This window comes from Lactuca virosa, chromosome 7 (assembly GCF_052849685.1).
Source record: "Lactuca virosa cultivar CGN04683 chromosome 7, Lactuca_virosa_CGN04683_v6, whole genome shotgun sequence".
Taxonomy (NCBI): Eukaryota; Viridiplantae; Streptophyta; class Magnoliopsida; order Asterales; family Asteraceae; genus Lactuca; species Lactuca virosa.
The window spans coordinates 87,508,386-87,579,836 of record NC_136432.1 but is presented as its reverse complement, the minus strand read 5'-3'; the positions used below and the strand labels follow the sequence as shown (position 1 = coordinate 87,579,836).

The 71,451-nt window shown below is 38.2% G+C and overlaps 4 protein-coding genes and 1 non-coding gene across 5 annotated transcripts; 3 read left to right on the top strand and 2 right to left on the bottom strand.

Moving 5' to 3' along the window:
• Positions 1–30,963: 30,963 nt before the first annotated feature.
• LOC145127843 (2-alkenal reductase (NADP(+)-dependent)-like) lies at positions 30,964–32,893 on the top strand. Its single transcript, XM_079062964.1, has 5 exons — positions 30,964–31,244; positions 31,363–31,537; positions 31,922–32,088; positions 32,210–32,292; positions 32,372–32,893. The coding sequence occupies exons 1-5, from the start codon at positions 31,011–31,013 to the stop codon at positions 32,748–32,750; spliced, it is 1,038 nt and encodes a 345-aa protein (XP_078919090.1). The 5' UTR covers positions 30,964–31,010; the 3' UTR covers positions 32,751–32,893.
• A 212-nt stretch (positions 32,894–33,105) lies between these two features.
• LOC145123861 (pentatricopeptide repeat-containing protein At5g61800-like) lies at positions 33,106–34,729 on the top strand. The gene has a single exon (XM_079059065.1). The coding sequence runs from the start codon at positions 33,110–33,112 to the stop codon at positions 34,712–34,714; it is 1,605 nt and encodes a 534-aa protein (XP_078915191.1). The 5' UTR covers positions 33,106–33,109; the 3' UTR covers positions 34,715–34,729.
• A 6,363-nt stretch (positions 34,730–41,092) lies between these two features.
• Positions 41,093–41,199, bottom strand: LOC145128017 (small nucleolar RNA R71). The gene has a single exon (XR_013716620.1). It is a non-coding gene; the product is annotated as a small nucleolar RNA R71 (small nucleolar RNA).
• A 13,687-nt stretch (positions 41,200–54,886) lies between these two features.
• On the top strand, positions 54,887–57,653 carry LOC145125729 (2-alkenal reductase (NADP(+)-dependent)-like). The gene is made up of 5 exons (XM_079061151.1): positions 54,887–55,334; positions 55,606–55,780; positions 55,977–56,143; positions 56,976–57,058; positions 57,129–57,653. Exons 1-5 carry the CDS (start codon positions 55,119–55,121, stop codon positions 57,505–57,507), a joined length of 1,020 nt encoding a protein of 339 aa, XP_078917277.1. The 5' UTR covers positions 54,887–55,118; the 3' UTR covers positions 57,508–57,653.
• Positions 57,654–58,294: 641 nt separating this feature from the next.
• LOC145125888 (protein SUPPRESSOR OF GENE SILENCING 3-like) lies at positions 58,295–60,962 on the bottom strand. The gene is made up of 6 exons (XM_079061298.1): positions 60,848–60,962; positions 59,784–60,488; positions 59,409–59,706; positions 58,923–59,167; positions 58,699–58,811; positions 58,295–58,575 (listed from the first exon to the last, which is right to left on the bottom strand). Exons 2-6 carry the CDS (start codon positions 60,486–60,488, stop codon positions 58,518–58,520), a joined length of 1,419 nt encoding a protein of 472 aa, XP_078917424.1. The 5' UTR covers positions 60,848–60,962; the 3' UTR covers positions 58,295–58,517.
• Between the last annotated feature and the right edge of the window lie 10,489 nt (positions 60,963–71,451).

Sequence of the window (71,451 nt, the reverse complement as noted above, 5' to 3'; positions counted from 1 at the left end):
GAGATGGATATATTGGGTTACATAAGATTAGATAAACAATTTGATATTTCTTATAAACGTAAAAAATAACGCAGTTGTTGTTAGTTTATGTAATTATTGTAGTCTTCGTTTGATGCATTTTATGTTCCAAAAAAATACACAATACATCAGGATATCAAGTTTTATGCTAAACATAACATTATATAACTCAACATATCCATCTCATCATCTCATTTAATGATTAGGCGTCCGAGTCAACAATGAAACCGGTAAAATGTATGTTACATAGAGAAAATGGTCAAATCATCAGTAAATTTTATTTTGGGACTTATTCGCAAATTAGGGTAAAATAATGGGACTTTAGTGAAACAGGTAAGTAATAAAACCGGTAAACCAGAAAAAAAAAAGGTCAAATCGCCATTTTTACCGGTAATTCATGCTTTTTCATAAACAAAATTTAGTTTGGGACTTTTTTGTAAATTAGGGTAAAATTTTAGGACTTTTCTGGAGATTTCCCTATCTTGTTTATATAAACAAACGAGACATAAACGAAGTTACTCAAACCTTGAACATTGATATTTTTTAGTCAATAATACTTGAGATATCAAGTAATCTTTTAATAACTTAATGTAATCTAATAAGATACTAAAAAACAAATACTTAAAGATCTTAGTTTAAAAGTTTAAAATGTTTAAGATAATTGTAGCCATAAGTTTTGTCATGTTCTGAAGTTTCGTCAAGATAATGAGTTTGTTAGTTGCAATAAAAACTATAATCTAAAAAACAGTTAAGTTTTAAAGAACATGGTGACATATAAACAATTGCTTTTAATAGTGTTGGTGTCATACTACCATAATAAAATAGATTCATGTTTTACAATAATGATAGCTAGTTTAAGTGTGATCAAATACCTGCTACAAAGTACAAGCTCTACTAAAGAAAAAATAATAATTCGGGTATACCCAAATCCCAATAAACGTACCCTATGCCCGACCTAAAAAAATCGGTTTACCCGAATAGCCGAAAAAATTAACCTGATACCCAATTAACCCGACCCGATTTACCCGATTTATGTTGATCCGAACATACGATCATATAAACATAATATTAACTTATATATAATATTTAGCATGCACTTTCCTCCAAAAACTTATAAAAAGTGGGGCCGTGAAACTCACCCTAGTAGCGTGATTTGATAGAATCTAACTAGAAATGGACAGCGATTCGTGATCGTCGGGCTCGCGACAAGAAACACATTCAGCAAACGAGAGAGGGAAAAAAAATTTTGTAACATCCAAAAATTTTACGCCAAATTTAAACTTTTTCAATCATAAATAAAACCAAATAGTATTTGTTCACAAAATGTTTTCAATCATTATTCATCAGAGTGTCCCAATAGCCAGATCATAAGGATGAGGAGCGGTACGGTCACGCCTTCGCCTTGCCATGATCTCCTGAAGTACCTGAAACAATAAACCCGAGGGCTTAGTGAGCTACCCCCAAAATACCAATACCACACTGATAATACGCCCAGCAGGGCCTACAGTCTATCTGAATCTGTCACGAGCCTTCGGCATAACTGGACCGCCACGTGGGCCTACAGTCTCCCCGGACCGCTCATAGGGTGTGTTGGCCTTCAGCACAAAGCAGACCGCCTCAACCCAAGCAACAAGCAAATAACCATGTACGCATAACTAACATATACTGGCATATACAAACATCAAACATATCTATCTCACTGATCACCAAACATAGCAATCTCTCGCAACTATAGCACTGACCTAGCAGGTCACTAACATATCAATCCCTACGGATCATAAGAGCATAACATACTGTCTATCCTAATTCCGATCTAACAGATCATATCCACATGTAGCATACCATAACGATAACAACTAAAGGGTCGGTCTTGGTGCCTTAGACCCTATCGATATAGTGAGGATAACTCACCTTGCAGATGTCGACTCGGTAGATAAACTTCAACCCTCGGATCACTGCCACAAACTCCACCACCTATTACCATAGTATAATCATACCCATAAGTTCCCAACCTTTCAAGGTACCCCATAAGCCAACTAATCAAACCCTGGTCAAAGTCAAAGTCATCAGTCAAGGTCAACAGTCCATGTTGACCTTGACTCGCCGAGTACCCTCGGCTACTCGCCGAGTTCCTTGAAGTACTAACCCACTCGCCGAGTCACCTGAGTGACTCGTCGAGTTCCTTCGGTTTACGATCGAAACCCTAAGGCCACTCGTCGAGCTTCCTTCCTGCAACTCGACGGTTACACGCGCATACATAAATTGGGGAATTCTCATCCGACTCTCCGAGTTGTTCATACAACTCGTCGAGTCTATGGCAATCTCCAACGGACTCGCCGAGTTGTTCTTCCAACTCGTCGAGTTCATGCCTATCTTCATATGACTCGCCGAGTCGACCATGCGACTCGTCGAGTCCCTTCAGTCCTTTTTGCCATACAGACTCATTTGAGCCATGTAGAGGCTCCAAACTACAGATCCAAGCTTACAAGGCATGCTTTTCACGTAAATTTGCAAACTTTACGTGCATGCATAGCTACAAAGGCTCTTAATTTCAAATCCAAGCTCACAATGGGGGTTTCATACTCAAAGAGGCTTCATACATGACCAAATTCGGAGCTTTATGACTCTAGAACCCAAGAAGGGTACCGATCTGAAGTTACAATTTCAGATCTAGCTCATATCCCACATTACCATCTCAACCAAACCATAAAAACCCTAGATCTCAACCAAAAGAGGTCTAGAAGGAAAAAGAAGAAAAGGTGATGACTTGATACCTCCAAATGATGTTATCTGAGGTAGATTTCTGATTTCCCACACTTCCTTTATCCTAGCCTTTTGTTCTCCAAGCTCTTCTTCTCAAAAGATCTCCTCTCCAAAGCTTTAGACACACAAGAATGAAGCACCACATGAATTAGGGTTTTCTGAGCTCTCAAAGGACTGCAAAGAGGCCAAAGGAGGCTTATGCTTCCTTAAATAGGGTGCAAAACCCCGGGATTTAGGGTTTCATCTGCCAGCTCCTACTCGTCGAGTCCCTTCATGGACTCGGCGAGTAGGCCACTAAATACGCGAACCAACCCGCTGCTACTCGACGAGTAGGCCTTGAAACCAATTAAATTCTTATTTAAACAAAGCCTGAGAATCGGGGTGTTATAAATTTGGTGTAATGAGAGCAAGGGTCGGACTTGCTATTTATAGGTTGTTCAAGGCCAGCTCACGTCGTGAGAAATCAATGCTCACGTCGTGAGGTCTGGCTGCATCACCTCGTAGACTCGCCATTTGGGTTTCTAGCTTTGGAAGGTGTCCGGATCACATCTCACGTCGTGAGAATAACATGCTCACGTCATGAGCCCTAAACTTATCACTCTATAGACTTGTCATTTGTGTTCTAGCCTTGAGAGGTGTCCTAGAGCAGTCTCATGTCATGAGAATACTTGCTCATGTCGTGAGCTCTGACAAATTAGGGTTTCTGCCACGTGTCTTGCTCTCAGATTGCTAGATCTTCGGAAGATCATATCTTTTGCATACGATCTTCGTTTTTTATGTTCTTTATATCCACGCGTAGGTATTTCTAGTACTACAACTTTTTTAGATTCCAATAGCTAATTCTCACTATATTTTAATTTCTTCTTATTATGGAGACTTATAGTGTTAGAGTTTATCATAACTTCTTCATGCGAAGTTAGATTTGAGTTTTGTTAAAATATTTTGGAATTGTATGGACGTGTACTTTTGATTTATACTATATGTACGAAAGTTCATATTTGTAATAGAATTTTCCATAAACTACAAAGTTGATGGGTTTTGAGCATTCTAACACTCCTATGGTGTAAATGCAACCCTAGATGCTTTGGATCTATGTTTTCTCTAATATACATGCAAACTTTCAAAATTCCAAAGCATCATCCTAACTAGCATACAATAGAGTAACTATACTACAAAATTCTTGTTAGATGACATACCTTTTAGTGTAGTTGAAACCTTGAAGCTTTAAGAGCCTAGCACCAATAGTGTGAATGCCTCAAATGGAATCACAAATCACCACTAGCAATTGGAAGAACTTGAGAGGAGATAATATGCACTCAAAATCGGCTAGCACTCTTACAAGGACTCTAGGTGTCAATTTCATGAACCAAAGGGATTCTTATATAGTGTGGCTACATTAGGGTTACACCATGCAAACCCTAATGTGCATGACTTTCCATATTCCTCATGCTCCATGGGTTTTAACCTCCATGGAGTATCCATGGGTCACCATATGGGTTTAGCCCAACATAAGGAATCATAGATCATTAGCCCACTTTATAAGAATGAATGATTTACACAATCAATCCCTATATATTTAATTAGCGTCACACCCCCAAACCGAAACGGCGGAAACGTTCGGGGGCGGATGACTTCATGTATAGTATCACAACAATTGTATCATAGTAATCAAAGTAAGCACAAACATTACATTGAATATATATAATAAGTGTTTACATCTGTTTGCATCATATTTTAATACATCCAAAGGTAACAAAAAGAAATAAGAGAATCCATACGCTCCATCTGTTCAAAAGTCTGTCGAGGTACCTGTCTACTGATTTCCTGAGAATACAAGCGGTTTTGAAAGAGAGTATCAGCATAAAAGCTGGTGAGTTCATAAGCATCTTTTTGTAATAAACCTATTAATGAATCAGTGAAAATGTTTGTATGTTTCCAAGAAAATCCAATATTTTCTAACATGTGATTTTGTTATAATGTTCCGTAAGTGTTTGTTTGAATGTTTATTTACCACCAGATTACTTGTATAATACTAATTTGAATGTAAAAATCCCTTTTAGTAAGAAGACCTTGGCTATCACTAGTATGACTAAAATGTTCTGTTTGAAAACCCTGGTTATTACCAGTATGTATAGTAGTTTTATTTCTCATAAAGAAACCATGTATTTTTCCATACTATGCTAAATAATCATTTTTCATGTAGAGTATATTATTACATAAGTATATCGTTGTTATCTATTTGCGAGTTTTATGACCATACTAAACATGATATGGCGCGAATCGGGCACCAGTATCCTTTATGACTTTGTCACCCGTAGACCTGCCGGTCCTATTGTAGTTAGCAGCAAGGTGCGGGATTGTCAGTCCCGTATAGATCTATACACAAACTCACGCTCTCCTTCTAGGAGACTCTGGATCATAAGGGGTAGTCCTCCACTTAGTTATGTTTGTAAGCGCCCAAGGACGTGTCTCCAACTAGATTAACAACTTTACAAGTAATAATACAGGAAAACCCTTTTTATAAATAACAGAGAGGCTTATAAAAGATAAGTTTGTAAACCGTTAATGAATTCTCAACTATACCTATTATAGTTTGTGTGTTTGTCTATGTATATTCTTGTATGAATTCCCAAACTATACCTAACATAGTTTGTGTATTTGTATATGTTTAACCTTGTATGAATTCCCAAACTATACCTAATATAGTTTGTGTGTTTGTATATGTATAACCTTTGTATGAATTCCCAAACTATACCTATTATAGTTTGTGTGTTTGTATATGTATAACCTTGTATGAATTCCCAAACTATACCTATTATAGTTTGTGTGTTTGTATATGTATAATCATGTATTGTTCTAAAAACTATGTGGTTAAGCTTGTAAGTTGAAAACGTCCCTTATGCTCAGCATAATACAGAAGGGATAAAATATCTAAATATTTTATAAAAGTATAGAACCTGTATGTTTGTATCGATTGCATCCGTTTTAAGTTTATTGAAATCCTTTTTGTATAAATTTCATAAAATCATTTATGTTTGGCTTGTATTCCCCCCTGAAAACATTAAAAACACGGAAAAATGTAGGGGTATGAACTCACATGTTGCGAGTGTTGCGTACGTAAGATTGGTTGCAGGAAGCTAAGTGTCGAGTGAAGACTCGAGTATACACGGATCCTATTTAGAATATAATGACATATATTTGCATCAAATTAGTGTATAATACAACTAGTTATGATAGGGAATCGCACTAGGGACTAGGAAACACTTGAAACTAAGTGTTAGAATCACATGTGATTGAATAAGGAAGGTTCACGGCCACACTTAGGTGTGTACAGCCATGGGTGTACGGCCATGGAGTGTACGGTCGTACACTCATGGTAAAACATGCTAAAGAGTGTTTTTGAACAATAGGGAAGCTAATGGGTCCAATGCGCCTCACATGCTGTAAACGCTTAACCCTACTCAGTCCCTTCGTGAGGGGATCTGTCGGGTTCTCATATGATGATACCCTATTTGCCACGTGTGACAACCCGGAAAATTTTTAGTTTTCAGACCCAGTCAATCAACTCAACGGAGAGTCAAACTCATTGGTAATGAGTTCTAGCCTTGTTAAAGGTCTTTCTAAGGAGTTTTAGCCTAGTACACTTAAGGAATAAGTGTTGGATTTTATCTGCTAAAGGCCACAGTACAAGATTCAAGCCCTAAACTCCATCCTGTGGAGTTTACGGCCATAAACTCATGTAGGCCATAAACTCCTCCATATAAGTTCATTTCCTTCACTTTTCTTCATTCTTTCCCTTTCACCTCAAGAACATATGAGTTTTCTCTCAAGTATCATCCCGATCTTCATACTTGATCTTCAAAAATCATAAGTGTTCTTTCTCTAGTTAGTTGTTACTCCTTCTTAACTAACTTCATCCTCTTGATTCATCCATGAAAATCATGTTTTCATAGATCTTCAAGTTTCACCAAGAACACCATGAACACACACTAGTGTTCTTGGCCAAAACCAACCATTTCAAGCTTCTAGATCGTAAGTACTCTTCCCTATACTTCATATCTAGTTAGTATCCATGATTAGAGACTTGAAACATGCCTTTTCCCATGAAGATCATGAGTTTACGGTCCAAGATCTTCCAGGACCATAAACTCAATGTTGAAGCATGTTTGAGCCCTAAACCCTATAAGATGCAAAGCTAGTGACCCAGAACCTTTCCTTGATGATTGTAAGACCTTAAACTACCCTTAAGTTCACAATGAACATGAGTTTACGTCCGTAAACTCCCTTGGGCCGTAAACCCATGGCCGTAAACTCATGTTAATGCCATTTCACTTTCCTTTGTTGAATCACATGTGATTCCAACACTTGGTCAAGGTGTTTCCTAGTCCTGGAAGGTGTTTCCTTTCATATAGTTGTTTATAAACACTATATTCATGTCAATATGTGTCCTTATATGTCAATTAGGACTTATTGTGTCTCGGGACTTCATTCGTGGAACTTCTCATCCTTACACGAATACCCGTTTGAATCACCCACATCAGGTGAGTTCATACCCCGTAATGAATCTTTTAACTGTTTTAACTGTTGAAGGGGGGGAATACAAGTTGAACAAAATGATAATTGTGTAAATGTTTGTTATAAACATCTTTCAAAATGTTTCTTATATCATTTATAAGTTGTCAAAACATTTCAAAAACTCTTTTAAAGTTATGTTACTTTATAGTTATACAAAACTCTGTTTTTAAAGTACAAGCATAACTTAGTAGATAAACGAGTATTTTCAGTAACAGTCCAAGTAGAACATTAGTAAACTATAATAGGTATAGTTTAGGAGAATGTTATTCATTACTTCTAGTACAATGAAGCACACAAAGAGTCAGTTCTTACATGAGTCAAACATATAGTGAAGAGAATCAAACAATACCATACAGAGAGAACACACAATTACGAGAAACAAACAGAACGTACAATATACAGTACAAAACAAACAAGTTAGGTTGCTATAGCATGAGAACACATACAGGATCTAATTATACCAATGAATCACTAACTCATTGTTTTAAACAAAAGGTGATAGTTATATTGGTATACATGATCATATACTTTAATGTGAATTACACGGCTTGCAAGAATTTGCAGAGGTCGCGTTTGGTTCCCTTAATCTCTTGACAGGGAGAGCGTTTAGTAGGGGTTCTAGCCTTCACATTATAACTGTAATAAAACAAATATGTTTTTAGGTTATTAGTACATCCGCATGTCATTATAAACGACAACTGTGTACTTACATTTCCCATCACTTTCATAAAGTGACAGTACCACTTGAAAGTCAAACTCAAACTATTTTCGAGTCAAGATAGTTATAAACTAGGGGAAATATACATTTTTACAATCGACAAATTGAACAGTCGAGTCTAGCACATAACAGAAGATGCCTTGGTAGAAGGCTACGTTTAAAGGAAAGGACCATAATGCTAGTCTTATGATTCCTTAATGTATACATCACAGGATATATATATACCAATAGGGTCCGACAGGTAATAGGATGTGTACTCTCCGCTTCACTTCCTGTTCCTTGTTTGGTTGTGGGCTTGGAACGAATTCGCCCAATCTATTTTCTATCCGATTCTATATATATATATATGTATGCTTAGTATACATTAAGTCATCATAAGGGTACCAGGTATGGGTCAGGTTATAGGACATAGAGTCAAAGCACAGTTTTTCTAGTACAAAACATACTTTCCAAAATCAGTACTTTTTGGTATTCAAAACTAGAAACTTCCCAGTAAAGGGTTTAATCCATTTTATTAAACCAATTCAATTTAAAGGACCTTAGGTGAGTAACTCTATAATACCTTAGTTTATACATTATGTTTATATATAAGACTAATACCCAATAGGTAGTTGGATGTGTGCTTTCCGCCTTATCTCCTGTTCCTTGTTTGGTTGCGGGCTAAGGGCAGATTCACTCAATTAACTTTCTATCCGCTATTAGATTATATATAGCAGTATAAACTAAGCTATTATAAAAGTAGTCACTGTGGTCACCATTTTACTATAAGAAAAATATGTTTTCTTAAAGAACTTCTTCATTAGATATAAAGGAACCATTACAATTAACTCCATGAGTAACAAGTGAATACACCAGGGTTATATATGATGATGATCTAACAACCAATGGGATGTGTGCTATCCGCCTTAATTTCTGTTCCTTGTTTGGTTGTGAGCTTAGGGCAGATGCGCACAATCGATTGTTTGTTTACTCTGAGTCTTATATAACTTGTACCCACTTAGTACCCATAGAAAGGGTTGTAGTGTCATTTTACTCAAACTTCCATCAAAGTAGGAAATATAGGATTTTCTAGAGGAACAGGCGTACTTTTCAAAACAGAACTTACAACTTACAAAATTTTACAACTACATGTTACAACTACATTTTCAACACCATTTTACATCTACATTTTCAACAACACTTTACAACTTACTTACATCACTAAACTCTTATGAACTCACCAGCTTAATTGCTGATCAACTCTTTCAAATAACTTGTATTCTCAGGAGACTATTAGACAGGGGCTCGTGCTGGGAATTCAGAAGATGGAGCATTATAGCTTCAAGTCTTGTTTTGTTATTTGTTTATGAATTCTATGTTTTGTGAACACACACATTGTAAACAATTTCTTTCGAAATGAAATGGTTGTTCATTACTTGCTTACCATATACATATCTCGTGATACTAAACATGACGTCCTCCACCCCCGAACGATTCTGCCGTTCCGGTTTTGGGGTGTGACACCACGAGGAGTCCTTCTTATATCTTGTGTCTTATGAAGTGATATTTCCTGTCGATGTGTCTGGACCTGTCATGATCCCTTGGTTCCTTGGCTAAGGCAACCGCACTATCGCTATCACAGAAAATCTCCACGGGCTCCTTTATAGTTGGTACAACTCCAAGGTCTCCGATGAAGTTCTTCAGCCATATCACCTCCTTCGTCGCTTCGCTTGCTGCTATGTACTCTGATTCGCACGTTGAATCAGCTGCAGTCTCCTGCTTGGGACTTTTCCAAGTTATTTCTCCTTCATTCAGGGTAAAGACCCAGCCTGACTGAGAGCAGAAATTATCCCTGTCAGTCTGAAAGCTAGCGTTACTATACCCCACCACTCTCAAGTCATCACTCCCACCGAGGGTAAGGACCCAATCCTTGGTCCTCCGCAGGTACTTGAGAATATTCTTTACCGCAGTCCAGTGAGCCTTGCCCAAATTCCCTTGATATCTACTGACCATGCTCAAAGCAAAGGCCACATCAGGGCGAGTACAAGTCATAGCATACATGATCGAGCCAACAACGGAAGCATATGGTAATCGACTCATCTCAACTATCTCAGCCTCTGTACTCGGACTCTGAGTTTTGCTCAGTCTGGTATTGTGCTGGATCGGTAAGTCACCTTTCTTGGAATTATGCATGTTAAACCTCTTCAACACTTTGTCCAAGTAGGTACTTTGACTAAGTCCAGTTAGTCTCTTACTCCTGTCTCTCAATATCCTTATCCCTAGGATATAGGCAGCTTCTCCAAGGTCCTTCATAGTGAAACACTTCCCAAGCCAGGATTTCACCTCCTGCAAGGTTGGGATGTCATTTCCTATGAGTAGTATGTCATCTACATACAGTACCAAAAAGCTAACTATACTCTCACTAGCTCTGACATATACACAAGACTCATCCTCACTTCTCGCAAAGCCAAACTCTTTAACTTTCTCATCGAAGCAAAGATTCCATCTGCGAGATGCTTGTTTCAATCCACATATGGATTTCTTAAGCTTACACACTCTGTTAGGGTACTTAGCATCGACAAAACCCTCTCGCTGACTCATGTAAACATCCTCAGCCAACTTCCCATTAAGGAAAGCGGTTTTGAGATCCATTTGCCATATTTCATAGTCATGAAACGCAGCAATGGCTAGCATAACCCTAATAGACTTAATCTTCGCTACTGGCGAGAAGGTCTCATCATAGTCAACTGTCGGAGTTTGAGTAAAGCCCTTCGCAACCAGTCGCGCCTTATAAGTGTGTACTTTCCCATCCATGTCGGTCTTCTTCTTGAAGATCCATTTGCACCCGATAGTCTTACGACCCGGTACATTGTTAACCAAGTTCCAAACTTGATTGTCATACATGGACTGAATCTCGTTGTCCATCGTCTCTTTCCATTTAGCAGACTTGGAGCCTGCCATGGCTTCCTTGTGGTTGTCAGGTTCATCCAAATTTATCAGTGTGTTGTCACTGATAAATGTATCAGCCTCTGATGTTATATGAAAACCATATAACACAGGTGGAACACTAACTCTACTGGAACGCCTCAGAGGTACAGACTCGCCAATCGGTTCAACAGGAGTTTCCTCCTCAGGTTGACCGCTAGTGTTTGAGGTTCCTTCATCGGTCAACTCTTGCAGTTCTTCAAGGTCAATTTGTCTCCCACTGTCCCCTTGGAATATCATCTCTCTCTCACGAAAGACTTCTCTCCTTGCAACGAAGACAACATTGTCACTCGGTTTGTAGAAGATATATCCAAAAGACTTCTGCGGGTAGCCGATGAAAATACACTGCTCACTCCGAGGTTCGAGCTTGTCGTGAGTTTCGCGCCTCAAGAAAGCCTCGCAACCCCAAATCTTGATGTGTGCTAACGAGGGAGCCTTCCCTGTCCACATCTCGTGAGGTGTTTTAGCAACCTTTTTAGTTGGGACTTGATTAAGGATATGGGCGGCAGTCTCCAAGGCATACCCCCAGAATGAGATTGGTAACGAAGCTCGACTCATCATGTAACGTGTAACAACCTAATTTTTCACGCCCAAAAATTTCATTTTTTATAACTTACGTTAGTTAAAACATTCGGAGGAAAAACATTGTCAAATCATAACATCTCATAAAACTATGTATAATGTCTGAAAATCCAAATCATAAATAGTGATAATGTCAGAGTACAATCCCAGAATATCTCAAGTGCGGAAAATCAATGCGTGTGTGTATGATGTGCAGCTACCGCACCGGCTCCTTCCCCTTCGCTGAAGAGGTACCTTAAACCAAAACTGTAAATTGTAAGCACGAAGCTTAGTGAGTTCCCCCATCGTACCACATACCATACAAACACATAGCATACATACTGCCGGGCAATTCTGGGGTGCCCGACCTACCCGATACGGCCATTCTGGGGTGCCGACCTACCCGTGTCAAGCCATTCTGGGGTGCTGACCTACCCATGTCAAGCCAATCTGGGGTGCTGACCTACCCGTCGGTCCTAACAACCGACCCTCGGGGACTATTCCACCCCCTACTGCTACTATCACATATATCATAACGTAAACATACCATCGGGCATATCTGGGGTGTCCGAACTACCCTTCGGTCCTACAACCGAACTTGGGGACTATTCCCCACCTACTACCATTATCACATATAACATATCATGCCATCATATAAACATATCATCACATACTGTCAGACATATCTAGGGTGTCTGACCTACCCTTCGGTCCTAACAACCGAACTCTACTACTATCACATATAACATATCTTGCCAGCATATAACATATCAGGTAGTAGCAAAACCAGATGATATCACAAAGACAATCACCTAACATACAACTTCTACTGGTGGGCCGGCATTGTGGCCGTAGACCCACCGCTACTGGAAGGTAACTCACCTCCAACGAGTAGCTACTGATAATCTGTGCGGGGAATCTCTGACTGCTGCTGCTCCGGAAGTCCTCCAGCTATAATCCCCACAAAACACTTAATCAGAATCCTGATATCTACCCTTAGGGTAAAATGACCATTTTACCCCAGACCAAGTCCAAGTCAAAGTCAAAGTCAACTTCCAGTTGACCCGACTCGCCGAGTTGGGTCGTCAACTCGTCGAGTCCCTATCTCTTCAACTGTCCTCCTCCACGTTCCTACTCGTCGAGTTTAGCAATGACTCGACGAGTTCTTCTTCTAACACAACCTCAGATGAACCTTCATCCAAATCGCCGAGCGGTATGAACACTCGTCGAGCCCTTCTTCATCCTAAGAACACGCCCTGTCTTCGACTCGCCGAGTTGTATGAACAACTCGTCGAGTTCATCTTCAAGGGTTGGGAGATTGCCTTGGACTCGCCGAGTCTGTTCTAGCACTCGTCGAGTCCCATGAACTTCAGGTCTAAAATGAAGTCCAATGCGTTGGGTCACTCTTTATGTCCTGCTACAACCCTACTAACACCCAACTGAGTCCTTTTGACCCTCAACAGATATGGGACTCAAAGCCTTGGACTCGCCGAGTCGGTAACGTCCACACCCTAAATCCTCGATTTCTGATGTACATCTCATGACCAAAAGGTAGATCTTGGCTCCTACAATCGTTCTAGCACGTAAAGTTACAAACTTTACGTGCATGCATGGGACTTTGAGTCCAAAAGGTCCTAAAACAAGCTCTTGGGTTGCATGGAGTCTTTCTTGGGTGTAAAAGAACCCACTTTCTGCCTTGTGACCCCTTTAAGGACCTAGATCCGAAGCCTTGTCTCCAACCACGCTTGCATTCATGGTTGGCTACCTAAAATGGCTTATAAAAGCCCTAGATCTCCACAAAATGGGATCTAGCAAATGAACAAGCAAGTTAGCAACTTTATACCTTCTGAGGACTGAAAATGAAGCACAAACTCGAACCCCTCTGGTCTCCTCTTGTTTCCTCAAGCCTTTCTCCTTCTTTCTTAAGACTATCAACACTAAAATCCACCAAAATGGCTTAGATTGCTTCAACAACGGCTAGGGTTTTCTATAGAGGGTTTCTGGGAGCATAAAGGGACAATGGAGGCTGTATAAGGTTGTTTAAATAGGGTGCAAACCCTCATATTAGGGTTTTGTCCAGACAGAGCCTACTCGTTGAGTCCGGGACCCTACTCGACGAGTCCATCACTTAAATCCCGCGTCTCATCCCGCTTCTACTCGGCGAGTTGGGCCTTCAACTCGCCGAGTCCCAGGCCAAAAATGCAACATTACTTAAATAAAATACATACCAGGAAACAGGTGCTACAGAACGAACCATGTCTAACAAGGTTCGGTTGCGCCTCTCAGCCACACCATTAAGCTGTGGTGTCCTAGGTGGCGTCAACTGTGAAACAATTCCACATTCATTAAGATAGTCCAGGAATTCGATACTAAGATACTCACCACCCCGATCGGATCGGAGCATCTTTATCTTCCTGCCCAGCTGATTCTCCACTTCTTGTTTAAACTCTTTGAATTTCTCAAAGGTTTCTGACTTATGCTTAATTAAGTATATATAGCCATATCTGTTGTAATCATCAGTAAAAGTCACATAGAAGCGGTTAGCATCCCTTGTGGTGGTTCTGAAGGGCCCACACACATCGGTGTGTATGAGATCCAACAAACCCTCACCCCTTTCACAGGAACCAGTGAAGGGTGACTTAGTCATTTTTCCAAGCAAACAAGACTCGCAAGTGTCATCTGACCTTAAGTCGAATGACTCCAAAACTCCAGCCTTCTAGATTTGGCCTATGCGCTTCTTGTTGACATGTCCAAGACGACAATGCCACAAGGATGCCTTATCCAAATCATTAGAAGAATCGATGTGCAACACATTATTTCCTAAGTTGTCTACAACCATCACAGTTTCATATACACCATTACAAGGTAATGCTCTAAAATAAAAAACACCATTATAATAAGCATTTATTGCACCAATTTCATTATCAAACGAAAATGTAAAACCTTGTTTGTACAAACCATGAAAGGAAATAATATTTCTCGCCATATCAGACGAGTAGCAACAATTATTTAAATCTATTTCTAACCCACTACTAAGCAATAAAGAGTAAACTCCAATCTTGGTGACAGGTGAAACCTTCCTATTCCCCATGATCAAGTTTATCTTCCCGTGCTCCACATCCTTACTTTTTGTTAGGCCCTACACATCAGAACAAATGTGAAATCCACAACCTGTGTCAAGCACCCAAGAGTTAGTATGTGATGAGTTTTTAGATAGAATAGTGTAAATACATGCATGGGTGGGTTTGACCTTCCCATCCTTAACATCCTGCAAGTACTTGGGACAGCTTCGCTTCCAGTGCCCCTTTTCATGGCAATAGAAACACTCTGCTTCTTTTGGGATGGTCGAGGGAGTAGCAAAACATCCTTTGGTTCCACTTGAAGAGGATCCATCAAGAGACTTTCCCTTGCAGCTCTTGGAAGGAGCCTTCCTCTTCTTCCCCTTACCTTGCCCAATTGCCAGAACATGGGCATTAGTAGTAGGAGTGGTTATAATAGATTTACCTTTGAGACCACTTTCGGCAGTCCTCAAAAGGCCATGAAGCTTGCTCAGAGTGACTTCCTCCTTGTTCATATGATAAGTCATGCGGAGCTGATCATAACATGGAGGTAAGGAGTGTAGAATAATATCTATAGCCATCTCCTCATCAAAGTTCACATTCAATTTGAGCAGACGGTCCACAAACCTTTGCATTTTCTGTAAGTGGCCCGTGATGGGTTCACCATCCTTCATCTTTGTTGTAATCATGGAGCAGATGATTTCATATCGCTCTTGACGAGCACTCTGCTGGTATCTTTCCATCAGGTCCTGGTGTATCTCAAAAGGGTAGAAGTCCTCATAGGACTTTTGGATTTCAGGAGACATGGTGGCAAGCATGATACAATCTACCTTGGTGGCATCTTTCTCACGTGCCCTGAAATCAGCAATCTCCTGAGGAGTAGCAGCAGACCCATCAATTTCCTTAAGCTCCTTGTCGATGACATATTCCTTGTCCTTGTTGCGTGTGAACATCCTGATGTTCCTAATCCAATCATTGAAATTAGTCCCATCAAAGATGACTCTACCACAAAGTTTCATGAGAGAGAATGAGCCGGTAGGGTTTGAGCCCGAAGCAGTGTTGGTAGACATCTGAAAAGAAAGAAAGACAAAGTTTAGATTAGATAAAGAGTCCTTAATATAACACCTAAAATGAAATATTAAGGCTAGGACCAAACATAATATTTTACAATTTGGAAGAGGGATGCTGTAATCCAACTTGCAAAATATTTGAAGGTAGGTAAATGACGATTTACCAATTTCCACCATGAAAACGAAATTTGTTAATTAAGTTTTAATTGGATTTTGAAACTCCTAGATCCTTTGAGTTTCATCGATCAATTCAATGACATGTTTAAATCTCGATTATGTCCTTCAGGTTTGTGAGTGGGATACCGAGGATCACAAATAAGATGTGAATAACCATGCAAATGTACTTGGTACTCTCAATGTCAATTATCACCTTAATCAATGTGCCGGTTAACCACACACACTCCACTGACCTTATGATAAACATTAAGGTACCCTTTGCCACCCTTACTAGTCCAAGTTAATGTGTCGGTTAACCACACATGCTCCATCAATGACTTGGTAAGGTGTAAAGTGTAATTTCATGGATTAGCATCAATTTCACATTTTCCTAAAGTAAATAAGATTGGGAATTTATAAAAGGTTTAGTTACTTTATAGTTATCATTATACTTTTAATGAGAATTATAGTCTTTGTCCTACCCGTTCGGCTAACGACCCTCCACCAGTCAAGGAAGCGGTGGGTGAGAGTGGACACCCATTAAACCACCATTTTATAGGCAGTAACCTTATACCCCCCTTATAGACCAGCTTCGTGAATGAGGCCTACTAACGGTAAAACCGACTTGTCTTATACATATCTATAAATATTAAACCTATAATATTATAATAGTATAAGGGTTGAATTTTAAGTTTCAAAATTCTAAGGTTTGGAATTAAAGTTTCTGTAACACCGTAAATTTTCAAACAAATTTTTCATTTTAAAATCGCATATTTTTCATAGCATATTGTATAAAAATCTCATTTATTCAAATTACAAAACACAACTCCATTAATAATCCAAGATCCTCAAAACATAAATCATTCTCTGGTGTGTACAATCAAGTCGGTGCCGTCCCGCGATCCTGAGAAACCTGAAACACATAACACATAACACGGTAAGCACAAAGCTTAGTGAGTTCCCCAAAATACCACACACGACATATTAGCCACTCGAGGCTATAACTCTGAAAGACCCTCTGGTCAATGTGTCTCAGCGGGACCCTCCAGTCCCATAGCTCGTTGGACCCTCTGGTTCGGTCTAGCTCGTTGGACCCTCCAGTCCGGTCTGGTTGAGCCTTCTGGCCTCATAAATCGTTGGACCTTCCGGTTCGGTCTGGTTGAGCCTTCCGGCCTCATAAATCGTTGGACCTTCCGGTCCGGTCTGGTTGAGCCTTCCGGCCTCATTAATCGTTGGACCTTCCGGTCCGGTCTAAATAACTCATAGCATAATATCACATAGACAAGATGCATAACTCAAGCAAGCACATAAGACCTTCCGGTCACACATAAATACCACTCTAGGTAACGTATAGTGAGAAGACTCACCTCGACTAGCAGTAACCGACAAGCACTCGGAAATCTTGGACTAGCCTCTGCCTAACACATAAGACAAGCATTTCAATCATTATCCGCTTTATTACTCATTTACTCTTTAAGTCCTCTTTTCCCTTTTCTTACCCTCGGGATGGGTAAAAGTCTATTTTACCCCTCCTTGGTCCTTCCTGCCTCTAATTGACTCACCCAGGAAGTCAACAGAAAACTATACTGAGTCAAAAGTCAAGGTCGACCTGGCTCGCCGAGTGCACACCTGTGACTCGCCGAGTCCATTTGTATTCTCCACGTTCATCCTAGGGTTCACTCAGCTCACTGAGTTGACTCCCAACTCGCCGAGTTAACACTGGGTCCAGGCTACTAGGTCACACCCGCTACGACTCGTCGAGTCATCCCATGGACTCGGCGAGTTGGCTCCATCGGATTTCTCATTCAACCACCTGAGGTCAGATCTGTAACTCTAACTCATAGATCTGACCTCCTAACACCTAAAAGTCACATAAAGGTCCGATCTTGATATCCATGCATAGCATATTTTGCTCTATATGCCATTTAGACTCCATTAAAGCTTCCTAACTTCAAAACCTCATGTTTGCACAACAATGGCTTCCTACTTTCTGACTCTCTGGATCATACAAGATCCAGATCTATGGCATACTCAGAAGAGGGGGGTTTGATGCACCCAAAACCCCACCAAAAGTGAAATGAGCCCTAATTTCTCATACTCAAAGGATCTATTCAATAAGACAGGAATGGTAAGGGCTTCATACCTTGATCTGAAGCTGAAGATGGGGATGAAATAGATCCACAAGCTCTCTTCTTGATCCTTGCAACACCCTTGGTCTTCTCCCCAAGGAATGACCTCCAATGAGTCCCTTTCCCTCTATTGCTCACCAATGACTCTAGGGTTTCTTTCAAGTGACGAATGACACTGATGGGGGTGTCAAGGAGGCTATAAGTGCCTTTAAATAGGCCCAGGCCCGAGAGAATTAGGGTTTCTGCCAACAGCGCTGACTCGGCAAGCCATCTCTCCGAATCGTCGAGTCCATTCATTAACCACGTCACCAAGTCGCGACCCTACTCGACGAGTTGAGGCACCAACTCGTCGAGTCCCTCCAAAATCCTTGAATTAAACACTCAAAACAATATACCTGGTAAACCGGATGTTACAGTTTCATTTAGTGAGACTTTACAAATTCCAAAATTTGAGGGTAAGTTTTGAAACTTGTCAAAACTCTTCAAGTCCATAACATATGAGTTTAATGACATCTTTATTAGAAAAACCTTTCATGTTCCATAACATCCATAACTTGAGGACAAGTTATGGAGTCCATTGAAATCATTTAAAACATTATTTAACTAACACACTAATCAAATAATTCATAGAAGATTCAATAAAACTCATATGAACAAGACAATTCAAATCAAAACAAATTTCATGTAATTAGCCTAACCATGTAAACTAATACAAAACATGAAACTTTTGACAATTATCTTTTAAATTGGATTAGCATGATCATTACCACATTAAAAATAGGTTTATAAGTTCAAAAACAGTTTAGGGTAATGATCCTAGTCCAATTCCAGCCTTAAAACTCGAAAATATGCACTCTAGAGCAGAAACTCATCGAGTGCATGAACTAACTCGGCGAGTTGGTCAGATTTGTGAGGGGACTCGGCGAGTTCCCTACTGGACTTGGCGAGTCCACTGTCCAGACAACAAAAAATCGATTTTTCAAGCATTTGAAAGCAAGTAGCATCAAGTATATTGGAAAACAATCCTAGGCTCTGATACCACTGATGGGTTTTGAGCATCCTAACACTCCTATGGTGTACATGCAACCCTAGATGCTTCGGATCTATGTTTTCTCTAATATACATGCAAACTTTCAAAATTCCAAAGCATCATCCTAACTAGCATACAATGGAGTAACTATACTACAAAATTCTAGTTAGATGACATACCTTTTAGTGTAGTTGAAACCTTGAAGCTTTAAGATCCTAGCACCAATAATGTGAATGCCTCAAATGGAATCACAAATCACCACCAACAATTGGAAGAACTTGAAAGGAGATAATATGCACTCAAAATCGGCTAGCACTCTTACAAGGACTCTAGGTGTCGATTTCATGAACTAAAGGGCTTCTTATATAGTGTGGCTACATTGGGGTTACACCATGCAAACCCTAATGTGCATGACTTTCCACATTCCTCATGCTCCATGGGTTTTAACCTCCATGAAGTATCCATGGGTCACCACATGGGTTTAGCCCAACATAAGGAATCATGGATCATTAGCCCACTTTATAAGAATGAATGATTTACACAATCAATCCCTATATATTTAATTAGTCTCTTTTGATCACAAAATTAATTCCAAATTAATTCTATATCAATACTAATTAAATAATATGATTTCATATTAATATATTAATATTATAATATATTAATAAATCATAATTATCCTCTTCTCAAAAGTCCATCCTTCAAATTGTCCCGATGAAGTGCAACCCAAATGGACCATGCTACTCTCGGGTCAAGTACATACCAAATATAGTTATGAACTTAGACACCTTATCCAACAAAAGTAAGTTTATTACATTACTTGTTTGACATGATCATATGTGACTGTTGTTGACCTATTTTAACTGATGTTACAAAACCCGAACATGCGAGGCCCAACAGACCGAGTACGCGGGGCGTACTTAACACGTACGTGTATCGTACTTGCTTGGAGGCTTGTACGCTAAGCGCACCTGCCTGTACGCCCAACGTACTCACCCTCTTCAACCCAAAACTTGATTTAACACTTAATCCCTTAAGACAAAGCTCCAAAACATATATCTGACTTCCTTAAGCTGGATTATCACGTAAAGTTGCTAACTTTATGTTCATCCATGGCTGAATGAAGCTATTAAGCTTAAAAGGGACTTAATAAGTGACTTAATGCATGCATGACACCAAAAATCTCATAAAAGCTTGAACCTTTATCCTCAAGGAGACCAAAACAAACTCAAATCTAAAAGAACAAGTCCTTAAACGACTTAACTCTTCCATCAACCCAAAAAGGACCAAAAGCATAAAAAAAGCTATAAGGAGATCTAAACATCTACAAGCCAAGATGCAAACTTGATACCTCAGAAAGCTTTCCCACAAGATGATGATTCTAGATCCAAAACCTTTTCACCAAGAAAGGTAATTTTAAGCTTTTCTACTTCCTTCACAAAGGCAAAAATGAGCACCAAAGTCTTCTTAATAGCTTAAGAACACCACCAAGAGGCTAAGGGGTCGATTTAGGATTTTAGGAGGTTTGGGGGCTGGTAAAGAGGCCATCCCTAAAGACTCAAGATGCTTAAATAGGGTACACATGCTCAAAAATTAGGGTTTAAGCACCCCTCGTGGGCCCAACGTATTCCTCGTATGCCCATCGTACAAGGCCTAGGTTTGCGATCCTTCCTTCTGGGTTCGCTAAGCGTACACCAATATACGCCCAACATACTGCCCTTCGCACTTGTACGCCCTGCGTACTCCCTATGTACGCCCCGTGTACTAGGGTTTCCTCTTAAACCCTAAAATACTCCGAAGGCCATAACTTCTGTGTTATAAATCCAATTTCGATGATCCTTATATCCACGAAATGGTAACAAGAAGCTCTAAACTTTTATCAACTCATACTTGCCATAAAATTTCCCGAACAAAACCCACTTTCCATAGAAGCCCGATGCCATTTTACCAAAATACCCCTTGGCTCCAAAACCAAATCCGAACGCCCAAATCATCTACATTACATCACCCATACCCAAATGGGTAACGATTCGGGACATGGCGTTACAAACGTGATGTATGATGAATAATGATGCTGGTGAATAATGAATAAAATATAAAATAGTGAGCAATAATTCAAAAAGTGGCACCTATCAAATCTTTAATCGGTAAAATCTATTCTATTATATAGAATTTTAAGGTTTATTATGGGATTAGGCCATATGAATGGCAATTTTTTTACTTAACAAAAATATACTTACGGCGTGTTCGGCAAAATTAGCGGGTAGCTTGTAGTTTGTAGCGTTTTGTTAAACGCTGCATAAAGTAGCAATTGGATTTGGAGCGTTTTGTTTAAACTAAACGCTAGAAGCTTGTAGTGTCGAACGAGGTTTTCTGTTCAAAACAGAGTGTTTTGTTAAACGTTAGAAGCTAAAAGTTCTCAAACGCTCCGAAACGTTCTGTATCAAACACGCCTATAGTATATGAGACTCAAATTGTAAGGGTGAGCCAAGGCCTACCTTTGCCTTTATATGGCTATGCCATTGAATTTTATCCAATTGAACTTTCGATGAGAAATCTATAGAAAAGTCTCAAACTTTTAGGAAAAGTTTCAATAAAGTCCTAAAAGTTTTTTTTTAACAGAAAAGTCTCGATTGTTTAATATTTTGCTCAAATTAACGAAAAAAACATTTTTTATATTTGACCAGCAAATGACAGATTATATGATTTTCTCAAAATAATGGGACTTTTCTGTTCAAAAAAAATAAAAATAAAAAAAATAGGACTTTATTTAAACTTTTCCTAAAAGTTTGGAAATTTTCTTTAGATTTCCTAACTTTCGATCTATACAATCGAAAATACTTTAATTTAATAGTGATTTCACGACTTTCAAAGAATCCAAACAATCTTTTAACCATGATTTCTTACAAACCCCTTTCTAGTTGTAACTCCAACGTTGGGTTACCGTTAATCAACACTAAGGTGCTGTTTGTTTTTCTGAAGCAAAAATTCATAAAGTCTGCGGACCACCTCTGCAAACCTCTGCGGCAGAAGAGGTGGACCAAACGGCTGCAGACTGTAATAAGAAGCGTGTTTGTTTTTGTTCACATCTGCAGACTGCAGCAGACATTAAAAAATTAAAATAAACTTATTTAATAAACCGAAAATGGCCGCAGACTGCTCCAATTTCCAAACTTTTTAAAATTTCACAACTCTATAACCTTGAATCCTAATCAAATCCCAACAACATTTGAATGGTTGTTTTTATAAATAAATCTCCTAACACTCTAACTACACATCTAATCATTCAAACTTGTTTTTTTCCCATTACACTATGTAACATATATAGGCAGTAACCTCAACTTCATATCACAAATGCACAATTTTCCATCTTCTTCACCAGGAAACTGCTTCTTCTTTTTCTTCAACCCCCATCCAACCCCATCACCCACAAAATCCTCCAACATTGAGCATTCACCTGAGGGATGCCAACAAGGGTAAAATTGTCCAAACAAGGTTTGAATAGCAGATTCCATTCCAAGATCCATTCAGCAAGAACTTCAATCGATATCAGCAAGGGTAAAATTGTCCAAAAAAACCTGGACAGCTCCATCAGCGAGAACTTCAATAGATTTCCCACTTGGATCCAAGATCCAATCAGGAAAAAAAACTGATTTCAATAACAATTCAGTAATAAACTTGCATAAAAAAAACAAAATCAACAACAATTTCTGATTCAACAACATCATCTTCAACAAAGAAAAAAAACAAGAAAACAATTTCTGGAGGAAGAAGGAAGAAGGAGCCGAAATTTATGGACGATTCAGCAACATATATGCAGAAATAAAAGAAATCAGCACCAATTTATGATTTCAAACGAATCCAAATGCCAATTTCATGAGGAATCGATAGAAACAGGAAAAAAAACGTAACTGTGAAGAATCGTTGGACTGACGGACGAAGAAGGAAGAAGGAGGCGCCGACGAGCTGTGGCGACGGCAAGGTGGGGCGACGGCGAGGTGGAGATCGATGGGCAGAGACGATGCGCGATGGGTTTCGATTGCTGGAAGAAAAATAGCGGTTATATGTTTTTTTGGGGTCGGATTTTAGGTTTGAAGGGGTGGGAAGAGGTGGGAAGAGATACAACAAGTGCTTCCCCAAGAAGCACACGGGCAGAGGTTTTAAGCCTCGAAGACTTCCGAAAAACAAACTGCTGCGGGACTAAAAGTGTTGCGCGTGTGCTGCGCCCCGCAGCAATGAGAGCTTTGAAGAGGTTTTTCAAGAAAAACAAACAACACCTAAAACCGTAAACGAAAAATAAGCTTACTTGATATAAACAAGCCAACTAATATCACCCAAAAGAGTCATACACCTTTTCAAAACCAATCTTAGAAACCAAAGTGTTTGTTTCAAAGAATTTTGATTTGAATTTGAAAAATTGAGTTCATGCTTGTGACACGTGCGACGTATAAAAATAGATATCGACAAACCACAAAGAAAAATAGTTGGATAAGTATGTGACTTTTCTTTACTTAGGTTTTCTTTAGAAATATATACATTACAAGGAAAATGAATATTTATTTTGTTTAACTTTAGATAATACCGAACATATTTCATTTAAATCCAATTCGTTTTCTGTTTTTTAGCTTTGTCTGTTCAAATTGGTTTCGCATATTTCTATCGGCTGTCGGCCTTATAATTGTTTTCTCATTATATCGTTTACTGCTTAAGTCCTCTTTTCCCTTTTCTTACCCTCGGGATGGTTAAAAGTCTATTTTACCCCTCCTTGGTCCTTCCTGCCTCTAATTGACTCACCCAGGAAGTCAACAGAAAACCAGACTGAGTCAAAAGTCAAGGTCGACCTGACTCGCCGAGTGCACACCTGTGACTCGCCGAGTCCATTTGTATTCTCCACGTTCATCCTAGGGTTCACTAAGCTCACTGAGTTGACTCCCAACTCGCTGAGTTAACACTGGGTCCAGGCTACTAGGTCACACCCGCTACGACTCGTCGAGTCATCCCATGGACTCGGCGAGTTGGCTCCATCGGATTTCTCATTCAACCACCTGAGGTCAGATCTGTAACTCTAACTCATAGATCTGACCTCCTAATACCCAAAAGTCACATAAAGGTCCGATCTTGATATCCATGCATAGCATATTTTGCTCTATATGCCATTTAGACTCCATTAAAGCTTCCTAACTTCAAAACCTCATGTTTGCACAACAATGGCTTCCTACTTTCTGACTCTCTGGATCATACAAGATCCAAATCTATAGCATACTCAGAAGAAGGGGGTTTGATGCACCCAAAACCCCACCAAAAGTGATATGAGCCCTAATTTCTCATACTCAAAGGATCTATTCAATAAGACATGAAAGGTAAGGGCTTCATACCTTGATCTGAAGCTGAAGATGGGGATGAAATAGATCCACAAGCTCTCTTCTTGATCCTTGCAACACCCTTGGTCTTCTCCCCAAGGAATGACCTCCAATGAGTCCCTTTCCCTCTATTGCTCACCAATGACTCTAGGGTTTCTTTCAAGTGACGAATGACACTGATGGGGGTGTCAAGGAGGCTATAAGTGCCTTTAAATAGGCCCAGGCCTGAGAGAATTAGGGTTTCTGCCAACAGCGCTGACTCGGCGAGCCATCTCTCCGAATCGTCGAGTCCATTCATTAACCACGTCACCAAGTCGCGACCCTACTCGACGAGTTGAGGCACCAACTCGTCGAGTCCCTCCAAAATCCTTGAATTAAACACTCAAAACAATATACCTGGTAAACCGGATGTTACAGTTTCATTTAGTGAGACTTTACAAATTCCAAAATTTGAGGGCAAGTTTTGAAACTTGTCAAAACTCTTCAAGTCCATAACATATGAGTTTAATGACATCTTTATTAGAAAAACCTTTCATGTTCCATAACATCCATAACTTGAGGACAAGTTATGGAGTCCATTAAAATCATTTAAAACATTATTTAACTAACACACTAATCAAATAATTCATAGAAGATTCAATAAAACTCATATGAACAAGACAATTCAAATCAAAACAAATTTCATGTAATAAGCCTAACCATGTAAACTAATACAAAACATGAAACTTTTGACAATTATCTTTTAAATTGGATTAGCATGATCATTACCACATTAAAAATAGGTTTATAAGTTCAAAAACAGTTTAGGGTAATGATCCTAGTCCAATTCCAGCCTTAAAACTCGAAAATATGCACTCTAGAGCACAAACTCGTCGAGTGCATGAACTAACTCGGCGAGTTGGTCAGATTTGTGAGGGGACTCGGCGAGTTCCCTAGTGGACTTGGCGAGTCCACTGTCCAGACAGCAAAAAATCGATTTTTCAAGCATTTGAAAGCAAGTAGCATCAAGTATATTGGAAAACAATCCTAGGCTCTGATACCACTGATGGGTTTTGAGCATTCTAACACTCCTATGGTGTACATGCAACCCTAGATGCTTCGGATCTATGTTTTCTCTAATATACATGCAAACTTTCAAAATTCCAAAGCATCATCCTAACTAGCATACAATGGAGTAACTATACTACAAAATTCTAGTTAGATGACATACCTTTTAGTGTATTTGAAACCTTGAAGCTTTAAGATCCTAGCACCAATAGTGTGAATGCCTCAAATGGAATCACAAATCACCACCAACAATTGGAAGAACTTGAAAGGAGATAATATGCACTCAAAATCGGCTAGCACTCTTACAAGGACTCTAGGTGTCGATTTCATGAACCAAAGGGCTTCTTATATAGTGTGGCTACATTAGGGTTACACCATGCAAACCCTAATGTGCATGACTTTCCACATTCCTCATGCTCCATGGGTTTTAACCTCCATGGAGTATCCATGGGTCACCACATGGGTTTAGCCCAACATAAGGAATCATGGATCATTAGCCCACTTTATAAGAATGAATGATTTACACAATCAATCCCTATATATTTAATTAGTCTCTTTTGATCACAAAATTAATTCCAAATTAATTCTATATCAATACTAATTAAATAATATGATTTCATATTAATATATTAAACTTATAATATATTAATAAATCATAATTATCCTCTTCTCAAAAGTCCATCCTTCAAATTGTCCCGATGAAGTGCAACCCAAATGGACCATGCTACTCTCGGGTCAAGTACATACCAAATATAGTTATGGACTTAGACACCTTATCCAACAAAAGTAAGTTTATTACATTACTTGTTTGACATGATCATATGTGACTGTTGTTGACCTATTTTAACTGATGTTACAAAACCCGAACATGCGAGGCCCAACAGACCGAGTACGCGGGGCGTACTTAACACGTACGTGTATCGTACTTGCTTGGAGGCTTGTACGCTAAGCGCACCTGCCTGTACGCCCAACGTACTTACCCTCTTCAACCCAAAACTTGATTTAACACTTAATCCCTTAAGACAAAGCTCCAAAACATATATCTGACTTCCTTAAGCTGGATTATCACGTAAAGTTGCTAACTTTATGTTCATCCATGGCTGAATGAAGCTATTAAGCTTAAAAGGGACTTAATAAGTGACTTAATGCATGCATGACACCAAAAATCTCATAAAAGCTTGAACCTTTATCCTCAAGGAGACCAAAACAAACTCAAATCTAAAAGAACAAGTCCTTAAACGACTTAACTCTTCCATCAACCCAAAAAGGACCAAAAGCATAAAAAAAGCTATAAGGAGATCTAAACATCTACAAGCCAAGATGCAAACTTGATACCTCAGAAAGCTTTCCCACAAGATGATGATTCTAGATCCAAAACCTTTTCACCAAGAAAGGCAATTTCAAGCTTCTCTACTTCCTTCACAAAGGCAAAAATGAGCACCAAAGTCTTCTTAATAGCTTAAGAACACCACCAAGAGGCTAAGGGGTCGATTTAGGATTTTAGGAGGTTTGGGGGCTGGTAAAGAGGCCATCCCTAAAGACTCAAGATGCTTAAATAGGGTACACATGCTCAAAAATTAGGGTTTAAGCACCCCTCGTGGGCCCAACGTATTCCTCGTATGCCCACCGTACGAGGCCTAGGTTTGCGATCCTTCCTTCTGGGTTCGCTAAGCGTACACCAATATACGCCCAACATACTGCCCTTCGCACTTGTACGCCCTGTGTACTCCCTATGTACGCCCCGTGTACTAGGGTTTCCTCTTAAACCCTAAAATACTCCGAAGGCCATAACTTCTGTGTTATAAATCCAATTTCGATGATCCTTATATCCACGAAATGGTAACAAGAAGCTCTACACTTTTATCAACTCATACTTGCCATAAAATTTCCCGAACAAAACCCACTTTCCATAGAAGCCCGATGCCATTTTACCAAAATACCCCTTGGCTCCAAAACCAAATCCGAACGCCCAAATCATCTACATTACATCACCCATACCCAAATGGGTAACGATTCGGGACATGGCGTTACAAACGTGATGTATGATGAATAATGATGCTGGTGAATAATGAATAAAATATAAAATAGTGAGCAATAATTCAAAAAGTGGCACCTATCAAATCTTTAATTGGTAAAATCTATTCTATTATATAGAATTTTAAGGTTTATTATGGGATTAGGCCATATGAATGGCAATTTTTTTACTTAACAAAAATATACTTAGGGCGTGTTCGGCAAAATTAGCGGGTAGCTTGTAGTTTGTAGCGTTTTGTTAAACGCTGCATAAAGTAGCAATTGGATTTGGAGCGTTTTGTTTAAACTAAACGCTAGAAGCTTGTAGTGTCGAACGAGGTTTTCTGTTCAAAACGGAGTGTTTTGTTAAACGTTAGAAGCTAAAAGTTCTCAAACGCTCCGAAACGTTCTGTGTCAAACACGCCTATAGTATATGAGACTCAAATTGTAAGGGTGAGCCAAGGCCTACCTTTGCCTTTATATGGCTATGCCATTGAATTTTATCCAATTGAACTTTCGATGAGAAATCTATAGAAAAGTCTCAAACTTTTAGGAAAAGTTTCAATAAAGTCCTAAAAGTTTTTTTTAACAGAAAAGTCTCGATTGTTTAATATTTTGCTCAAATTAACGAAATTTTTTTTTTATATTTGACCAGCAAATGACAGATTATATAATTTTCTCAAAATAATGGGACTTTTCTGTTCAAAAAAAATAAAAATAAAAAAAATAGGACTTTATTTAAACTTTTCCTAAAAGTTTGGAAATTTTCTTTAGATTTCCTAACTTTCGATCTATACAATCGAAAATACTTTAATTTAATAGTGATTTCACGACTTTCAAAGAATCCAAACAATCTTTTAACCATGATTTCTAACAAACCCCTTTCTAGTTGTAACTCCAACGTTGGGTTACCGTTAATCAACACTAAGGTGCTGTTTGTTTTTCTGAAGCAAAAATTCATAAAGTCTGCGGACCACCTCTGCAAACCTCTGCGGCAGAAGAGGTGGACCAAACGGCTGCAGACTGTAATAAGAAGCGTGTTTGTTTTTGTTCACATCTGCAGACTGCAGCAGACATTAAAAAATTAAAATAAACTTATTTAATAAACCGAAAATGGCCGCAGACTGCTCCAATTTCCAAACTTTTTAAAATTTCACAACTCTATAACCTTGAATCCTAATCAAATCCCAACAACATTTGAATGGTTGTTTTTATAAATAAATCTCCTAACACTCTAACTACACATCTAATCATTCAAACTTGTTTTTTTCCCATTACACTATGTAACATGTATAGGCAGTAACCTCAACTTCATATCACAAATGCACAATTTTCCATCTTCTTCACCAGGAAACTGCTTCTTCTTTTTCTTCAACCCCCATCCAACCCCACCACCCACAAAATCCTCCAACATTGAGCATTCACCTGAGGGATGCCAACAAGGGTAAAATTATCCAAACAAGGTTTGAATAGCAGATTCCATTCCAAGATCCATTCAGCAAGAACTTCAATCGATATCAGCAAGGGTAAAATTGTCCAAAAAAACCTGGACAGCTCCATCAGCGAGAACTTCAATAGATTTCACACTTGGATCCAAGATCCAATCAGGAAAAAAAACTGATTTCAATAACAATTCAGCAATAAACTTGCATAAAAAAAACAAAATCAACAACAATTTCTGATTCAACAACATCATCTTCAACAAAGAAAAAAAAACAAGAAAACAATTTCTGGAGGAAGAAGGAAGAAGGAGCCGAAATTTATGGACGATTCAGCAACATATATGCAGAAATAAAAGAAATCAACACCAATTTATGATTTCAAACGAATCCAAATGCCAATTTCATGAGGAATCGATAGAAACAGGAAAAAAAACGTAACTGTGAAGAATCGTTGGACTGACGGACGAAGAAGGAAGAAGGAGGAGCCGGCGAGCTGTGGCGACGACAAGGTGGGGCGACGGCGAGGTGGAGATCGATGGGCAGAGACGATGCGCGATGGGTTTCGATTGCTGGAAGAAAAATAGCGGTTATATGTTTTTTTGGGGTCAGATTTTAGGTTTGAAGGGGTGGGAAGAGGTGGGAAGAGATACAACAAGTGCTTCCCCAAGAAGCACACAGGCAGAGGTTTTAAGCCTCGAAGACTTCCGAAAAACAAACTGCTGTGGGACTAAAAGTATTGCGCGTGTGCTACGCCCCGCAGCAATGAGAGCTTTGAAGAGGTTTTTCAAGAAAAACAAACAACACCTAAAACCGTAAACGAAAAATAAGCTTACTTGATACAAACAAGCCAACTAATATCACCCAAAAGAGTCATACACCTTTTCAAAACCAATCTTAGAAACCAAAGTGTTTGTTTCAAAGAATTTTGATTTGAATTTGAAAAATTGAGTTCATGCTTGTGACACGTGCGACGTATAAAAATAGATATCGACAAACCACAAAGAAAAATAGTTGGATAAGTATGTGACTTTTCTTTACTTAGGTTTTCTTTGGAAATATATACATTACAAGGAAAATGAATATTTATTTTGTTTAACTTCAGATAATACCGAACATATTTCATTTAAATCCAATTCGTTTTCTCTTTTTAAGCTTTGTCTGTTCAAATTGGTTTCGCATATTTCTATCGGCTGTCGGCCTTATAATTGTTTTCTCATTATATCGTTTCCAAAAGGCTCAACATCATAAAATACCAAAAAAATAAAAATAAAAATAGAAACAAAAAATTCATAACTAGAAAATAAAAAAAATTGGATGGTAGTTACATGGCATAAAATTTATTCGATTTAGGCCGGCAATGGTACATTTTTTATTCAACAAGTTTTATATTTAATTCAAGATTTTTTAAACTTTATATTATAACATATGATGATGGTTGGTGTTCTTTTCCCAACATTAATAGAAGTATTCTATTGAATTATTAAATATAATCCTTGTGGATTACAATAAATTACAAATAATCTTTTCGTTATTTATGATATTTTAATTGAAACTAAGATATTAATATTTGTGTGTTAACATTTTATTTGAAAATTACATATTAATTATAAGCAGTTGAACATTAAACAAACTTATGATAAATATAACTAAAAACTATTCAAAATTTAAGCATACTTGTATGGTTTCGAAATAGCATGGGATTTTATTAAAAAAAAAATTAAGAGTAATATTTAAATCTAAATAAAATGATAGTCTAGGGAGAAAATAATATTTCATAAACATTTTTTTAACATATTTAACTGATAAGAACATAAAACAATATCTCTTCTCTACAGGTTTCAAGTGAAGAATAATAATACAACTGGGTTTAGGATTTAATATTCAAATTATTTAAAGTTTTTGACTTATATTAATATTTATTAATTATTAATTCGATACTATAGATGTAACTCCTAGAGAATCTTTTTGTACCATTTTGTCTTCATTCTCTTGTAGGGTTTGTTTGATATCACATCATTTGCTTTTGTGGTTATTATATATAACTTCACCCATTCAAAAGCTTACATAAGTTGTATCAACATCAAATAATTGAATGCTCTTTTTGAATGGAAGTTACAAACAAATATGTGGCCATAAAGGCTAACATAGATGGAGCACCTCAAGAGTCTGATTTCGAGCTGAAAAACGAGTCATTCTCTCTACTGGTTAAACCCGGTTCCAAAGATGTCATCATCAAGAATTTGTATGTATCAATCGACCCATATCAGATCAACAGAATGAAGACTGCTAGTGATTCTCAAACTACTTCAGTTTTTGCTACTATGATTGATCCTGGAAAGGTTTGATCTTAACTCAATAGTGTTTCTCAAAAAACTTGCATGTATGGTTTATCAGTCTCGATTTTATGATTCTGTTTTCAGTTTTTCTAAAAAACAAACAATTATATTTGTTGTTCAGGTGATTGATGCTTATGGTGTGGGGATAGTAATAGCTTCAGGGAATCCTGAATTTGAAAAGGATGACTATGTTGTGGGGCTTTTAAGCTGGGGAGAGTATTGTGTATATAATGGGCCTTACTTAAATAAATTGGATGCAATGGGCTTACCATTGTCATACTATGTTGGGGCCTTAGGTGAGTCCATCTTTAGGCAATCTTTTTGGTATACATTTTTTTTGTTAAAACGTGTCAAATTCATAAAACTGTATTAAAATATATGAAAGTTAAAACCTCTTAAAATGGTTATATATTTAATGTAAAATATTCCTTTCGACAATGTAGAACATTTGAGCTATTTATAAAGGTACATTTTCGGATTAAATGCTCTTTTGTACATAGTTAAAGACTATGACCTATAGTCGATAAACTTTATTATATTATAAAGTATATATTGCATTTGATATTGTCAATTTAAGCTTAAGTACGAATTTTACAAATAAACCATTGTCTTTTTTTAGTAGAATTATAACTTATCTTCTTCATATAAGCTTAAATGGGCTTTACGTTCGTGAAATGCAGGGCTTAGTGGGCTTACTGCTTATGCTGGGTTCTTTGAAATTTGTAAGCCCAAAAAGGGTGAAAAAGTCTTTGTCTCTGCCGCTTCTGGTTCTGTAGGAAATTTGGTGGGCCAATATGCAAAACAGTTTGGGTGTTATGTAGTGGGCTGTGCTGGTAGCCCAAAAAAGGTTTTTTTTTTTTTTTTTAATTTAATTTAATTTAATTTTGGACTTTTTGTTTCTTTATAAAGGTAACGAGTGTAGCATAGTTTGAAACCATATAATTTACCTTTATAGTTTGATTTTTCAGGTGAAATTGCTTAATGAAAAGCTTGGTTTTGATGAAGTCTTCAACTATAAAGAAGAAACCGATCTAAATTTAGCTCTCAAGAGGTAGTAACATTTAATAAAATGTTGACTTATTGATAAATAAGATGTCAATTTCTTGATAGATATATTTTTTTTATTATAGGTATTTCCCTGATGGGATCGACATATACTTTGATAACGTAGGAGCTGAAATGCTAGAGGCAGCAATATTAAACATGAACTTGCATGGTAGGATTGCAGTGTGTGGGGTCATTTCAGAATACACTGACAACGGAAAACGTGCAATACCAGATATGTTAAGTGTTATATACAAGAGAATCACAATACGTGGATTCTTAGCTGGTGATCACATGGGCATGTTTCCCGAGTTCTTCTCCACAACCATTGATCACCTCAACAATGGAAAAATTCATGTGCTTGAAGATGTATCATTCGGTCTAGAAGGTGTTCCTTCAGCTTTTGTTGGACTCTTTCGTGGTGATAATGTCGGGAAAAGAATAGTTCAGGTTTCCAATGATTAAGGACACAAACATACACACGAGTTATTTCTCTATATAAACTTGTACCAAATGCATGTGGCAACATGTTTCTTCACAAATTGCTTCATATGACATTCCTAATTATACGTCAATGAGATATTTGATATGAAAAGGGTTTTTGATAATGTTATGCAAATGTTACAAACCCCAAAATACATAATATTAATGATAACTAGTTTATATCGTAGCTTTAATTTTATTAACAATAAACAACAAATTATATAATCATCAGAATGAAATAAATGATACGATTTAAATAATTGAGTTACATGCTATTAAATGTTGCATCAGAGTCGTATATAATGGTAGGAAGCTTTTGTTGGTATCCCGCCATCTTTCAAATGATCAGGAAAACCCTTGAAATCTTTTCTAACGCCACCCTAAAAACACTTTCAGAAAAATGCAAAACCCTAAACCAATTCAAAGAAATCCACGCCCACCTCATCATATGTCACCTGCCGGAAAACCCTGTTATTATCGGACCTCTTCTCTCAGTCCTAGCGACCTCCAACAATGCTTCTTTCTTCTCCTACGCTCGTTTGATCTTTCAACACCTTCGATTTCGGAATACTTTCATGTACAACACCATGATCCGAGGTTATTTACAGAACAACGATCAAGTTTTTGCGTTTTTCTGTTATATAGATATGTTAAGGTTCGGTCTTGTAGCTAATAATTATACTTTCCCACCCTTAATCAAGGCTTGTTGTTCTTGTTCGAGTTTTCCAAATGCCAAATTGATCGGTTGTTCAGTTCATGGGCATGTTCTGAAATTGGGATTTGAAGACGACCAGTTTGTGGGTAGCTCGTTGGTTGACTTCTATTCTGCAAATTCAGAAATTGGTAATGCAAGAATGTTATTCGATGAAATTCCCATCAAGGACGTGGTTCTATGGACAGCTTTAATCGATGGGTATGGTAAAAACGAAGACATTGTAAATGCACGAAAGCTGTTCGATGAAATGCCTGAGAGAACAGTGATCTCTTGGAGTGCAATAATGGCTGCATATTCACGTGTTAACGACTTCCATGAGGTGATTTCCTTGTTTACAAAGATGCAAAAGCTCAATATAAAACCAAACGACTCCATTCTTGTCACTGTTCTCACAGCCTGTGCTAACCTCGGTGCACTCACACAAGGTTCATGGATCCATCTATACGCTAAAAAACACCACCTTCTTTCAAACCCAATTTTATCCACATCATTAGTTGACATGTACTCAAAATGTGGGTGTACAAATTTAGCATTATCAGTTTTTGAAACAATTTCTTTCAAAGATACAGGAGCATGGAACGCGATAATTTCTGGAATGGCCATGAATGGTGAAGCAAGAACTTCTTTAAAACTTTTAGATCAAATGGTGTCAATCGGGATCCAACCAAGTGGGCCCACGTTTGTGGCTATACTTTCCGGTTGTGCACATGTGAAAATGGTGAAAGAAGGGGTTGACTTGTTTGACCGAATGGAAAAAGTTTATAAAGTTGAGAGAAAATTTGAGCATTACGCTTGTGTGGTTGATTTGTATGCAAGAGCCGGGATGTTGAAGGAAGCAATGGAGTTTATTGAGGTGAAATTAGGGGGTGTTGGTGGAAGAGATGTGAATGTGTGGGGGGCGTTGCTTGGTGCTTGTAGGAGTTATGGGAATGTGATGGTTGGGAATGGAGTATGGCGGAGGATGATGGAGATGGGAATCGGAACGAGTGATTACGGGGTTTGTGTTGTTTGTTATAAGATGTATGTGGAAGCGGGGTGGAAACGGGAGGCGGAAGAGGTCCGGAATCGGATTAGGGAGATGGGAATGAGGAAAACTCCGGGGTGTAGTGTGGTGGAGGTTAATGGTGTTGTTGAGGAGTTTGTTTCCGGTGGTGTTTGTCATCGTAAGGGATTGGAAATAAGTAAAATGCTTGATTTGTTGTTTAATGTGGATGCTCTTATGTTGTCATAAACTTTGATCAAATTTTATGACAACAATTGCTCAAGTTGTGTCATTTATTCTTCAAGATACTGCAAGTTCAAACGAACCAAGAAATAGAAGTACTTTAACAAAAAGGATCGTGAATGGGCAATGCATCCTAGAAAAATTAAGAAATCTATATATATGTGTAACATATTACACAATATGATTTTAAATTACAAAGGTGGAATGATATGATAGTTGATCCTCAAGTCTAATTGCAAATATTCTCCTAGAATTCGAGACAAAGAAAAGCACCACAATCTTTAATCGGATCTTGTGGAAAATATTTCAAACATAGTCGGGTAGATTTTTTTTTGTTAATTTATGTTTTATATTTTTAATAAATTCTTATTTGAATTTGATGTTATCAAAGTTTAATGGTTATTATATTTTTTATTAATTGTAAATATTTTATTCAAAATAATTGTGGAAAGACAAAAAGAAACAATGTTTTATGTGATTTGGAAAAATTAGGAAGATAAGAGATAATAATAAATAAATAAAGAGTAAATTGCAAAATTTATCTACCAAAAATATAGATTGAGTCCAAATTATTTTTATCGGATGGTCACTCAAAAATCGAAACTACAATTAATATAGATTTAACCCCTCGAGTTAACTGTCGATCCAAAACATCTATCAAGTCTTACATGTCTTTAAAAGTTGTGGACATTTTTGTCCTTTTAGGTATTTGTTCCTTTTTTATTATTCTTATTTTTTTTTTTAATTTCCTGGGCCTATCTCACCCATATCGTCTTCCTTCTCCAAATGGATGAACCTAGATCCCGACAACAGCTTCACTCAACATCTCCGGCCACCTAGTAACACAGGAAATCACCTCAAACTCAACACAAATCTACCTAAATGTTCAAAATCGACCCAACAACTCAAATACAAAACCAAAATCCAATTTGCAACTCAAATCCAAAACCAAAATCAAATCCGAACATCAAATCCAAAACCAAAATCAAACCTTCTATTCACGTCCAATTCCAAAATTAAACCTGCAACTTAACCTCAAATCCAAACCCAAAAACCCTGATGCAAAAATCATAGATACAACCTTAAATGTAAAAACCCCAAATATAATCATAGAAAAATCGATTAAAAAAAAACGAAGCGAATCGACATGAGAGACCAGATTAGACCAATGAGAGTCGATTACATTTTTCGTTTTATGATCAATTTCCACCAAACCAATAGGCTAAAAGGTGTGGTGCAATTTTTGCCAACGAAAAAATTATGTCACATAGGTGTCATGTTAGCTTTAGCAATTTTTACCATTTTTTGTCTATGAGTGTGGTGTGTAACATCCTTGCCTATCAACTTTTTTTTAATTAAAAAAAATAAAATCCATGTAATGTATTTGTAACAACCCAAAAACCGTGATACAAATTTTCATTTAAAAATCAATAGTTTCAATCATCAAATAGGTCAAAGTCAATAACAGTGTACAATATCCAAAACATCAGAGTAATAGTATCCAAAAAGTATGGAAATCGTGAGGGGAGGATGTTGTGTCATATCGTCGGGCTCTTCCCTTTTGTACCGGAAGTACCTAAAATCATAAATATAAACTGTAAGCTCAAAGCTTAGTGAGTTTCCCCAAAAGACCACATATCAAACATATAAACTGGGCCTAACCCTAAGGTATATTTCAACCCAATAAACAAATATGGGACCAACCATGGGGTTTATTTCAACCCAATCATACGATAGTGGGCCCCGTCCTGGGGTTTATTTCAACCCGATCATACAATAGTGGGCCCCGCCCTGGGGTTTATTTCAACCCGATCATACAATAGTAGGCCCCGTTCTGGAGTTTATTTCAACCCGATCATACAATAGTGGGCCCCATCCTGGGGTTTATTTCAACCCGATCATACAAACACATATGTAACAGTCACATAACAGCTAGTATTCTATATAACAGAATAATGGACCGACATTGGTGCCTTCGACCCTTGGATATAGTGAGGAGACTCACCTCTAACTGAAGATAACTAAATCGCACATTTAGGCTACTGCTAACATGGCTCCTCACACTAACATATCCCAAAAATAACCCTATTTAATAATCGCGATTAACCCATAAACGAAAGTCTAATTCATCCAATGTCTAACTAAGGCAAAAAGACCATTTTGCACTTCCCATTCATGACTCCACTAGGTAAAGCCCAAAACCCTAAAAACCCAAGGCCCAAAAATTGCCCAAAAGGGTTTTCTGAGAGTATACCCGGCGTACTCTCTTCTACGCCCCATGTACTGCTTGATTCACGAATGGGAGGTTACGCGGCATCAGCCTTTTACGCCCAGTGTACAAATCATTACGCCCAGCGTACTACCCTGACGTCCAAACTCTCATTAAATGGTCTTAATGCATTAAGACTTCACGTCCAACTTCAGATCCAGGCTTAATAAAACGACTAAGGTCATAAAGTTGAAACCTTTATGCATTTGCATGGCTACAAGGAGCCCAACATCAAAACCCTAACTCATTCAACCATTTAAGAGTCCAATACTCTTGCATGGAAGAATACCAAGGTCCAAGCTTGCATTTTTATGACTTAACACACCCTAAAACGTTTGAAAGGACAACTTAAAGATCTTGGAGTATTCCATACTCACAAGGATCAAGATTTGGGACAAAAAGGTGTATAATTCTAAGCTTGAACAAGATCTAAAGGAGTATGCCTCAAGGCTGGAGCTTTATACCTCCAAAAGATGCATAAGGGAGAGTGATTGCTGGATCCAAAGGCTTGAGTGAAACGCCACAACTTCTAGAGTCTTCCTTTACCAGCAAGAACACCCAAAATGACTTTCTAAGGCTTCAAAACACACACACACACACACACACACAATTAGGGTTTTCGAATTGAAGGCTAGGAAATACGGAGGTTGAGAGGTAAGAAGGGTTAGAGGCCATAATGTCTTTAAATATGATCTACACCCTAAAAATTAGGGTCTGTCCCCTGCTTGCATATGCCCAACATATATACACGTACACCTTACGTACGTGAGGACTCCGCAATCACATGCAAAGGCCTATGCCCGACGTACCTGACTCGTACGCCCAACGTAAGGACCAATTTTGCCAACTTTTAAGAAATGAAGCTAGAAAGGAAAATTATCTGGAACACTGGTATTACAGTATTTTATGTAATGCTAGTTGTACAAGCTTATAATGCACATCATTCCTCTTCACCGTCGGCAAAGTGATCGGTAATAGTATGCAGATGAAAATCATCACCGACAAAAATACTAGTCACGATGTGGTGTTTACCGCCGGTAACATTGTCCACATAGATTTGTCGCTAGTAAAAAATGTATCACACTGTATAGCCTTATCAATAATAAATTAATAATTGGTCCATCATACTTTTCGGTGGCACTTGTTGTTTTCTGGTACACCATCGTTAATCGAGACGCCCTTTCGATGGAGCTCAGTCATGGAGCTGGAACCGAGTTTGTGAAATCCGATTTAAGTGTAACACCGAGATTTTTCTACCAAGGTACACCCAAATTTATCAAAAATCATTTAAAAGTTTTACAAATAATCTTGGTGTACAGTGGAACTCTGGCATACAAGAAGTTATCACAAGGATCGTGCTGGCAGCAAGCACAAGATCAAGTCGGGCGTCATAATAAATCTACCTGCAAAACAGATTATCACAAAAACATAAGCCTCACGGCTTAGTGAATAACAACTACTAAAACATAATCAAATAAATCATAAATCCTATAAATAATGTAAATCATGTATATTCCACATAATTGTCACATATGTAATCATTTCATCAAAGGATTCATTTATTCAGTAGTAATCTTTTCAAATACCTGTTCAATCAATAATCAGTATCTCACTCATATTAAATCTCATACTCAATGACCAATATATCAAATATGTTATATCTTCCAATCATAATTGTAACGCCCCGATTCTCAGGTATTGTTTAAATAAGAATTTAATTGGTTTCAAGGCCTACTCGACGAGTTGGTTTCCCTACTCGTCGAATAGTGATATGTGCATAATTAATCATATGTTTAACATATATTTCTATTCATTTTTGGCTAATTATATGCATAATATGGACAAAAGGTACTTAATAATGCTTATATTGTGTTTTCAGTCCAAAAGACATGCTTGGAAGCAGAAAGGAAAAAAGGAGAAGCAATTAGAGACCAAAGAATGAAGAAAAAGGGAAAACTACACACCTACTCGGCGAGTCCACGCATGTACTCGGCGAGTTCATTAGAATGTTCCCGAAAGAAAAGTCAAGATTCCTTACCGAACACGGATTTCACATTAGTACTCGGCGAGTCCACGACCTACTCGCCGAGTAGCCCCTGTTTTGTGATAATTATAAATAGCGGGTCTTAATCCGATTAAAGGACCTCTGGAACCTTTGGGGAGAAGCAAGCTGCGATTGAAGAGCCAGAAGAACCCTAGAGAACGAAGATACAACCTAGAATCCAATTCCGAAGAAGATTTGAGGCACATTCTCATCATTCTACTTAATCTATTGTTTCTCAATTATGGTTAGACAATTAGAATTCGTTTTATTGCTGTTAATTACCTCAATCATGAGCTAAAACTCTTAAACTTCTGTTTGGGGATACAAAATTGATATTATGGTTTGATTAATGGTAGGATTAATTAAATATTGGTGATTTTGTTAATTTTAGCTTGTTAAAGAACCTTGTGTGTGAATGATAACTAATTTTCTGTTAATAGGAAGATAATTAAATAGTATGAACATCTTTTAATTATCAACCCCATATGTTTATGTGACCACTTTATCATATGTCTAGGACTAACGAACGCGAAACTAGAATTAATAAGAAAAATTAGGTAAATTCATGTGTGAGCTTGTTTGATGACCATCAGCAAGAGGTTAACTAAAGGACCAATTTAGTTAGCTATTATAAGTCTAAATTAACCCGAATAAATAATCTAGTGAATTAAATTAAATTAGACAACTGATCACTGTTTGAGTTAGTTTGTTTTCTAAGGATTATCGTAGCGAATGCAAGGCTAATCACTTGAATCGGTAGCCAATAGAAGAATTAATCCATTGCACTATTACCATAATATCAACCATAGGATCAATTGAGTTGAACTAAACAGAAGTCCCTTTATTATTAAATTCAGTTAAATCTTTGTTTTTCTAGTTCTTAGCCTAAGTAGTATTAGTAAGTTTCTAGTCTTGTAAAACTAGAGAAAACCCATATTTACTATTTAATTTAGATAAAATTAGTCTTTAGTTTTAATTTACCGTTCCCTGAGTTCGACACTCTACTTACCCAACTATACCACTAAAAGACAGGTTTACTGCCTTTGTGTGCTTAATTTATAACTCAAAAGTAGGATTAAAACCAGTGCATTTCACACACATCAAGTTTTTGGCGCCGTTGTCGGGGAATGGTTCTAAATTAGCACTAATTTCTATTTTTATCGATCCTTTGTGTGGGATTTATCTTACACAAAGTTAATTCTTAGGTAATTTAGTAGTTAGTATAGGTTTTGATCAATCTCTGTTTTAATAAATGAAGTAGAAAATTTTTCTGTTTTTACCTTGAACTCGCCGAGTGCACTCGACGAAACTCGGCGAGTCCATCACTGTTCACAGTTTTAGCTTTTATTTTATTTTTGTTCTTTTTACGCGCTTTTCTTGCTTTATTTACAGTTGTTTCATGACCCGAGGATCTGATACACCTTTGATCCCTCCTCTAGACGACCCGAAATCCGCCCTAAGGAAGAACAAAGGAAAATGCGTTGGAGAATCCGCTTCTTCAAGGAATTCGCCATTAAAGAACCTAAAGTCCGTTTTCAGCAAGAAGAAGAGCAGCAAATCAGGAGCATCCATCGCCTCTTTGACAATCGAAGACCCAATTAAAGAAGACGCCGAGTACGAGACCGAGGAAGAAGAAGACCCTACATTCGGTCACGTTTCCGATTCCGACGACGAATTAGCTATTCTCATGGCTAACATTGATGAAGTCCCCATTGGGGAATGGAAGAAGAGGATACGCGATGATACCGGACCGGGACTTGTGCAACCCGCAATTCCCGCTACTGCTACTTTTGAGCTCAAGGGTCACATCCTGGCTCTACTTAAGGAGATCCCCTTCACAGGCAAAGACCACGAAGACGCTTACAAACACTTGGACGAAGTCAATGATGTAGCTGATTATTTCAATGTTCCAAATGTGCCTCGGGAAACTCAGCTACTTCGCATGCTTCCGGTTACTTTGAAGAGTGCTGCCAAGGATTGGCTCAAGTCATTGCCCCCAGGATCTATCACTACATGGGCCCAAATGAAAGAAGAGCTCATTGATCAATTCTGCCCGCCATCCAAGATATCCAAGCTAAAGAAAGCCATAGCTAACTTTGAACAACAAGCTGGAGAATCACTATATGAAGCTTGGGAGAGGTACAAGAGCCTGCTAAGGAATTGCCCACATCATGACCTCAATAGTCAACAAGAAGTCTCCATCTTCTATGATGGAGTAAATGTTACCACTAGGCAATTACTTGACTCGCAAGGTCCACTCACGAAGAAGGCACCCCCAGTGATAAAGCAACTAATTGAAGAATTCTCTAAGCATTCTAGAGAATACCACAATCCAAGAAATGATGTGACGAGGGGGGCCGCTTATGCAGCTTCAGAAGACTTGTCAGCAGTTATGGCTATGCTAAAAACCATGGATAGGAGGATGGATAAAATGGACCAAACGATACATGCTATTCGGGTGGGTTGCGAAAATTGCAATGGGCCTCACCTTACTAGAGACTGCGACTTGGATGAGAATGGCAACAAAAAGGTGCAAGTTTGTTACTCAAGTGGGGACCGATATGATGAAGATTGGCGTAGACCAAAGAAAGAGTGGCTCCCTTATGACGAGTACAGGAAGGCTAAGGAGGAGAAGTTCAAGCAAAAGGGAAGGGGTTTTTACCAAAAGGAGGAGCCATCACAAGAAAGAAAACCAAGTTTGGAAGAAATGCTTACCAAATTTGTAGCTGCTTCAGAAAAGAGACATAGTGATCATGATGCTGCAATTCAAGAAACAAGGACCATGCTTAGAAACCAGCAAGCATCTATCCACAACATAGAAACGCAGCTAGGGCAACTTGCTCAACAAATAAACCAAAGATCACCGGGCGAACTTCCTAGCAAAACCGAAAACGACCCACGAGGCGCGCACATAAACATAGTCACAACAAGAAGTGGGAAAATAATCACTCCTCTGGCCCCTATTCAGAATGAAGCACCCAAAGAATCACAGAAGGAGGAAGCAGAAAATCAAGCAGAAAATCAAAATCTTCAATCTGACAGCTCTACTCGCCGAGTATAGAATATGGACTCGGCGAGTCCACTGCCAAATCCGAACAATCAGACCCCTGAAAAGTTTTACCAGCCGCCATTGCCATACCCAGCCCGAGCTAAGAAAGTGAAGCAGGAAGAGGAGTACCAGAAGTTTCTAGATCATATAAAGGCTCTTCAAATCAACATACCCTTCATCGAAGCTGTCGCACAAATGCCCAAATATGCAAAGTTCCTTAAGGAACTTCTCACTAATAGAAGGAAGATGGAGGAAGTGAAGAAGGTAGTCCTCAATGAGAATTGCTCAGCCGCCATGCTCAACAAACTACCAAAGAAGAAGGGTGACCCGGGGAGCTTAACTTTACCTTGCCAATTTGGCAATTTGGCTACCACTCATGCCTTGGCTGATTCAGGAGCAAGTGTAAATTTAATGCCTTATTCATTCTTCAAGAAGCTGGATCTCCGGGAACCAAGACCAATTCGTATGGCGATTCATTTAGCTAACAAGACAATCACTTTCCCAAGAGGAATATGTGAAGACTTAGTGGTCAAAGTGGACAAGTTTGTATTTCCCGCTGATTTCATAATTCTAGACATGGAGGCGGATCCTCAAGTCCCAATCATCCTTGGAAGACCCTTCCTCAACACGGCAAGTGTTATAGTAGACATGAGGGACTCGAAGCTCACTTTGCGGGTAGGAGAAGATTCAGTCACATTTGGGGTTGATCAAGCTATGAAGTATGCATGGAATAGTGACGACACGACATTCTCAATTGACATGCTTGATGAATTATTGGAGGAATGCATAAGTGAAGATTCCAGCAAGTTCACAATTTTTGATGAAGAATTTGATGCAGAAAAAGACTTAATGGACATCGAGAGGCTGCTGAAAGAAGCTGAGTTTGAAGAATTGGTGAGGCAATCTGACACTTCAACTCGCCGAGTAGGGCCGATCTACTCGCCGAGTCCAAGCGAAAAAAAAAACAGAATTCGTAAATTCAGCTACCAACTCGCCGAGTCCCTTACCTACACTCGGCGAGTACAACAAACAGAACCCAAAAACTGAGCTCAAAAAGTTACCAGAACATTTGGAGTATGCCTTCCTTGAAGATGGCCATCAAAAGCCAGTCATTATAGCCTCTGACCTTTCCAACTCTGAAAAGGAAGAACTAGTGCAAGTTTTGAAGAAGCGAAAACGGGCCATAGCATGGAGCATTACCGACATCAAGGGAATAAGTCCCTCTTATTGTTCACACAAGATTAACCTGGAAGAAGGAGCAAAGCCGGTTGTACAGCACCAAAGAAGACTAAACCCAAATATGCAAGAGGTGGTCAAGAAAGAAGTGGTCAGGCTTTTAGATGCGGGGATTATATATTTCATTTCCGACAGCCCGTGGGTGAGTCCGGTTCAAGTGGTGCCCAAGAAAGGAGGGATGACGGTCATAACCAACGAAAAGAATGAGCTTATTCCGACACGAACGGTAACCGGTTGGAGAGTGTGCATCGATTATCGAAAACTAAACGATGCCACTCGTAAAGACCATTTTCCCTTACCCTTTATTGATCAAATGTTAGAAAGATTATCGGGCCATAGTTATTATTGCTTCCTAGACGGATTTTCGGGTTATTTCCAAATACCCATAGACCCATTGGACCAAGAAAAGACCACATTCACTTGCCCAAGTGGGACTTTTGCTTATCGACGCATGCCCTTTGGGCTATGCAATGCACCCGCGACATTTCAAAGGTACATGACAGCCATATTCCACGACATGGTGGAAAAATTCATGGAAGTCTTTATGGACGATTTTTCTGTTTTTGGATCTTCCTTCCATGATTGTCTCACAAATCTTGACCTAATGCTTGCTAGGTGTGAAAAGACCGACTTAGTCCTTAATTGGGAAAAATGTCACTTTATGGTTAAGGAGGGTATAGTTTTGGGCCACAAGGTTTCCACATCGGGAATTGAAGTGGATCGGGCAAAGATTGACACCATTGCCAAATTACCTCCACCAACTAATGTGAAGGGTATTAGAAGTTTTCTAGGACACGCGGGTTTTTACCGGCGTTTTATCAAAGATTTTTCTAAAATAACTAGACCTCTAACACAATTACTCCTAAAAGATGCACCATTTAATTTTACTAAAGAGTGTTTAGGGGCATTTGAATTTTTAAAGGAAAAATTGACTAATGCCCCGATCATTGTTGCACCAAATTGGAATTTACCATTTGAAATAATGTGTGATGCTAGTGATTTTGCATTAGGAGCTGTCCTTGGTCAAAGGGTTGATAAGCACTTCCGACCCATATATTATGCTAGCAAGACTTTAAATCCAGCCCAAGAAAACTACACCACCACGGAAAAGGAATTATTAGCTGTGGTGTATGCTTTTTATAAATTCCGCCCTTATTTAGTTTTATCTAAAACAACTGTTTTTACTGACCACTCCGCTATCAAGTATTTGTTTGCCAAACAGGATGCCAAGCCAAGATTGATACGATGGGTTCTACTTCTTCAAGAGTTTGACATAGAGATACGCGACAAAAAGGGAATGGAGAATGTAGCAGCTGACCACTTGTCAAGGCTTGAAAACCCGCGATTGCAAGAAGATAGAGTTGGAGATGATTTTCCGGACGAGTATATTATGGTGACTGTGGGAGAAGAACCATGGTTTTCAAATATAGCTAATTACTTAGCTAGCAATTACATCCCAAAAGATCTCACAAGTCAACAAAAGAAGAAATTCTTTTCCGAGATAAAGTATTACTTTTGGGATGAACCATATCTTTTCCGAAGCTGCGCGGATGGAATCATACGAAGATGCGTGTTCGGGAATGAAAGCTGGAAAATATTGGAGCAATGTCATAGCGGGCCCACGGGTGGACATCATGGAGCACATTACACTGCTAAGAAGATCTTTGACATTGGGTTTTACTGGCCCACGATTTTTAAAGATGCAACCCAATTTGTCAAAGAATGTGATGCATGTCAAAGAGCGGGAAACATTTCATCTCGAAATGAAATGCCACAACATAGTATCCAAGTGTGCGAAGTATTTGATGTGTGGGGGATCGATTTCATGGGACCATTTCCCATATCCAAAGGCAACAAATACATATTGGTGGCGGTGGATTATGTATCCAAGTGGGCGGAGGCACAAGCTTTGCCAACTAATGACGGTCGGGTAGTGGTGAGGTTTTTAAAGAAGTTATTTTCAAGATTTGGGGTCCCGAAAGCTCTCATAAGTGACCGAGGCACTCATTTTGCCAATGATCAACTAGAGAAGGTGCTAAGTAAATATGGGGTAACCCATAAATTTTCAACATCCTACCATCCACAAACTAGTGGACAAACCGAAGTGACAAATCAAGCTTTAAAGAGAATCTTGGAGAAATCGGTGGGGAGCAATCGAAAAGAATGGTCGGATAAGCTAGACGATGCACTTTGGGCCTTCCGTACAGCTTTCAAAACCCCTATTGGTACTACACCATATAGGTTAGTTTATGGAAAGCACTGTCATTTACCTGTGGAGATAGAGCATAAAGCTTTTTGGGCTTTAAAGATGTGCAACTTCAACATGGAGGAGCTCAAGAACAACCGGTTAATGCAAATGAATGCTCTTGAGGAACTTAGAAATGATGCATACACTAGTTCTTTGATCTATAAAGAGAAAACTAAGAATTGGCATGACAGAAGGATCAAGGAAAATAAAGAATTTCATGAAGGGCAAAAGGTGTTGCTCTTTAATTCAAGGTTAAAACACTTCTCGGGCAAACTCAAGTCAAGATGGGATGGTCCTTTTCTGGTAAAGAAGGTGTTTCCACATGGTGCTATAGAGCTATTGTCAAAAGATGGCACCCCGTTCAAGGTCAATGGACATAGAGTCAAAAAGTATGAAGAAGGAGTTCCAAGGAATGAAGGCATGGAAGAGTTGATGTTGCTGGAAGGGATTGCAGCCACGTAGAATGGGAGGAGTCCAGCTAAAGACTCCTTAAAAAGAAGCGCTTCCGGGAGGCAACCCGAGTTTAGAGTTTGCATTTCTTTCTCCTTTACTTTCTTTTTAATTTCTTAGGATCTTTTTCATTCATCTTCTTCTGGAAATATGTTCTAAATGATTGCTTGAGGGCAAGCAATGCCTAGAGTGTGGGGTGGTGGGTTAAAAATTTTAAAAAAAAATCTAAAAAAAAAAAAAAATCAATTTTTGTCAAACTGCAAGCTTTACTCGCCGAGTAGGTACGAGTACTCGGCGAGTGCTTGTCTAAATAACCAAAAAACAGCGTAAAAGCATTTGTACTCGACTTTCAAGGGAAAAGGTATGATCTTTACACTTAAAAACTCATCAAAGGTTCAAGCTTTATCACTGATTTGCCCCTATTTTGTCTAAATTCGGATTTGGGGGTTTCCTCAAATTCTAGGGTTTTAATTTTACCATGAATTAGGAGTTGTAAGGAGAATTTTCTTTTGGTTTAGTGGTAAATGGACTTAGTACAGCAAACCCCTGTGCAAAATTGGGTGTTTTAAGTGACCCATATGTGTTCGACAGATTCTGGTCCCGATGTTCATCCTACTCGCCGAGTAGGACATGAACTCGGCGAGTAGGAGGCTATACAGATCTGTTTTATTCAATTTTAATTACTGGGTGTTGTTTGTTTGTGCTTTCTTAATGTTGTCATGCAGGTACCATGTCCAGACGAGGTCAGTCTTCAAGAGGGGGAAGCCAAGGGGACATCCCGTGGCTCTCGTTCCGCCAAATCACATCCAAATCGTCTCAAGCCCGTGCCAAAAACAAGTTAGAGGCTTTAAAACAGAAAGAGATTCATTTACCCAATGCAGTGGATTGGGATTGGATGGGGAAAGTTGGTTTGGAAGAAGAGCTAACACCATATTTGGTGAAAGAATGTAATTTGGGGGATTCAACCATCATATGTGATGGTTGGTTACAGCTTTTCAAAATTTAAGAACCGGTCTACGCTGAATTATGTTGGGAGTTTTTTGCTACCATCTCATTCCGAGGTGGTAGTGAGTACTACAATCCCAATGTAGTTTCCTTTTCTCTTGGTCAATGCAGCATGGCTGAATTTTCATGGAGGCTTGGAATCTATGAGCAAAGCACTATGTTGAATGAAGATTTTGAAGTTTTTTTAGAGAATTGCCACAAAGATCTCCCCGAGGGAGTGGTTGCTTCTACCTGGTGGAATACTATTGCTAACGGGGTGTACATCCTATCTACCGCACAGGAGGATCACATACGTTCACCGATCCACCGTCTCATTCATCGGTTCATTGCCAGCATGATTAATATGCGAAAGGACTGGGACAAGGTCCCGACCCTTGACATCTTTTATCTTTGGAGTATTATTACTCCCGATGTTTTCTGCAATCTCCCCTATCGCGTAGCCAAGTATCTTGCTGAAGGGGCTGTTAAGGAGAAGATGAACTCCAAGATTAATGGAGGGATGTTTGTGACGAGGCTTGCAAGGTCATTTGGGGTATTAGATTTGCAAGAGTCAAGGGCGCTGACGGTCATTTATCCCCCTCCGTTCAACATCGCATTATATAGGAGGGAAAGGATTGTGGAAAAGTTTGGTGATTCTTTTTCTATTCCTCACGCGGATCAGCCGACTATCCCCGAGGATCCGGGAAGGCGAGTGAGGCAAAGAAGCGAGCGGGTACGGGAAGACCCACCGGTTATTCCGGTGGAAGAAGAGAACGATGGATGGAATCAACTTGAGTACCGGCGCTACTTGGATGATATTGGAAGAGGAGTTAACTATAACAATCAATCATTTGACTATCTCTTCCAACAAATGAACATCGCACCGACACCTGGACCCGGCTACCCCTACATCATGAGTTGGGAAGAAAGGATGAGGAAAGGAAATGAAGGAGGAGGAAGTGGAGCTGGAGGAGCCGACATGGATGATGAAGAATGAAGAATGTTTCTTTTGTGTTTTTAATTTATTTTCATGATGTTTGATTTGGACAACTTGTTAAACTTGGATGATTTTATTTCTTGTTAGGACTTTTGGTTGCTTTCACTTTTGTCTGCATTTTTTTTCAGGATTGGAAGGTTAGGATGCATTTAGAAGTCTTATGGGTCAAGGTTCAAGTAAGGAATGTTCAATTGGGAGTGCGAAGTCTTTTCCATTAAGTTCGAGTCCGTTAGAGTTGGGAGTGTAGAGTGCTTTATTACTGAAGTAATTAGAAAAAGAGTCACTGAATTACCCCAATCCAGCACTTCCGTCGAAAGGAAAACTCAGCACCTACTCGCCGAGTGCACATATCCTACTCGCCGAGTGCATGGACAATTACACGACTTCTCTGCAAGTTAGCAACATACTCGCCGAGTACACGACTTACTCGCCGAGTCCATCATCATTTTTCGGATTCCAGAGTTGTTTTGGGCACGTTCGTTGCAGTTTTATCCAACTCTTTCATAGAGAAACATTGCTGGAGGTTTCTAGGAGCTGTATCCTACATATTTGAGTCATTTGCAAGTCTACCACACGCGACATGACACCCAAGACATGGATGAGCTGTTCCCATGTTTAAAGTCATTCAAAGATGGAGCTAAATTGAAGATGATCAGCCTCGCCACTGCTATCCCAGGGGAGTTTGTTCCAATTCCCTCTATACTTTAGTATTTTTCTTTATCATGCATAGCATGCAATGGGGACATTGAATGAAATAAGTGTGGGGTAGGGGGTTGGTTGAACCTTAGCAAATTTAGAATCCTAATATCATAATTTAGGTCTATTTTTTTTAAATTTTTTTTTTGCACTATTGCATACCAAAAATGTTACTCAGGATTTAATTTAGAAAATTTTGGTAAAAAGTAATTAGGATTCCATGTTAGAATTGTGTGGATGATTGTATGAAGACCCAAATGTTTAGTTGAGCCTATATACGTTATAGTGCATTTGTGGCCCCCTTATTCTAGTGAAATCATGGGACAAAAACACAGCCTCGCTTAGCCCGAAGGATGCAATATGTTTAGCATCGTGTACTTGAAATGTATCCAGGAAAATTGTTATCATTAATCAATAAAGGTTGAAGTTGAGCGCCCCTGCTTAAGCATGTAGGTACTGAGTGAAAAAAAAAGTGAGTTACATGAAAAAAAAAGAGAATTACAAAAGAAAAGTTTGAAGAATTTTTGGAGCATCAAAGTCAAATATGAAATTAGAAGATCAAAAATTCCAAGAAATTCAAAAAGTTGAAGATACCAAAAACCAAACAACAAAGTGGTGAATTCAAAGAGATCAAAGATCAAATGCCAAAGAAATGAAGAATTCCAAAGAGCTCCAATGTGGTATCATACATTGTAATTATCTAGATTATGTATGCTTGGGTTACTCAACCAAAAACACCTTGAGGTTAAGAGGTTTTCTGAGGATGGATTCGGAGGGATGCATAAAATGAGCATAGTTCGGGGTGAGTGGGCGAATGTTTATGAGGATTGTGAGTATTTAGAGTATGGGGGGTTATTAGGAAAATTTTAGACACAAATGTGCGCGTTGCGGTCTTGGCATAATGGCTGGGTTTGACTGGAGTTGTCCTATGTGATTCTAATGTGTTAAAATTCAGTTTTGCTTGGGGGCAAGCAAAAGTCAAGTGTGGGGTATTTTGATATGTGCATAATTAATCATATGTTTAACATATATTTCTATTCATTTTTGGATAATTATATGCATAATATGGACAAAAGGTCCTTAATAATGCTTATATTGTGTTTTCAGTCCAAAAGACATGCTTGGAAGCAGAAAGGAAAAAAGGAGAAGCAATTAGAGACCAAAGAATGAAGAAAAAGGGAAAACTACACACCTACTCGGCGAGTCCACGCATGTACTCGGCGAGTTCATTAGAATGTTCCCGAAAGAAAAGTCAAGATTCCTTACCGAACACGGATTTCACATTAGTACTCGGCGAGTCCACGACCTACTCGCCGAGTAGCCCCTGTTTTGTGATAATTATAAATAGCGGGTCTTAATCCGATTAAAGGACCTCTGGAACCTTTGGGGAGAAGCAAGCTGCGATTGAAGAGCCAGAAGAACCCTAGAGAACGAAGATACAACCTAGAATCCAATTCCGAAGAAGATTTGAGGCATATTCTCATCATTCTACTTAATCTATTGTTTCTCAATTATGGTTAGACAATTAGAATTCGTTTTATTGCTGTTAATTACCTCAATCATGAGCTAAAACTCTTAAACTTCTGTTTGGGGATACAAAATTGATATTATGGTTTGATTAATGGTAGGATTAATTAAATATTGGTGATTTTGTTAATTTTAGCTTGTTAAAGAACCTTGTGTGTGAATGATAACTAATTTTCTGTTAATAGGAAGATAATTAAATAGTATGAACATCTTTTAATTATCAACCCCATATGTTTATGTGACCACTTTATCATATGTCTAGGACTAACGAACGCGAAACTAGAATTAATAAGAAAAATTAGGTAAATTCATGTGTGAGCTTGTTTGATGACCATCAGCAAGAGGTTAACTAAAGGACCAATTTAGTTAGCTATTATAAGTCTAAATTAACCCGAATAAATAATCTAGTGAATTAAATTAAATTAGACAACTGATCACTGTTTGAGTTAGTTTGTTTTCTAAGGATTATCGTAGCGAATGCAAGGCTAATCACTTGAATCGGTAGCCAATAGAAGAATTAATCCATTGCACTATTACCATAATATCAACCATAGGATCAATTGAGTTGAACTAAACAGAAGTCCCTTTATTATTAAATTCAGTTAAATCTTTGTTTTTCTAGTTCTTAGCCTAAGTAGTATTAGTAAGTTTCTAGTCTTGTAAAACTAGAGAAAACCCATATTTACTATTTAATTTAGATAAAATTAGTCTTTAGTTTTAATTTACCGTTCCCTGAGTTCGACACTCTACTTACCCAACTATACCACTAAAAGACAGGTTTACTGCCTTTGTGTGCTTAATTTATAACTCAAAAGTAGGATTAAAACCAGTGCATTTCACACTCATCAAGTAGCAACGGGCTTGGTACGCGTGTTTAGTGACCTACTCGCCGAGTCCATGAAGGGACTCGACGAGTAGGAGCTGGCAGAGGAAACCCTAAATCCCGGGGTTTTGCACCCTATTTAAGGAAGCATAAGCCTCCTTTAGCCTCTTTGCAGTCCTTTGAGAGCTCAGAAAACCCTAATTCGTGTGGTATTTCATTCTTGTGTGTGTAAAGCTTTGGAGAGGAGATCTTTTGAGAAGAGGAGCTTGGGGAACAAAAGGCTAGGAGCAAGGAAATGTGGGAAATCAGAAATCTACCTCAGATAGCATCATTTGGAGGTATCAATTCGTCACCTTTTCTCCTTTTTCTTTCTAGACATTTTTTGGTTGAGATCTAGGGTTTTTATGGTTTGGTTGAGATGGTAATGTGGGATATAAGCTAGATCTGAAGTTGTAACTTCAGATCTGTAACCTTCTTGGGTCTAGAGTCATAAAGCTCCGAATTTGGCCATGTATGAAGCCTCTTTGAGTATGAAACCCCCATTGTGAGCTTGGATTTGACATTAAGAGCCTTTGTAGCTATGCATGCACGTAAAGTTTGCAACTTTACGTGAAAAGCATGCCTTAGAAGCTTGGATCTGTAGTTTGGAGCCGATGCATGGCTCAAATGAGTCTGTATGGCAAAAAGGACTGAAGGGACTCGGCGAGTCGCATGGTCGACTCGGCGAGTCATAAGAAGATAGGCATGAACTCGACGAGTTAGAAGAACAACTCGGCGAGTCCAATGAAGATTGTCGTTGACTCGACGAGTGGATGAACAACTCGGCGAGTCGGATGAGGTTGCCCCAAATTATGTATGCGCGGGTAACTGTCGAGTTGCAAGAAGGAAGCTCGACGAGTGGCCTTAGGGTCTCGATCGTAAGCCAAAGGAACTCGACGAGTCACTCAGGTGACTCGACGAGTGGGTTAGTACTTCAAGGAACTCGACAAGTAGCCGGGGGTACTCGGCGAGTCAAGGTCAACATGGACTGTTGACCTTGACTGATGACTTTGACTTTAACCAGGGTTTGTTTAGTTGGCTTATGGGTATGATTATACTATGGTAATAGGTGGTGGAGTTTGTGGCAGTGATCCAAGGGTTGAAGTTTATCTACCGAGTCGACATCTGCAAGGTGAGTTATCCTCACTATATCGATAGGGTCTAAGGCACCAAGGCCGACCCTTTTAGTTGTTATTGTTATGGTATGCTACATGTGGATATGATCTGTTAGATCAGAATCAGGATAGACAGTATGTTATGCTCTTATGATCCGTAGGGATTGATATGTTAGTGACCTGCTAGGTCAGTGCTCTAGTTATGAGAGATTGCTATGTTTGGTGCTCAGTGAGATAGATATGTTTGATGGTTGTATATGCCAGTATATGTTAGTTATGCGCACATGGTTATTTGGTTGTTGCTTGGGTTGAGGCGGTCCTACTTTGTGCTGAAGGCCAACACACCCTATGAGCAGTCCGGGAAGACTGTAGGCCCACGTGGCGGTCCAGTCATGCCGAAGGCTCAGTATAGATTCAGTTGGACTGTAGGCCCTGTAAGGCGGTCCAGTCAGGCCGATGGTCCAGTATGCATATTGATTGATTGATTGATTGATTATTACAGATATGGTATTATCCGTGTGGTATTGGTATTTTGGGGGTAGCTCACTAAGCCCTCGGGCTTACAGTTTTCAGTTTATTGTTTCAGGTACTTCAGGAGTTCATGGCAAGGCGAAGGCGTGACCGTACCGCTCCTCATCCTTATGATCTGGCTTTTGGGACACTCTGATTGAATAATGAATTGAAAACATTTTTTTGTAAACAATACTATTGGGTTTTATTTATGCTTGAAAAGTTTAAATTTGGCGTAAAATTTTTGGATGTTACAATAATATATCTATCGATCATATATTGATCTATTAATATCATCCAATCTCTCATCTATAATATATTTCTCAACATTTTCTCAATCTCTCAATCAAGAATTAATATTCTAATTAATAATAAATTATATAATAATCATCACAATTATCACAACACTGGATGTTTGAGTAGTGTTACTCACCTGGTTAGTCGATAGACTTATTCCAGTCTCAGCTTTGCTTTTCCACTATCTATCAGCTCGTCACATGCTAACACCTATTTATCAAATAACAAGTTCCTTAGAACCTGTCCAGACTCACTAATAATTATACCTTGTGGCCTCTTATAACAATAATAACCAAATATCATAATATTATCATAATAGGCTAAACCCGTAAGCCCGTGGCTAAATCTCTCATATTGGGTATTTCTCAGGTAATAGGGTTTATAACCTTTATCAACCAAACTCGATATCTAATCATGAGATTTTCTCACTAGTCTCACCAACGGGTTCATAATAGCTCCATATCACAAATACCCGTAACCCTTACATGGGTCTAATATATCTAATAATAATCAAATATCATAAATATAATTTATCGTGTAAAAGATACATCATTGTGTCCCGCAACTCAACTCTGTATCACCCATACGCCAACATAACATCTTTGGTATAGACTCCCGAGAATGGCTCCCGAGCATCATCTCTCCTCACGTACGCCAAAATACTCCTAAATGACTCAAAACACTCATATTTATACTCTGGGGATGCTCACGTCGTAAGCATATACCTCTCACGTCGTGAGAAGTGTTTAGACCGGTTTCTGCCACATGTCCTACTCTTTCGACACGTGTTTTTGTCGATTCATGTTGCTCACGTCGTGAGACAACATTCCTCACGTCGTGAGAGTCAAAGGTTTGACCGTTGACTTGATTTTTGTTGACTTTCTCAATATAGCAGCGTACTTTCATCAAATCTTCAAACGATCATAACTTCCTCATACGGACTCTGTTTTTGATGATCTTTTTATCCACGTAATCTTCTCAACAAGATCTACAACATTATTTGATTGTCTTTTTATAAATATTATTCCTAAAAATAAAGCAACTCAAGGCTTTATCTCATTTACTCGACTCATAATATCTATATTTCGTAAAATAACACATGTTATGAAAGCTGGGTGTTACATTAAGCCTCTTTGTCCTTATCCACATCTTCATTTCTATCTCCACCAAAAGCAAAATCTTTACCCGAATGCAAATACACGCAATAGATTTAAGCCACTTTAACGATTTATAATCTACCTTTGGTTTCATCTTTTTGATGGTGATCAGAGGGGACTAACATGAAGCTTTCCGTTCCCTGTCTTGATTAAACATGAAGCCAGTCACCGAAAAAACCATCATAGCGTAGAAAGTCAAGTGATTAAAGTTTTATGCGTTGGATTTCTCACCATCACATGAACCTTCTTGTCGTTCTCATCTTTATGTTTTTTATTTTCTTACATTTGCATCATCAGATACGGGATAAGAGAGAAGAGAAAGAGATTCAAAAAAATAAAAATGGGTATCAGGCGGGTGGAGAGAGATAGGCGTTAGAAAATGGATGGGTGAGATGAGGTCTAGGGAAAAAAAAATCATGAAATGACGAAAATTTCTGACTTTTAGAGACATAAGAATTAACGGATGTTTATCCGACTTTTAGAGACATATAAGAAATAACGGATATTTTGGATAAACAGTTAGATTAGGAGACCAAATCTGTATTAAAATTTTTTAATTTTAGATGATCATACAAAAAAAAAAATACAACTCAAACTACAATTTGTGATAAACCATGTCGACCAATTTTACAATTTACTCGTAAACAAATAAAATCGAACTCGTGGCATATGAAAAATGTGGGATTAGTGGGCATAGATACCACCACATACCACCTCCTTTATTCCATTCTTTACATTCAAAGAAGTCAAAAAACGACTCCTTCTTTACACTCACTAAAGGAGCAAAACACTTTAATCCATTGCAATACTAGAGAGAAAAAGAACCCCAAAAGAAAGAAACAAAGGAAAGGGGTTTCATTATCGGAGATAAAATATAACAGCAACACCCATAATACATCGAAGAGCTAGTATAGTATACTGCTTCCGTTTCCTGATTTTCTCTACTTTCAAGCATTCTACCACTCGTTAATGGAGGTCATAAACAGATATGTCGCCATAAAGGCCCCAATCGATGGCGTACCAAAAGAGAGCGATTTCGAACTGATGAATCAAAAGTTTTCGCTATCGATTAAGCGTGGATCCAAAGAGATCATTATCAAGAACCTTTATGTATCAATTGATCCGTATCACGTTAACCAAATGAAGACCACCGGTGCTTTAGGTAGAACCATCGTTCCTGGAGAGGTTAGATCTCAACTCAGTAATCAATCAGTTTTTTTTTTTTCTTTCTTTTTATTTTTTATTATTTTTTCTTTTAAATAACGTCCCTTTTAATACCTCATAAATCAGATATTCACAAAATTGACCACATTATTCAAATTAGTTACATATGAATAGTTTATTTGGTTATAAATGTTTATAATTTATAAAATCATTGTAACAAAAAATGAAAGACAAATGTGTAAACTTTTTCATGGACAAATTGGTGAATGTTATATATTTATTGTTGCTTCAGGTGATTAATAGTTATGGTGTAGGAAAAGTAATAGCTTCGGGGAATCCTAGATTCGCAAAAGGTGATTATGTTGTGGGCAATATAAGTTGGGGAGAGTATTCCATTTCAAAGGGCTTCTTTCTAAGAAAATTGGATCCAATGGGTTTACCATTATCATACCATATTGGGGTTTTAGGTAATTTCATTTTTTTTATCAATCTACTTTTGTTACTAAAATTACAAGTTATCATCACAATATCGTAATAGATACTAGAATTTTGTGCCAAATATATAGCATCGGGTAAAACGATTGTCACAAAAAATGGAATTTGAAAAATTCATACAAAAAATCTTAAATATGGTTTTATGGATATTTTATGTATGAAATACAGGGCTTAGTGGGCTTACTGCTTATGCGGGATTCTTTGATATTTGTAAGCCCAAGAGAGGTGAAACCGTATTTGTCTCTGCTGCTTCTGGATCGGTAGGAAATTTGGTGGGCCAATATGCAAAACAATTAGGGTGTTATGTTGTGGGCTGTGCTGGTAGCCCAAAAAAGGTTTCTTTTATTAATTTTTAATTCTATATTCGTTCATTTTTTTAGGTTAAGCATTTAATCTCGATAGTTATAACTTAATTACTGTTTTTTCACTTAATTTGAACAAAATACTTAATAAATTAAGCCATCAAAAACTTGACTTGGTGTATTAACACACCAACCATTTATCTACTTGCCCCTTTTTTCCTCAAAACTATTTTTACGTTAAAAATGATCATATTTTTAAATTGCTGTGAAAATTATTTGTTCAAATGTAGTTGTAAAATGGTCATTTTGAAGGTTGTTTTTTTTCCACATTAGTCCTATACGGATAAAATTGATGAGTTGTAAAGATGCATGTTTGGATAAAATGTTATATACATAATTGTCTATATTAAATAAATCTTATGAATAAAACAAAAATGAGCATTTTACCCATATATTTAAAAAAAAAACAAATTTTACAATATTCATCACTTTTAATGTGAAAGAAGTTAAGAGGGAAAAAATGCAAATAGGTAAAAGTCTATAGACTTAATACATTAAGCCATGTTTTTTATTGGCTTAACCCGTAAAGTCATTATGTCCATATTAAGTGAAAAACAACAACCATATATAGCTGTCCAGATTAAGTGTTTAACTCATTGAGCTCATTAAAACAAAAAGAAACAAATCCCTCTCATTTAGACGAATTATCTCGTCTAGACTAGAGAAAACAAACATTATATATAAATTTTATCATTTTATCGAGACAAACATCATTACCCATTTAATCATTTACCCATAGAAGATTTAATGGGAAGAAAACAGTCATTAGATTCTTGTTTCCTATAGTCTAATGTGTTGCATTTAGGTTAAATTACTTAAAGAAAAGCTTGGTTTTGATGAAGCCTTCAACTATAAAGAAGATACCGATTTAAATTCAGCTCTCCAAAGGTATTGACATTGCCGAAATCTTGAGTTATCGAGAAAAGAGACACATATTTAATATATTATTTTATTCTAGGTATTTCCCTAATGGGATAGACATATACTTTGACAACGTGGGAGCTCAAATGCTAGAGGCAGCAATATCAAACATGAACTTATATGGTAGGGTTGCAGTTTGTGGGGCCATTTCAGAATACACAGACAGTGAAAAACACGCAAAACTAGATATGTTAAGCATTATATACAAAAGAATCATTATTCAAGGATTCATAACTCACGATTACATGAATTTGTTTCCCGAGTTTGTTTCCAAAACCGTTGATTACATTCTTGTGGGAAAAATACATGTGCTTGAAGATGTTTTGATTGGTATAGAGAGTGTTCCTTCGGCTTTTGTTGGAGTTTTTCATGGGAATAATGTTGGGAAAAGAATAGTTAAGATCGCGGATGATTAAGGATAGAAACATAAGTTATTTCTTATTACCAAAACCAATCGTCAAGATGTTTTGTCATGAATTGTTTCATGTGACACTTGTTGTATGTTGATAAAGAGATGGTTTGTATTGGTCTTAACTATCATTAATAATACTTTACCTTCATATTTCTATAGCATTAAAATCATTAACTTTTAAATGCAGAATTTGGGGTCATACTCAAAAGTTGCAACTAAAACACTACAAAATCCAAAATAATAATTCAATTTTAATCCTAAACCCCAAAGATCCAACTTAAGTCACTCAAGTTTTAATTGCACCCAATAGACCAACAAACTTTTTTTTGGTTCTATTATACCATTGAAACCAATGATAGCCGATTTATCAACACACACGGAGTCCACGTCACCAATTGTGTCCACGTAATCGATGGTATAATAAAACCAAAAAGAAAAGTATGTTGGTCCTACAACTAAATAGGTTTAATGACTTGAAAACAAATAAAATATTATTGGTTGTTATTTTATGACAGTTTCATAGACAATATTAAAAAACTTTTAAACACCATTTATAAATCCAAATCTTCGATTTTGCCTCAACTTACTTGTCTTAAAAATGTTTAGACCAATCATAAAACAATTAAGATCTTTTTCAACTAGAATTTTTAATTTTCTTCTACCTATATAACTATTTCTAAGAAGTTGACAACAAGGAGACTACCCAAGCCATTGAATCAAGAAGGAGCTTGACTCAAACTAGTTTGAAGCCCTATCTATCCCTCCATAAAAATGCAAATGCAAATATTAACTTTTACAAATAAAAAGCAATAATGAGATAAACAAGACACATAAACCTAAAGGGGTCAAAGTTTTACATAATGAACCATGAAAATCAAAATACTTACATTACCACCTCCACAAAACTATAACCATTAGAAGGATTAAAACGACACTAAATAGTTTTTTTTAAACATTAATTAGGACCTAGTAGTATTAATCAACTAGCTTACTCTTCATTTCATCATCTCTTCTTCATGCAATTTCATCAACTTTTCCCTTCATTTCTTTTGAACTTTCAACCTTCTCCTTCCTATACATGTTTAAGAAAACCGATTACACAAGATGACAATATAAATGTGAAATTACCTAACTACCATCAACTTTAATTGTACTTTTAGATATTATAATATCGATTACACAAGATGACAAATACCTTTCATCTACACAAGATTTCTCAATCCTCTTGCTTTCTTCCTTTTTGTATGCATTTCGCGCATCTTGAATCACTTTCAATTGGTCCTTAAAGAACTTTTCTTGAAAGTCCATCTAATAAAAAATATACAATTACATAAAAATGTAACCAATTAGCTTTGTGAGTGTTTCTCTTTTTGACTTAATACAAAAAGAACGAATTAAATGAGGCTTTAACTTTTTTACCTCTTCTTTGTTTTGTTCATGGTAGAGTTGTGTTCTTTCTCTCACAATGCGGCTTTCTTCTTCAAGTTTTTTCAGCTTTTGAGACACTATCCAAAAGCTTTCTTCAAGTGCTTTTAAACTTATCTCTTGTTTGGCTACTTTTTTCTTATACCAATGCAACTGTTGGCTATCCTCATTCATTTGCTTCAACCTTTTCACAACCTTCTCTTGATATGAAACCAACTCAAACTTCATCTTTAATTTTGCTAAATAAACACATTCCAAAACTCAAAATCATGATATTGCACTAAAACTAACACCCCTTTTCTTGTTTGATACAAAAGACAATATTTTTGATGATCAGGATGAGGAGGGCATTTATGTCTTTTGCACAGACAAGAGATCAAAAGTTAGTCCATGTCTCTCCCACCTTTTGAGGTTATTGACATCAAAAAGTTGCAATTTTTATAAGTCCAAGAGAAAGGACAAGTGTATATAGTTGCATACCATGTGAGTATTGGTTAAAGATTTCCAAGTCTTCTTTTGTAGCCATGAAACCGTATAATTGTCTCTTATTACCCTCAAGATGGAAAACATTTGGGTAATGATCCCACGCATCTCTACCTAAACCTTCAAGTTCAAACTCCTTGCTTAATCTCTCAGCCTCAAGATACCCAACTGCTGACGTGTCAAATATCAACACACTCATCCCTCTATGCCCTTCAGGGCCAAATGAGCTTCGGGCTCTCACAGCTTCATATGAATCAAAGTAACTAAGAAGCTCTTGAGTTCCAATTCCAATCCACTGAAACTCACATTCATTTTCACAATCAAAAACTTAAAAAAAGAAAAAGAAATAAGGGTATAAGATATAAGACATACCTTTTCATTTTCATCTTGTTGAAGCTGTGTATTCATGACAATCACCATTGGAGGCCAGACAATTTCATGATCTTTAACATCTTTATCAAGTCCTTTCCATTTTCCATAAGACTCACCACTTTGAATCACCATAGCCCCTCTTCTACAAAGTTCTTCATCCAGAAGTTTAGCAAGATCTCTATGAAGCTTTGGCCTTCGTGTCCCTTTGGTTTTGATATGTGTGAGAAATGATTTCATACCTCGATACCACTTTATAGAACAAGGGCCATTCTGGCAAGCTGGACAATGCCATTGTCTAACTGGCTCGTTGATTTGCTGAGGTGTCAGATCATCTAAAATTCCAAAGAATTCAGAAAACCATGGGTTCTTTTTACGGGTGTCATGGCTCTCTTGACTGTCGTCTGAATCATAATCATCACTTAAAAGTTCATCTTCAGATACATAATTGTAATCCCCAGAAATTTGATTGTTAGTTGATTCATCAGTTTTCTTGGTATCAGGTTGAACCCATGAACGCCAACCACCTCCATCTCCAGTTTTGTTTCCCAAAAAGAGGTCCCAACTGTTGTTTTGGTTGGAATTCAGGCTCATATCTACAAAACCCTGGTTCAATTGGTCAACATCAGAGTTAGGAGAGACAGCCATGGTTGTACCCTTCTGTGAAGACTCGTTGCTGTCGCCTCTACTGCCTCCGCTGGTAGTCATCTGCATGCATTCAGATTTCGTGTTCATTTTCTCAATCTTTTAAGGCTGATCACTTTGCTTATGCAACGAAGGTACAGAAATATTGCGGTACAAATTAGTAAAATAAAGCATAAATTGGTAAAACCCTAAATTAAGTAAAACAGGCAACAGACAACGAAAAATTGTTTCGGGAACATCATAAATACATTTATAGATAAAGAATAAGGTTCTAGCTCTTTCGATTTGGAGGTTTTTGTTTCATGAATGTAAAACCCTACAGGGGTTTTGAGTGTGTAAAAACACATACATTGCAGCGACAAATGAAGAAACAGCGTCGAAATGCAACGATTGAGAGGCATATTGAGGAATCAGAAGATTACCTGAAGGAGATATCCGTAGCTCGAAGGGAAACGAAGGAGGAGAAAACACGATCGCCGTGTGGAATAATAGTGTGTGCCAAAACAAATGGGGGGAGGGGGGGAGTGTTGAATAGTGTGTCTGTTACAACTACAAGGGGAATATGAATTATGAAAGGACTAAAAGCACGTCTGAGCTCTTTTTGAAATGACTAGAATGCCCATAATTTGTGTGTGAATTATAACTTTGCCCTATGTTCCTTTAATTTATTTCATTTTCATTCTTTTGCTTTTATGATTTTGGCATAATGAGTTGAGATAATAACCAACATGACGGGGGATAATAAAGAGGATTTCGGGGCGGGGGCGGGGACGGGGGCGGGGATAATAAAGAGGATTCGGGGGCGGGGGCGGGGACGGGGGAACGGGGAAATTTCGGGAGCGGGGGCGGGGGATGCACTCCCCATACTGTTTACCCCCGTTGACATCCCTAATGACTAAGAAATTATCAACACGACATTGTTTTGTTATATAATGGGTGAAAATTTTTGATTTGGCCTTAAGCATCGATACATTTAGCTTTTGATCCACAAACACAAAAATAACTACCTAGATTTTTACATATTAATACAAGAACAATAGTAAAAAGGTAGTTGTCGTTTTTTCTCATTTTATTTATTTATTTATTATTTTTTTATAGGCTCATTTTTTTAGTTTACCAAGAAGTTTTACAAAATTACATCAAATAAAATTACAATGCAAAACTAGATACAAGCTACATAACTAACAAAAAGTAGATCTAGCAAACCTAAACTTTAAAGATAAGCAAAAACTAATTTGAGATCAAGACGGAATTGTGTCTAGATCATTAGCAAGATGGTATGGAATGCAAAAGCTAGACACAAAAGATCTCAAAACAGCAACGTTCTAGTTCTTGTTCCTTTCTTTGGAAGATTCGTATGTGTGACATCCTCAATTTCATGGCCAAAAAAGACTGATTTGTTTATGCTTAATTTAAAATCAGAGTATTATTCTAAAGAACAATATTTGCGGAATTTGTTCCCAAAATATGATAAAGATATTATCAAAGCATTTCAAAAGAAATGTATTTTAATTATATTAAAAACTGTAACACTCGTTTTCGAATCGCTTCATTATTCGGGGTTGTGCCCGATCATTAGTCATCATAAGGCCGAGGGCCTTGGGGAAGTAAGGATTTGGCCGTTTTTTGGATGTGTGTATTATAGATTAGATGATCCAAGAGTTCGATGGTGTTTCAGAGCCTAAGGGTATAATCGTAATTTGATAATCTGGTCCTTTATGAATTTTAGGTTTTTGGTTTGGGAAGTTTTAAGGCTAAGATGAGTTGTTAGAAGTGTAGGGCTTCTCGTCACCTTTTTGGGGATATAAAGTTCGTCTGAAGCGGACTTAGAACAAATGAGTTAGGGTCGAATGAAGTTTTAGGGTTTTGGAGGGACATCTAGTACGCGGGGCGTACTAGATGTGTACGCGGGGCGTACGGAGTATGTTGGTCGCGAGTGGTCGATGAGTACGCCGAGCGTACTAAGGGGTACGCGGGGTGTACTCCCTTCAGCACCGAACCCTAATTTTGGGGTTTTACCCCCTATATAAGCATCATTATAACCTTCCTTTGGGTCTTTTAAGTCAGCCTCCATCCCCTTTAGCATACATTGAAACCCTAGAGTGCCTTGAGTGAGTTTTGGAGCTTGGAAGAGTGTTTATGGTGGTTTGTGTAAAAGAAGAAGAAAGTTGAAGACTCATTCCCTGGAGAGGAGCTTAAAGATCCAGTGTTAGCATTTTCATTTCGTGACTCTGGAGGTAAAAAGTTCCTATATTGTCTACTCATTGTATAGATCTTCTTTTGGGCTTGTTTATGGCTATTTTAGCCTCTTTTGGTTGGTCCTTATGAGCTAAGGTTGTTTCAGAGGCTTAATCTTGTAGATCTGGACGTTTGAGGTGTCCTAAAGGCATAAAAATGTGATCTTTATGGTTTATTTGGACTCATGCATGTATTAAGACCTTTCATTAAGCTCTTTTAAGCTCTAGAGCCCCATTAAGCCATGCATGCAAGTAAAGTTGCCAACTTTACGTGATAATTCATCCATTGGAATCAGATCTGAGAGTTTTGAGCAAGGACTTAAGTGGTTAAGTGCTTAATGGAGAAAAATGGGGTTCAGGGGAGTACGCTAGGCGTACCCATCTGGTACGTTGCGCGTACTGGCCCCAAAGGGTGTACGTTCGGCGTACCAGCTGAGTACGCGGGGTGTACTCGGATTGTTTGACTTTTCTTGTTTTCTTGACTTGTTGTCCATGGATCGTTGACCAGAAGTTTAACCAGGGTTGACCATTGGTTATTTTGAGCCTTTTAGGATATTGGGCTATCGCGGGTTAGACCCATGATGGGATTGGGCCCATTTTGGATATTTGGGCCTTATTGGGCCTTGTGGTGTCATTTTAGGATTTAGGCTTATGATGCTTGTGAATTGGTCTTTGGGTTTATAGCAAGTAAGGAAAATGGGTAAATGGACTTTTACCCTGAAGGTTTGGTTATTGGACTAGAAATCTGGTTGGGTCGAGAGCCAATTATTGATGAAATATTATTTGATGTTGTCAGTGCGTGGATTCCGGTAGGCAGCAACTTGAGTATTCGGTTATATTGGTTTGAGGTGAGTCTCCTCACTATACTATGGGTCTAAGGCACCAATGTTGTCCCATTTAGTTTATGTATTATAGGAAGACCAGGGAGTGGCGCTTGGCATTTGTATGAAAGACAAGGAGGTGGCTCCTGGAATATCTGTATGCAATACCAGAGTTTGGACTTTGGCAATTAAGTAGATAAGTAGTTGTAGATTATATGCTAGCTGTATTTGTGATGCTTGCATGGAAGACCAGGAGGTGGCTCCTGACACTTGTCTGTAAGACCCAGGGTTTTCGCCCCCGGCCTGTCAAGGAAAGACCATGATACGGCTCGTGCATTAATGGCAAGACAATGGTTGGCACATAACACCTCCTATTGCATGTTTGATAAGTATGACTCGTATGTTATGTATGATGGGTTTTGAGCATTACAACATTCATATGGTGCACATGCAAACCTAATTGCTTTGGATCTAGGCTTTTCTCAAGTTATACATGCAAATTAATTTTCCAAAGCAAAACCCTAATCTAGCATACAAGGAAAACGAAATTTAATCATATTAGGGTTTAGAAGAATACCTTTCTTGTTGATAGCTTGATCTTGACCTTCAAGAGCTTAGTGCCTCAAGCGTTGCACCTCTAATGGAGTCACAAACACCACTTAGCAAGGGATGAACAAGAGATAGGTGATGGAGGCTTCAAGATTTCAGCTAGGATTCTCCAAGAATGCATAGGGCCGAAAATTGTAAGCCAAGGGTTCCTTATATAGCTGAGTTGCTAGGGTTTTAGATGGAAATCCTAATTCTCTGTTTAAGCCTTAAGCAAACCATGGAATCCTTCTAGAAAGCCCTTTGGACGAAATCTTTACGGGCTTCCCATAGATTTCGTCCATTTCTTCCTTTAGGAGTCCATGAGCCCAACTTGCAACTATCAATGATTTGCAATATCGGTCCCCTTACTTTTAATCAGTCTCTTTTGATCACTAAATTAATTCCAAAGTAATTTCTGATCAATACTAATTAAATAATATGATTTCTTAATTAATATATTATTCTTATAATATATTAATAAATCATTTATCAACCTCTTTCTTCATAATTCATCCTGTCAAGTTGCTATGGTGAAGGCAACCCAAAAGGACCATGCTACTATCAGATCAAATACATACCAATTATAGTTATGAGCTTAGACACCTAATCCAACAGTCTCCCACTTGGATAAGTCTAATAACTATAACTGCCAATGCAACTTCCGAATCCGATTAGTAATCGTAGCTCTCAAAATCTGTTGTCGAACTCTGACCTAGTCAATGACGCGTCCTTTATATAAGGGATCATATAATCCTCCGTTCTGCAAGATATCGTGTGGACAAAGACATGGAACATAATCATTCTCAATGTCCACCAGTTTGTTTCCCGACTTCTGATTTGTTTGACAACGGACTTAATTGAACACATCAATTCAGTCCTGATCGGGCCCGACACATAAGTCAACACAAAATCATCGAGGGGCCCAAGATATCGCTTTTACCCTCTTAGTATAAAAGGAACCGATAAACTTTGACTTATATGCTTGTACTATTTACTCATCAAATCATACACAACAACATGTTTTATAACATCAAGTTACTGATGTGTTTACGCATTATCAATGTACAACCAACTTGTAAACAACAACTCATATATATCGGTTTAAAGATTATACTATATTATCATCTCACAATCACTCGTGATAAATTCCATGAAGTGATTCAAATGAACGTGGATTTAATCCAATACTTAAATCTTATTTCAGAAGTACTCATGAACGTTGTAGCAAACCTTTGCTATGTCTAAGCACTTAGACTGTCACACCCCAACACCAAGAGCGGCGGAAACGTTCTGGGGCGGAGGACGTCATGTATAGTATCACAACAATGCAAAGTAGTAAACAAGCAACAACATCATCCATTGCATTAATAGTATAATTTTAATTACAAGCGTGTTCTTTCATAGTATAAAACAACATAATGAATAATCAAAATAAAAGACGAGTCTTGACTGCTCCGTCTTCACAAAACCTGGTCGTCGTACCTGTCTATTGGTGACCTGAGAATACAAGTTATTTTGAAAGCGTAGATCAGCATAAAGCTGGTGAATTCATAAGTATTTAATGTCATTATTTATATAAGTATCAATGAAAAGGTTTGTAAGTAAAAGTGTAAACGTTTGAACTTCCTAGAAAATCCCATATTTCCTACTAGTATAAAAAGTAGTCTTCTACCAAGACCTGAATGAAAGTAAGTAAATAGTCTTCTAACGAGACTCGCTGAAAGTAAGTAAGTAAGTAGTCTTCTCACGAGACCCGCTGTAAGTAAGTAGTCTTCTCACGAGACTCGCTGTAAGTAAGTAGTCTTCTCACGAGACCCGCTGAAAGTAAGTAATAATGTGATTGATGGTCCCCATACTAAAAGTTCTCCTTAGAAGAGATTCTGGAAATTAAAGGTGACTTCCGCAACGAATCGCTAGGTCGAAATCCACATTTATATTACGTAAACATATATATACCCAAAACTATACCTATAATAGCTTACTAGAAATATATGAACGTATACCTTTGCTACCCAAAGGTACTGAACTGACTGACTAGAACTTTTATGTCTATATATGTATACATAATATATAACTAATATTTAGACGACCTTCGGAGAAATAACTGGATACCCTAAGTCCACAACCAAACAAGGAACAGGAAATAAGGCGGGTTAGCAGTCCTAAGTCCTTTAAACATTACTTATATAACTATACATATATAGGCATGCTTTTAACAATTGTACTAGAAATAGTAAATAGTATCTCCTAACTATGCCTATTATAGTTACCTGTAAGGTATGTGAATAACCGAAAGTATGCCTTTGCTACCCAAAGGTACTGAACTGACTGATAGAACTTTTATGTCTATATATGTATACATAATATATAACTAATATTTAGACGACCTTCGGACAAATAACTGGATACCCTAAGTCCACAACCAAACAAGGAACAGGAAATAAGGCGGGTTAGCAGTCCTAAGTCCTTTAAACATTACTTATATAACTATACATATATAGGCATGCTTTTAACAATATAAAAGTATAAAAGAAGTTTTGGTAAAACCCTTGAAAAGTTTAATAAATAAGAAATCAATGGCTTGATGTTAGTTTATAAAATGATTCGAAAGCAGTTTGTTTGATAAGAACATTTTAAAGTGTAAGAAATCATTTAGAAGTAGTTTACTTGGTAAAACAGCTAAAAGTGTAGTAAATCTATAGTTTGATAGTTATTAATCACATGTGATTGATATGATAACTATCATGATTCAACTTGTATTCCCCCCCCCCCATAAAAGCATTTAAAAACATTTAAAAATGTTAATTAAGGGGTATGAACTCACCTGTAGTGAGTGGATCAGATGGAAGTGTCGGACAAGTGCTAGGTGTCAAGTGAAGACTTGAACACACACAAAGATCCTAGTTAACATATAATGAAACACATATGTATCCAATTAGTCATTTAACAACTAATTAACCAAGTTAAGACACCCTAGGATATGGAAACACTTTGATTCAAGTGCTATAGGTACCGAAGGGTTGCATCTAAAGGTTGTATGGCATGGTATTGGAGTTTATGGCCCAAGGACCACTCCTTATGGAGTTTACGGCCTAAGGTCAATTCGCCCATGAGTTTACGGCCGTAAACTCATGGTACTAAGTGCCAATGGGTGTTTTGAGGTCTTATAAGTCAAGATTGAGCATCTAATGATCAAGTCCAAGCCTTAGGAAGCATTAGGGGCACAATATCACCCCTTTGTAGAGTTTACGGCCTAAGGACCAATTCCTTAGGAGTTTACGGCCGTAAACTCCATGTGGACATGTTTTCTTTGATGTTTAAGGTCTTTAACACTTCAAGGATGTGATCTAGGCTAGGTTCTAGGCATAAGGAAGGAAATTAGGGCAACATTGCACCCTTATAGGGAGTTTACGACCTTGGGAGATCCTTGGCCGTAAAATCTCATTCATCCATTGATTCCTGATGTTTCTAAGGCCTAAACATGTTAGACCTAGTGTACAACGAGTTAGAACAAGACTACTTACGATCTAGGGGCTTGAATGGTCGGTTTTGACCAAGAACACTAGTGTGTGTTCTTGGTGAAACTTGAAGATCTACACAAATGGAATGATTTCACGGATGAAATCATGTAAGATCACTAGATCAAGTAAGATATCAACTAGTTAGGACAAGAAACTTACGAGTTTTGAAGATCGGGGACGAAGATCGGGGTGATAGTTGAGAGGATTTCAGCCAAGGGAAAGGAAGGAATGAACAAATGGCCAACATTTCACCATATAAGGTGAGTTTACGGCCCACATGGAGTTTACGGCCGTAAACTCCATTGTGGTGGCCGTGAACTCATGGTTAATGTGTTTTAGGCTTGTTCTTTGTGCTATAGCTTCAGTAGATAAACCCCGACACTTATCCCTTAAGTGTACAAGGCTCAGAACATTTAAACAGGTTCCAAATTGTGTTAAAAGTTAGCAGGAATGAGTTTGACTTTCAATGAAGTGTTTGACTGTACAGGATAGAAAATTTTGGGTTGTTACATAGACAATCTACAAGCCAATTCATGACAGTCTAACCTCATAACTTACTTCCAAAGTATGATCGATTGTGGATAATTTGAACAATCCAATTATTCAATAAGTAAAACATGCAAAAGCGAAACAATAGTAAACAATCGACACAAGATAGTAAACAATACTTATATATAAATCTCCATTATATAATCACCAAATGTCAATTACATTTTAACTATTACAAGTTTCTAAACATCTATCTAATCATTAAAACTAATATCGTCCTTCAAACCAATGCTCCTCGCATGTTGTAAGTGCTTAACCCTGCTCAGACCCTTTGTGAGGGGATCTACTGGATTCTCCTTTAACGATACCCTCTTGACTACGAGGAGTCCCTCTTCTACCCGATGTCTGATGAAGTGGTATTTTCTGTCGATGTGTATGGATCTACCATGATCCCTTGGTTCCTTGGTTAAAGCAACCGCTCCTTCATTATCACAGAAAATCTCCATGGGCTCCTTTATGGATGGTACAACTCCAAGGTCTCCAATGAAGTTCTTCAAGCATATCGCCTCCTTCGAAGCTTCGCTCGCTGCTATGTACTCTAATTCGCACGTTGAATCAGTCACGGTCTCCCGCTTTGAACTCTTCCAAGTAAGTGCTCCTCCATTTAGGGTAAATACCCAGCCCGACTGAGAGCGGAAGTTATCTCTGTCGGTCTAAAAGTTGGCGTCACTATACCCTGTCACTCTCAAGTCATCACTCACACCAAGTGTAAGGACCTAGTCCTTAGTCCTTCGTAGGTACTTAAGAATGTTCTCAACTGCTGTCCAGTGAGCTCTACCCAGATTCCCTTGATATCGGCCAACCATGCTCAACGCAAAAGCCACATAAGGGCGAGTACATGTCATAGCTTACATGATCGATCCAACGGCGGAAGCATATAGTACTCGACTCATTTCCGCTATCTCGGCATCGGTACTCGGACTCTGAGTCTTACTTAGCTTGGTATTGCTTTGGATTGGCAATTCCCCTTTATTGGAATTCTCCATGCTAAAACGTTTCAGCACCTTGTCCAAGTAAGTACTTTGACTAAGTCCTATTAGTCTCCTACTTCTATTTCTCAAAATCCTTATCCCTAGAATATAAGCAGCTTCTCCTAGATTCTTCATAGCGAAACACTTCCCAAGCCAGGCCTTAACCTCCTGCAAGGTCGGGATGTCGTTTCCTATGAGCAATATGTCATCAACATACAAAACTAGAAAGCTAACTATACTCCCACTAGCCTTGATATACACACAGGACTCGTCCTCGCTTCTCGAGAATCCAAACTCTTTGACTTTCTCATCAAAATAAAGATTCCATCTGCGAGACGCTTGCTTTAATCCATAGATGGATTTCTCAAGCTTACACATTCTATTTGAGTACTTCGCATTTACAAAACCCTCTGGCTGACACATGTAAACATCTTCAGCCAGTTTCCCATTAAGGAAAGCAGTTTTGATGTCCATCTGCCATATTTCATAATCATGAAACGCAGCTATGGTCAGCATAACCCTTATAGACTTGATCTTGGCTACTGGTGAGAAGGTTTCATCACAGTCAACCCCTGGGGTTTGAGTAAAGCCCTTTGCAACCATCCATGCCTTGAACGTGTGTACTTTCCCATCCATGTCGGTCTTCTTCTTGAAGATCCATTTGCACCCGACCGTCTTACAACCTGATACATTGTCAACCAAGTTCCAAACTTGATTGTCATACATGGACTGAATCTCGCTGTCCATTGCCTCCTTCCAGTTTGCAGACTCTGGGTCTGCCATGGCTTCCTTGTAGTTGCTAGGTTCATCCAAATTTATCAGTGTACTATCACTGATAAACGTATCACCTTCAGCAGTTATATGGAAACCATATAACACAGGTGGAACACTAACTCTACTGGAATGTCTCAGAGCAGAGGTAAGGACTCATCAACTGGTTCAACAGGAATCTCTTCCTCAGGTTGAGTGCTAGTGTTAGAGCTTCCTTCACCTCTTGAGTCTTAAAGCTCTTCAAGATCAATTTGCCTCCCACTGTCCTCTTGGCATATGAGTTCTTTTTCGCGGAAAACCCATCTCCTTGCTACGAAGACCACATTGCCACTAGGTCTGTAGAAAAGATATCCAAAAGATTTATGCGGGTAGCCGATGAAAATACACCACTCACTACGAGGTTCAAGCTTGTCGTGAGTCTCTCGTCTCACGAAAGCCTCGCAACCCCAAACCTTGATATGTGCCAACGAGGGAACCTTCCTTGTCCACATATCGTGAGGTGTTTTGGCAACCTTCTTAGTTGGGACTAGATTAAGGATATGGGCGGCAGTCTCTAAGGCATACCCCCAGAATGAGATAGGTAACGAAGCTCAACTCATCATGGAACGAACCATGTCTAACAAGGTTCGATTGCGCCTATCAGCCACACCATTAAGTTGTGGTGTCCTAGGTGGCATCAATTGTGAAACAATTTCACATTCCTTAAGATAGTCGTGGAACTCGATACTAAGATACTCACCACCCCTATCAGATATGAGCATCTTTATCTTCATGCCCAATTGATTCTCCACTTCTTGCTTAAACTCTTTGAACTTCTCAAAGGTTTCTGACTTGTGATTGATTAAGTAGATATATCCATATCTGCTATAATCGTCGGTAAAAGTCACATAGAAGTGGTTAGCATCCCTTGTGGTGGATCTGAAGGGCCCACACACATCTGTGTGTATGAGATCCAACAATCCATCACTTCTTTCACAAGTACTAGTGAAAGGTGATTTAGTCATCTTTCCAAGTGAACAAGATTCGCATGTGTCATCTGACTTTGGGTCAAATGACTCCAAGACTCCATCCTTTTGGAGTTGGGCTATGCGCTTTTTGTTGACATGTCCAAGACGACAATGCCACAAGCATGCCTTGTCCAAACCATTAGACGAATCGATATGCAACACATTATTTCCTAAGTTGTCTACAACCATCACAGTTTTATATATACCATTACAAGGCAATGCTTCAAAATATAAAGTACCATTATAGAAAGCATTAATAGAACCAACTTCATTATTAAATGAAAATCTAAAACCTTGTTTATACAAACCATGAAAAGAAATAATATTCCTCGTCATCTCTGACGAGTAGCAACAATCATTCAAGTATAATCCTAACCCACTACTAAGCACTAAAGAGTAAATCATGGCCTTGGTGACAGGAGACGATGTAGCACCCGGTTCCTAGTACGTATTTTAAATTTAAAGATTGTATGTTTTTACTCTAGGACTCGGCGAGTTGGAGGCCTAACTCGTCGGGCAGACAAGACTTTGGACGCGGGTTTTAAGTAACCTACTCGACGA

Coding starts and splice junctions, on each gene's coding strand:
- LOC145127843 (XM_079062964.1), top strand. CDS start 31,011: ATGGAAGTTACAAACAAATATGTGGCCATAAAGGCTAACATAGATGGA. Junction 31,245..31,362: donor CTATGATTGATCCTGGAAAG/GTTTGATCTTAA, acceptor TTTGTTGTTCAG/GTGATTGATGCTTATGGTGT. Junction 32,089..32,209: donor GTGCTGGTAGCCCAAAAAAG/GTTTTTTTTTTT, acceptor TTGATTTTTCAG/GTGAAATTGCTTAATGAAAA.
- LOC145123861 (XM_079059065.1), top strand. CDS start 33,110: ATGATCAGGAAAACCCTTGAAATCTTTTCTAACGCCACCCTAAAAACA.
- LOC145125729 (XM_079061151.1), top strand. CDS start 55,119: ATGGAGGTCATAAACAGATATGTCGCCATAAAGGCCCCAATCGATGGC. Junction 55,335..55,605: donor GAACCATCGTTCCTGGAGAG/GTTAGATCTCAA, acceptor TTGTTGCTTCAG/GTGATTAATAGTTATGGTGT. Junction 55,781..55,976: donor ATACCATATTGGGGTTTTAG/GTAATTTCATTT, acceptor TATGAAATACAG/GGCTTAGTGGGCTTACTGCT.
- LOC145125888 (XM_079061298.1), bottom strand. CDS start 60,488: ATGACTACCAGCGGAGGCAGTAGAGGCGACAGCAACGAGTCTTCACAG. Junction 58,812..58,922: donor ATGAACAAAACAAAGAAGAG/GTAAAAAAGTTA, acceptor ATTTTTTATTAG/ATGGACTTTCAAGAAAAGTT. Junction 58,576..58,698: donor AAATCTTGTGTAGATGAAAG/GTATTTGTCATC, acceptor AAACATGTATAG/GAAGGAGAAGGTTGAAAGTT.